General features: G+C 35.4%; 1 protein-coding gene across 1 annotated transcript; it reads right to left on the reverse strand.

Moving 5' to 3' along the window:
- Window positions 1-28,196: 28,196 nt before the first annotated feature.
- Window positions 28,197-33,357, reverse strand: LOC114397162. Its single transcript, XM_028359275.1, has 6 exons — window positions 33,262-33,357; window positions 31,390-31,465; window positions 30,899-31,315; window positions 29,582-30,810; window positions 28,876-29,467; window positions 28,197-28,807 (listed from the first exon to the last, which is right to left on the reverse strand). The coding sequence occupies exons 1-6, from the start codon at window positions 33,355-33,357 to the stop codon at window positions 28,197-28,199; spliced, it is 3,021 nt and encodes a 1,006-aa protein (XP_028215076.1).
- Window positions 33,358-72,089: the final 38,732 nt, after the last annotated feature.

The raw sequence follows: 72,089 nt of genomic DNA on the forward strand, positions 1-72,089 counted from the left end.
AAGCTAAGCTTCAAGTCTGTGAAGTGCTCTGTCAATCTCTTTTCTCCCATTCACGGACACCTTGCTCCTCTTGATGCCAAAAGGTTTCACTTCTTTTCCCTTTTCCTCACTCTATGTAATCTCTCTCACACACCAACCAATGCTAATTGATGCTTTTGATTTTCTCTCACAAGCCACAAGGTTAGTTATTGAATCTCAAATTCCCAATCTATATAATGCTTGTGAGTTTTGTTTAGTTTTGAATTAGTAGTACACTTGTTGTCGTTGAATTTTTCTCCTATTCTGCATCCCTGATGATTTCCGCGATAAGGTTTCCAAATACCCCCATTTTTTCAATATTGTGGTTGAAAACAACGAGAGAAGGATGCTAGAGTTGGTTAACTGGGATCCACTTCTGGCAGTGAGTGCCTTAGAGAAAGAGTTCGTTGTTGATGAGGATTCCGCGAAGAGAAAGTTTAGGTTTTTGATGAAGTATGGGAAGGATTTGGATTTGGATGATAGTAGGAAGCTTAATTTGCTCAACGCGCTTCCTTTGGTGTCTCCGTATTCAGAAATCTAGAAAAGTAATTTCTATCTCCTAATTAGTGAACTTATATAAGAAATTATGCCTCTGAATTTGGTTTCCTCTCCTTATTATTTTGTCTGATATTAATAATTGTTCTAATATGTAGGAAAGGATGAACACCTAGGAAGATGATGATTCAAAATCAGAATCATCAAGCATTTATCCTTTTGATTTATGCATTAGAGAATTAAACAATCCTCACTACAACAATGAAAACAGTGAAAGTAGTCCTGATAGTAAGTTGTTTCTTCCCTTTGTCAATAGTAAGTAAGCTGATAGAAAATAATAGTTATTACCATTCAAAAGTAGAACCACATCATATTTAGTCATTTGATAACTTTTGTTTGTACAAAACACCCTGATGAATGCTGCAAAGAAATTCGAAGTGTTGAATTGGAGGAATCAAGTAGAGATGACCTTGAATATGTTGATCCATCAGTAAGTGACAATGAAGTGTTTGCATTAACCTTGTATGGAGAGGAAAATGTAATGAGTCATGAGATATCGACCCCTCTGAATGAAGATAGGGAGGAAAGATAGAACCAATTAACATATAGTGTGTTGGAGCAAAGACTCGATGATTCACAATTGCGTAATGATTCTCCATTAACTATATATCAGAGACAGTGTCAAATTGTAGGAATCTTAAATTAATAATGCTAATGAAGATGTTACTACCCTTCAAACTTTCGTTGTTGGGATGAAGGAAATGGTAAAACTTGAGTATGAGAAGTAGTTGGTAGATGTTGTCAAGTGCAAATGAATCATTTCAAATCGTTTCTTATTTCTTAAAATTTAAGCTAAAAAAATTACACATTTATTATTTTTTTCTTTGAACTAACTAAAATTGTTCACATGCTTCTTCCATTACGCAATATTAGCCCGTTACCAATGCAACTATGAATTATGTTTTATTAGAAGTGTTTATTGCTTCATAAGTAGGTAGCTTTACTCTGGTCATTCTTGTTATTAATTCCTTTTCAATATTTATTGTGTGAAATTATTGCTTGTCATTAGCAAATATAGGAAGAATATTGAACCTCTACTGTAACAAGATATTCATATTGATACTTGTAGCAGCCATGGAAAATAAGTTCACACAATCATATTTGTTGTAGTTGTTACTTTATTTTCTATTCGTGTAACGATTCATTTGATGCTTAAAAGTCTCATTTGAAAAGTCACTATAAATCTTGAATGTCAATGTTTTTGACTAAATTCTAGTTTCTAAATTGTAGGATCAGCAAGCAAAGACAATAACTTTTAGATTTGAAAAGAATATGAAAGATGTAGGTGTGGGTTCAATGTTAGAGGCACCTGAATGTCCTGTAGAATGGCCTCTGCAATTCAAGTAACAACAAACATAAATAGTGGAACTGTGGCAAGCCTGCAATGTATCATTGTTTCACAGGACTTACTTCTTTGTTTTGTTCAGAGGTGATCCAACTGGCACATTTGTTCAGAGGACTTACTTCTCTCTTGTTTCTGTCACATGAGCATCTGATATACATCTTGCTCATGAACACTTCATCAATTATGTGAATTAATTAAATTACGTATATTTATCAATATGAATTGTGTATATACTTTTATATGATTACACATGCTGACATGCATGTCCTTTCCATAAAGTTTTTAAACTTTTAATTTGGTCTTTTAGAATGATTTTAAAATGTGCATAGTTATATGATTTAAATATTTTTAATTGTTTCTTTATATAAAAGGGTAATTTTGAGGCGAAGCAATCATATTTAAATGTAGTTTCTTATTTGTTGAACTAAATTTGAGTATAAAATTACATGAACATAGTAATGTAATTTATATTCGTTTTGAAAAGCTAAATTAAAATTTTAATAATAATCAAGTTAAGTGTGCATTGCACTCTTTAGAAATAGTCACATTACTGTTTTAGATATAAAACAAGTTAAGTAATACGGTCATACGGAGTATTATTTTATATATGAAATAAAATTGACTTGGCTTTTAATGTTTTAACTCGTGAGTAATTTTTTTTGTGTGCTTGAACATTTGAACATGTTTCTTCTAAAGTGGAAATGATTCTATAATGTTTAGTACATAATAATGTATTTATGTTAAATTATATAACTATAAATTGAAAAAATATAAATTGGTTTGATTTATATTGATTATCTTGTTCTTCTCTTAAAGACAAGTCAATCACCTTATGACAAACTTATGCTCTCATCAAAGAGAATGAGTTAACATGGGCACCTATTTTTTTTTTCCAGGTACATTGAAGTTGTGAAGGAAGAAGGATTGGAGATATCTCAACCAGCTCTTGACCCAGATTCGATAGAGATACATCATAGAATTACAGTTAAAGCAAGGACTAAGAAAGTTCATTGGTGAGTTATCATTAGAGGCTATTGATATGTACTTCCTAATTAATTTCATCTCAAATATGGTTTTGTTCTTAGTTTTCTGCACCACCGTATGTTTCAATATTGATGCATCAACTCTCACAGGAAAGCACACCTCGCATTGTGAGGATAGGAAATAATCCTGGCTACCCCTGTGGTGGTACTCTCGTTGTTAAAATTTATCTTCTTACTCTCCAAGCCTTAAATGGTAATTATTTTTAATTGACTCCACCTTTGCATATTGTTTTAAGTTTGCTATTGGTTATTTCCGTTCTCCTCGATTAAGAAAATCTCTGTGTATATACAATGGCCTCAACAAATGCCTTTTTTTGTTTCCCTACATTCTATTTATACTTTTAGTCATCTAAGCATGATTATCTTAATGTGTTAAATCAACAATAGGAGTAATGCGAGCAGATCGAAGTTGAATGTTACGGAGAAAGGATCACTTTGGTCTTGTAAGTGAAGAATACAAAAATGGAGTTGATGATTTCATTCGAGTTGCAAATGAATCAGGGCACATTCCCAGTCCATGTGCAAAATGTAGGAAGCGTTATAGGTATGAAACATTTTGTTTGGAAAAACATGTGTATGATCACAAATTTGTGGATGGTTATGTAAATTGGACCCCTCATGGTGAAAAAAGATGAAGGGAAACAAAAGAAAGCAAGAAAGGTGATGTTTGACTTTATTAGATCCTTTTTCCCTCAATCCTCAAAAAGCATGGTATGAACATTACTATAAAGAAAAGGTGATGCAAAAAAGAAATATTTTAAGTCTTTGATCATTTAAATAAAAAACACTAGTATACAAGTGTATATATACTATTATGATCCCATATGCCATGATTATCATTTCTCACGGGTCATTTCCAATTAATCCTGTTAAATTGATGCTTCACTAATAATTTGCCATGCTCATCAACTCCATACTGCATTACAAATTATTACTCACTCATGCATCATCTATATAATGTTTATCATCCTCACACTCATCTATCACTTATAAATTAAAATTGTTAATTTTGTAGGAAATAAAATTAGAAGCTTCCAATGTGAAATGCAGTATTCTAATCTATAACCAAGATGACACAATCTCACCTTAACCCTTACACTACTAAAAAAAAAAGCTTTCTACATCGCCCAATTAACATCGGTTATAGCTAAAACCGATGTTAACGAAAGCGCGGTGGCATTTTTGTAAATAAGTAGACTTAGTTAACATCGGTTTTTCCAAAACCGATGTTAGTATGCCGTTGTTAACATCGGTTTTGTAAAAACCGATGTTATAGAGTCGATGTTAAATCGGTTTTATTATAACCGATGTTACGTAGTGGATGTTAACATCGGTTATTTTTAAAAAACCGATGTTGTTATCATTATATATTAAACTTCTGAAATTGCACAACCCGCGCCCTTGAACCCTATCGTTCTTCTTCTTTCTCCTTGCGCTTGAGCCCTATCGTTCTTCTTCTTTCTCCTTGTGTCAAAGTCGCCTGCGCTTCCGTGACTGCAACCACATTGTGGAGATCGTCTTTGCCACCTATCCATTGAGGTATGTCCTTTCGTTTTAACATTAGGCGTTCGTTGTTTTAACATTAGATGTTCGTCATTTTAAACCAGGGCGTTATTGTTGTTTCTCCTTCTGCCTGAGTTCGTGTTTGTCGCAAACTGGGCTGCGCTTCCATGACTGCAACCACATTATCGAGTTTGCGTTTGTGGAGTTCGTGTCTGCGCTTCCATCGAAGGTATGTCTCTGTTGTATGTTAATGATGAAAATCCATTGTTCAATGGTCTGTCTCTATTGTGATGTTTCGAAACCCTAGTTAGGTACAAAGGGTTAATCGTAACTGAATCTGTAGTGATTTAGGACCATATGTAACTGCCTTAAGTAGTTATTGCAGAATAAATTATGGAGTAACAGCAGGGGGGGTTAGGCAGTTTTTAGTGGGTTTTCAGGAAGGGAGAGACGAAGCTGTCAAATTTACATAGAGGGTTTCAGGGATAAAGTTTTGATTTACACAGAGGGTTTCAGGGACAAAGCTTTGATTTACATATTGAATTTCATCCAAATTTTTGACAAGTCATTGTTACTTTCATCAATATTGATATTGTATCATGCTTAATTATATGCATTTGCTTATTCTGATCATTGTGTGTTGTGTGATTATTTCTTCCATGCAGGTACATGATTCCTATTTGTTGTGAGAGTGAAATGATGGGCAGCAACACCAACTGAGGTGAGTTTATATTTCCTTTTTTTGTCTTTATCTTTGTTAGTTTGTTATATATTTTTTATTTTATATGTTTGAGTTTTAAATGTGTAAAAAATAGAAATAGCCTTCCCTACCATTGATAGAGTTTTTTGGTTCCATTTGGATAATTTGGCTTCATATTTTTTGATCAGTGGTGTTAAAACAGAATTAATCAAAGTAGCCTTCCCTGCCATTGATAGAGTTTTCTGGTTCCATTTGGATAATTTGGCTTCATATTTTTTGATCAGTGGTTCCCACACCATACAGCTAGATGGTTTAGCCCCAATAGGGATCCCCAAGTAGTAGAAGGGTGTCACCATATGCCTATAATTCAAAAACTGAGCTGCACCATGAACCCAACTGGTATCATCTCCAAATATCCCCACATAGCTCTTTGAGAAATTAATCTTCAATCCATATGCCATTTCAAAACCCCTAAGCATTGCCTTCAGCACAATTATGTTGTCCCATGAAACTTCACCCATAAACACTGTATCATCTGCATATTGCAGAATATTTACAGGCTCTTTCTGCTTCCCAACCAAGTAGCTTCTGAACAAATCATTGTTTGTTGCCACCCTCATCATACCAGTCAAGCCTTCTGCTACAATATTAAAAAGCATAGGGGCTAAAGGATCCCCTTGTCTCAGTCCTCTAGAGGGGGCAAATTCCTTTGTAGGGCTGCCATTTATTAAGACTGATACAGTGGCTGATTGCATACAAGCATTGATCCAATTTCTCCATTTAAGGCAAAAACCCATCCTATCCAGCATATACTCCAGAAATGACCATGAAACCGAGTCAAAGGCCTTTTCAAAGTCCACTTTGAAAACCAGTGCTAGCTTCTTACACCTTTTAGCTTCCTCTACTACCTCATTGAGAATCAAAGCTCCATGAAGGATGTGTCTATCCTTTATGAAAGTCGATTGCCTTTCATCAATAAGGTCGGCCATCACTTTACTAAGTCTGTTTGCCAATAATTTGGCTATTACTTTGTACATATAGCCAATGAGGGAGATGGGTCTATAGTCATTAAACGTCTGGGGGTTGTGTGATTTAGGTATTAAGGCCAGAAAGGATGCATTACTGCCCTTAGGGAAGCTTCCATTAACATAAAATTCATCCACGAATCTCCTAAATTCTGGTTTTAAGACCCCCCAAAACTCCTTTATGAAATTAAAGTTGAATCCATCCGGCCCAGGACATTTCTCTCCTCCACAACTCCACACAACTTCTATAAGTTCATGATCTATAAAAGGGGCAATCATCTCCTCCCTTTGCGTATGAGTAATCCTGTTTGTGAATGTATGTATACATGATTTTGATGATGTCAAAAGAAGAATCAAACAAGGCTCATTTTGCTTCAAGATTAATACAAGATTGTTTCAACAAACAAAGCCTTGATTCAAGATTTCTTCAAGATCAAGCCTTGCCTCACAATGAAAGGTTTCAAGTCATTCAAGGCACATGTAATCGATTACCAATACATGTAATTGATTACCAATGGTTTGAAAGTGTGTAATCGATTAAACATCATATGTAATCGATTACCAGAGACTCTGAACATTGAGAATTCAAATTTTAAATGAAGGGTCACAACTGTTCAAGAAAAACAACTGTGTAATCGATTACACTAATTCTGTAATCGATTACTAGAGAGGATTTTCAAGGAATATCGCCAACAGTCACATCTTTTCATTAGATTTGTGAATGGCCATCAAAGGCCTATAAATGGATGACTTGGGCACGAATTTTATGCAGAGAGTTTTGCTTGGCAAAAATGTCTTATCCTCTCAAAAGACAATGAGAGAGATTCCAAAAGAACTTCATTGTCAAATGCTCTCTCAAAAGAAATCCTTGGCCAAACACTTGCAAAATCTATAAGGATTCCTACATGATCTTTATTGTAATATTCTTCTCTTGAAGAGAGAATTCTTCTTCCATTCTTCTTATTCAATGAGATTGGTTAAGAGACTGTGAGTCTTGTTGTAAAGGAATCCTGAACACAAGGGATGGGTTGTCCCTGTGTGGTTCAGACTTTGTAATGAATTTTACAAAGATAGTGGAAATCTCAAGTGGGTTGCTTGAGTACTGGACGTAGGCACGGGAAGTGGCCGAACCAGTATAAAATTGTGTTTGCATTCTCTCTTCCCTTATCTTATTTATTTTGTTGCAATCAATTTTGCCTTGCATGTTTATAGAACATTATTAAATTGATTGTTGTTGCTTCTTTTGCATTCTAAGCCTATCCCTCTTAAGATTATTGAGGCCACAAGGTCCAACAAGTGGTATCAGAGCGGGATTCTTGTATAAAGTTTAAAAACTTCAAGAATAGATATGGCCTTATCCAAATTTCCATTTCCTGAGGGAAATTCTATCAATAGGCTCTTATGTTCAATGGTGAGGGTTATCATTATTGGAAAACCCGAATGCAGATCTTTATAGAAGCCATAGATCTAAAGATATGGGAAGCCATTGAATTTGATTCCTTTATTCCTACAATGGTAGGGAGAAATGCAACTATATAAAAAAAACTAGAGAAGAAAGAAGACGATGATGAAAGAAGAAAGAAGAAGATTCCTCTTTAGCCCCAAAATGCTAAGTGCGATCAACTTGGGCACATGAGATTCAATTGTCCTGTGTATAAAAGAAGAATGGAAAATTCTGACAAGATGAATTTCAAAGAGAAGAAAGAAAAGAAAGGATACATCACTTGGGAAGATAATGTCATAAATTATTCAAGTGATTCAGAGAAGAAAATCATAAGTCCAGGTATCATGATGAAAGACTATGAAAATGGAGAAGAACAACGTCGATACATTGATAGCAATTTTTCCAAACACATGGCATGCATCAAAGTTTATTCATATTTCTCCCCAAGATAAATGAATATGTGATTTATGGAGACAACAAACGAAGGCCACATTTCTCCCCAAGAAAAGTGAATATGCGATTTATGGAGACAACAAACAAAGGCCACTTGATCAACAACCCTAACAAGTAATATCAAATGATACCAACAGGTCACTTGTCTTTGATTGATTACTTTTAATGCTTGTTTTCTACTTGAGTTTAGACTGTCTTTGATGATTGTGATTGAATTTGATTGTATTTTTTATTGTGTGTTTGATTGTATTGTCTTTGATATTTGTTCCTGATTGAGTTTTTGATTGTTTTTAAAGAATCTATTAAACTTTTCAAATTAGTTTCATGTTTTAAGAAAACTATTTCAAATTTAGAAAAGGAAATTTTGAAATTGAAATTTGAAATTGAAAATTGAAATTTGAAAAGTCAAATTTGAAAATTGAAAATTAAAATTTGAAATTTGAAATTAAAATTTGGAAGTTGGAAGTTGGAAGTAGTTATTGGAAGTTGAAAGTTAAAAATGGAAGTTGGAAGTTGGAAGTGGAAGTTACTGGAAGTTACTGGAAGCTGGAAGTTGGAAATGAAAGTTATTGGAAGTTGAAAGTTGAAAATGGAGGTTGGAAGTTGGAAGGGGAAGTTACTAAAAGTTGAAGTTGGAAGTTGGAATTTGAAATTTAAAATTTAAAATTTGAAATTTGAATTTTGAATTTTTTTTAATAATAGAAATTTTTGTGTATAGTTAGTTGATTGTTAATTTAATTAATTTGATTTGAAATATTTAATGATTGATTGTATTTGATTGCGTTTGATTGATGTGTTACTGTACTTGTTTTTGCTTGATAATATTGAATGATTGTTTTAATGCCTTTTGGTATCACTTGATTCTCATACATTGCAACAAGTGGCAACATTTTACTCCTTTCTATTCATGATTTGTTTTTGATGTTGACAAAGGGGGAGAGAAAGATAAAAGATAAAATAGTAAGAAAAATTATCTATTGTTTATGAGACAATTTGTTTACATAAGAAAAATATGAAATCTTCAACTGTCTCATATAAGCAATCATTGCAAAACCAAGGGGGAGTAAACTATATGCAAATAGATATTTTTTCTTTGTTGTTGCTCCTAACCTACAGGTGGTTGTCATCATCAAAAAGGGGGAGAATGTAAATCATGAAGATTTTCATGATGTCAAGAAGAATTAAGAATTTTCTTGAGAAAGGGGGAGAATGTAAATCATGCAAGCTTTGATGGTGTTGAGAAGAAATCACATGTTTGTCATCATCAAAAAGGGGGAGAATGTGAATGTATGTATACATGATTTTGATGATGTCAAAAGAAGAATCAAACAAGGCTCATTTTGCTTCAAGATTAATACAAGATTGTTTCAACAAACAAAGCCTTGATTCAAGATTTCTTCAAGATCAAGCCTTGCCTCACAATGAAAGGTTTCAAGTCATTCAAGGCACATGTAATCGATTACCAATGGTTTGAAAGTGTGTAATCGATTACACATCATATGTAATCGATTACCAGAGACTCTGAACGTTGAGAATTCAAATTTTAAATGAAGGGTCATAATTGTTCAAGAAAAACAACTGTGTAATCGATGACACTAATTATGTAATCGATTACCAGAGAGGATTTTCAAGGAATATCGCCAACAGTCACATCTTTTCATTAGATTTGTGAATGGCCATCAAAGGCCTATAAATAGGTGACTTGGGCACGAATTTTATGCAGAGAGTTTTGCTTGGCAAAAATGTCTTATCCTCTCAAAAGACAATGAGAGAGATTCCAAAAGAACTTCATTGTCAAATGCTCTCTCAAAAGAAATCCTTGGCCAAACACTTGCAAAATCTATAAGGATTCCTACATGATCTTTATTGTAATATTCTTCTCTTGAAGAGAGAATTCTTCTTCCATTCTTCTTATTCAATGAGATTGGTTAAGAGACTGTGAGTCTCTTGTTGTAAAGGATTCCTGAACACAAGGGATGGGTTGTCCCTGTGTGGTTCAGACTTTGTAATGAATTTTACAAAGATAGTGGAAATCTCAAGTGGGTTGCTTGAGTACTGGACGTAGGCACGGGAAGTGGCCGAACCAGTATAAAATTGTGTTTGCATTCTCTCTTCCCTTATCTTATTTATTTTGTTGCAATCAATTTTTCCTTGCATGTTTATAGAACATTATTAAATTGATTGTTGTTGCTTCTTCTGCATTCTAAGCCTATCCCTCTTAAGATTATTGAGGCCACAAGGTCCAACACTGTTGAATTGGACCCCATCCAAGGTAGGTTTGTTTAAGCTTTCCTCAGTGAATCTACTAGCAAAAAATTTAACAGCTTCTTCCTTAACCACTTTAGGTTGCTGAACCCAAACATCATCAATGAAGATGCCTTGAATTGCATTATAATGTCTTCTAAAGTTTATGGTTTTATGAAAGAATGTTGTATTACTATCACCTTCTTTAAGCCATTTAATCCTTGCTTTCTGCCTCAGACTGTATTTAAGTACAGTAGTAATAGAAACAAGGATATATGATGAGAATCATCAAACTGTATTTAAGTTACCATTTTACCTTTCATTTGATGAATTTGTTACATCATTCTCTAGGTTTTCTTCAATATCCTGATTATCTCCTGTTATAGTAAAATTTTTAGAAAATAACAAAATTCAAATTGATCAGAAGCCACAAAGAATTAATACATTAATTCAAATTAAATACGAATGCCACAAAGAAACAAGTTTCAGGGCACCTTCAAAAAGGGTCCTTTCATGTTGAATCTACTACATTTCTCTACTGCATTTAGGAAAGACAACAGGGGAAAGGAATTATGTCAAGGATGAGCTATGCTTGCATTTTCTTTGCTGCATTTCTCTGCTGCATTTTCTATCAACATCCCTTATGAACCTATTGAATATCCAAGTGTCCGGGACCCCCAACCCCTCTGATATTAGCTCCAATATCTCATATGTTCTTTTACTGCTTTCATCTCCATTTATAACATGTTTTTCAAAAATACGAATGGCTTTTTGATTTAATTTTCTAAACCCTAAATTATGTTGTCATAGTATTTTCACATTCCATTGGGAGCGATTTTAGCCATTGATGATTCTGTGGTCATTGCTGTTTCGAAATTCAAACTGGTCCTGCGGTCATTGCTAGAAAGTCAATTGTGCTGAAGCCTCGAACTCAGGTATTTATATGTTTCATTCGAAAACTAATTTGAAATTGTTGTTGTATGCATTACTGGTATATTTGTAACTTATGCTATGCCTCTCTACATGACCTTTCTTTCATGGGACTGATATCTTTTAAGTATTGAATGTGATTTTGGCTCTCAGAACTTGTTAATTGTTAGTGTTGAATGTTTTTGTATTTTTATCTTTTTTTTTGCTCAGCAAAAATAGATATGTATTAGATAGATGAAATAGTACCAGAGGTACTGTGAGTACAGATATATTTTGAACATAGCTGGTAAGCGGTCTTTGATGAGTCTCCAGGTAAAAATCTTTGCCTTAGGTGGTATCTTAAGCTTTCACAGAAACACAATGCTCCCATCCACTGGATCCCCCCTTATTTCCTCCATCAGAAACTTGTAAGCAGTATTGGTCGAATAGATACCGCTCGAATGTTGCTTCCAAATCCAAGAATCTGCTCCTTGTTGCTGAACTGATATCAGTCCTGTTTCCTTTATGAATTCTGCAGCCATTGAAGCTTCACTATCGAATAGGTTTCTCCTCCAATTAAAATTCCATCCCCACCCTTCCTCCTTGTGGCTTCCCATGTGTCTGATAGTTTGTTGTTGTTGGTTAGAAACTTGATAGAGCGTAGGAAATTTGTCCATTAAAGTTCTATCCCCCCTAACCATTTGTCCTCCCAAAATCTGGTCATGTCTCCACAGCGCACCTTCCACTGAATTTGCTCTTTTATTTTGATTGACTCCTCTATTTGATTGAGCTGCCTTAGGTCCTTCCACCAATGGGAGTGTAAGCTGCTATTTCTTCCCTCATCTAAATTTCTCCACCCCCCATATATATTTTTATCTATTACCCTTCTGTATATATATTTTGTGACTGCCACTGCCTAGCCCTCTAATGTTGTAGGAAAAAATATTCATCTATGAGTTTTCCTCTCTCCCAACTCCATAGCTTCATTTCTGTCTCTGGCCTCCATATCTGCAAAGCTTTGAATAAAACACAAGTGACATGTGTCTGCTTCCAAGCCTATGGTTGTCCCCAAGTCCCATAATTGTTTGGCCTCTTCCAACAGCTGATTGTTACAAACAATTTTTCTTTTTAATCTCCCTTCTGCTTCCAATTTTTTTTTTGATCAGCAAAGGTAATCTATATATTAATTGGAGTACCAGAGGTACTTAATAGTACATAAAGGACCATACAAATGGTTCCACAATCAAACATTGATATTCTGAAAGGGAACCAGAGTATGGATATATATTTGCTATGAAATTTACATTAAATAGCCTCGTAACTGGTGAGTGTGGACGAGGTTAAAGATGCAGATGCTCCAGTTCCTGTACCCACTGATGAGGTTTCCTTAGTGGGGCAGGCACTTCACACCTTCCTTGCTTGGCCGACACATCTGGTCAAGTCTTTATCACACCAGGTACTTATTGTCCTTACTATATGTTTCTTCTTTTTAAATTAATTCGTTAAGCGTGCCTCAAATTTGGCTATTTAACTTTGTTTCATGAACAGGTAGCTGTGTCTCCGCCAAAACCACCTCCGAAGCCCGATCCGAAGGTCGATGATCCGCTTTATCTGATGACATTGACCATCCCAGAGCTTTTCTTGAGGCCTTATCAGGTTAGATGGGATGCCACCGTGTTCGGGGTCGTTAATCCAGATTTCCCCATGTACATAAAGCACGAAGACCTCTCTGAAATCGCACACGGTGGTCAATGTCTCAGCATATCAGTGTTACAGTTGTGGATTATGTAAGTCTTTATATAAAAGACTTTTATTTACCTAAGTTATGGCTTTCAATTCATAAATATTTAACTTTGACATAACATAAATAGGCATCTCACTGAAACATGTATGCGAGCGGGGAATTCTGATATCTATGGATTCCTCGAGCCTCAGTCCATTCAGAGGTCTGGCCAATCACAGTTTGAATCTGAAAGTTACATAAAGAGTTGCATGCAGAGTTCACAACGCGATGTGTATCTTGGAGCCTACCTAAATGGGTAAGTCACAAAATAACAAAATTTAATTAATGTTTACTAATGTACTAACCCATTTTAGGTTCCACTGCAGCGGACACTGGCAGATGGTGGTCATCTTGCCCAAGGAACACTTAGTTGTCTGGTTTTGTTCATTGCATAACAAGCTAGACAACTACCTTAAGGGGATTATTAATAAGTTAGTGTTCTTTTCAATACATTTGCATTGTAATACCTCAACGTACAACACCAATTTTTAATTGTTACTCATATGGAACAGTGCTATCAAGGGTCTTGATGATGCTCCACAACCTAAATCAAAGGCTCCTGCTAGGTGGATTGTCGTCAAGGTACGTCATTTACATAAAACTTCCACTTATATATATTTCTTTATGTGTCTGTACACTAGTTGTTTAATTAATATCCAAATTTCATTATGTATTTAGTGTAATAGACAAAAATGAACTACTGAGTGCGGCTACTATGTGATGCACTGGATGTCCACCATCATTTTAGGAACTTTTAGAAATAATTGGGAAGCGGTAAGTTTATTTCAAAGAAAATCGATTTATTTATAATTTGTATTACATTATTAACTTAATATGATTTATTTCATCATGCAGTATTTTAACGATCCTAGACCATTGGAGCCTGAGAGATTAAAAGCATTGCGGATCCAGTGGGCACAGTTTTATCTCCGAGTTAGAGATCAGGCCTAGGATTTAGGGACATTTTTTAACATTTTTGACATTTTTTACATTTTCTATGTAAAATGAACATTGAATTCATTTGTTGATTGTTCTTTATAATATATAAATCAATTATTTGATGTTTATTATCATTAAATTGCTTGAAAGCAGAATAAAATGTTTATTTGCTGTGAATTGGGCTTCCTGAAATTGCATTTGACAGGTACAATTTTGGGTTTACTGTAAAAACAGAAAGTATATATAAAAAAAAATACTTGAAAACAACATCGGTTATTAACAAAATCTGATGTTAATATCATAACCAACATCGGTTATAATAGAAAACCGATGTTAACGTTTGTATATTAACATCGGTTAACCGATGTCAGCGTTTGTATTTTAAAATCGGTTATCTGTAGATAACCGATGTCAACTATGGTACATTAACATCGGTTAATTATAAATAACCGATGTGACTATTTGAATATTAACATCGGTTATTTATAATTAACCGATGTTATACACAAAGAACTACACCAAATAAGTGTATGCATCATCAATGTTGACATCGGTTTTCTAGCAAAACCGATGTTAAAGGCATATATTAACATTGGTTTTTTTAGAAAACCGATGTTAAACTAACATATTAACATCGATATTACTGGAAAATCGATGTCAACGTTCATCATGCGTACACTTTTTTTGTTGTTGTTCATTGTGTTTAACATCGGATATTTAGAGAACCGATGTTGTCATATGTATGTTAACATCGGTTCTCCAAAACCAATGTTAACATTCATACATTCAACATCGTCACTTTCAACATCGGTTTTAGAACCGATGTAGAATGTTCTAAATAACCGATGTTGAAAGTGTATTTTCTAATAGTGTTATGTAGTTTTCAATACCACAATATTCTTTAAAGACTTATAAGATAACACCATCGCTCCATGATAAGTCCATCCAGTAACACCATAACATCAATAAGCAACATGAAATAAACATGTATTCAAGAAGAAAAATCAACACTAGATAAGGCAATTTTCTATTATTGAAGTAAAACAACAATGCAAAGCACCAACATAGTATTACCACTACCTATCTTCTTCATGTAAATGGTAAAGCAAAACAATGCACTTCAGATGTAAAGTAACTTCAAATATGTTGTTGTACTGTCCAGGACCCACAAAATCTACGTGGCACCCTACTTGGTACTCAGAGACACATGTCAACCCTCCACGTCAGCCTTGCTACATGAGCATGGACGCCTGGCCCTTAGCAGTCCCCAACAAACAGGTTATCTCCAACCTCACTAATATTCAAATGTATTTGAATATCTTATCCATTGGCAGGTAATTAATTATCTACAACGCCAAACATTATCTATAAGGTACAATTATCTTCTACCTTTTATCTTTAAGCAAATGTTTATCTCTAACATTATCTATAAGCTCCTGGCTATTATCTACAAGGTTGCAACAACCCCTACAACAAACAAGGACCAGCACCATCGCTCAACCAATATAAATACAGGTTCCATCGAACCCTTCTACATGATTGGCCACACACTCAGCACACGACAACAAGCATGTGCCCCTCTCTCTCTTTCTCGCTCATACGAGCCTTATTAAGCATATACTTGCTTTACTTTCCTAACTCATATTCTTACTTGAGCATCGGAGTCCTTTGTTTTGCAGGTCTGCTCTCCTGTCAAAGGCACCTCTCCAAGTCGGCGTGTGAAGTTAGGGACCCCACTCAACCACGTCCATCCTGACATGTCACGGTTTCAAATCTTAGTAAGAACATTTGGCACCCACCATGGGGCCCCGGTAAAAAATACCCCACGACTTCTTGTCAATCCTCTCACATTCATCCATGGTTAGGACTCGGTCTGACCTCAGACACGAGACCCCCCTCACAGACTCCCATCCTTGTTCGGCATCTATGACAGACACATGCATTCTACAACAACTCCAAAATTGCATTGCAGAGATGGAGCGACGCCACGAGGAAGAGTTGACAAAGCTAAAGACTGACCATGACCAACTAAAGGCTTGTGTTAGACGTCCCCACAGCGACGAGCAATCCGCCCACACCTTTCCTGAACGCACCCAAGGGGAATGACACCCTCGACGTACAGGCAACACTACAAATGATCTGAGTCTCTCCCACATGCACCATCCAGCAAGGATTGTCCGTCGACATCCTTTTGTCAACCACATTATGGAGGCAGACATACCCTTGGGGTGGAAACCACTCAACCTCGAGCGATATGATGGGACAACAAATCTAGACGAGCATCTGGATGCCTTCCAGACAAAAGCGAACCTCTACAGGAACGACGACGCGATTCTATGTCATGTCTTCCCTATGTCCCTCAAGGGGGCAGCATTGACCTGGTATGGCGGATTCCCACCTAGGTCCATAGACCAAGTTTGGTTTGTATGAATGGCTAGTGATGCCTTTTGGGCTCACTAATGCACCAAGCACCTTTATGAGGCTTATGCATCATGTCTTAAGGGATTTCATAGGTAGATTTGTAGTTGTTTATTTTGATGATATTTTAGTGTACAATGTAGGAGCCTAGATGATCACTTACGACATCTTAGGCAAGTTCTTTCAGTCCTTAGGAAAAGCACCCTCTATGCAAATATAGAGAAGTGTACCTTTTATGTAGATAATATAGTTTTCTTAGGGTTTGTAGTTGGTAGAAATGGGGTCCAAGTGGACCCTGAGAAAATCAAGGCCATCCAAGATGGCCCACCCCAAAAAGTGTGGGAGATATTAGGAGCTTTCATGGGTTAGCAAGCTTCTATAGAAGGTTCGTTCATAATTTCTCTACAATTGCATCACTTCTCAATGAGCTGGTGAAGAAGAATGTGGCATTTAGTTGGGGTGAAATTTGCTTTGCTCAAAGAAGCTTACTAAGGCACCTGTTCTAGCTCTTCCTAACTTTTCTAAAACTTTTGAGCTAGAATGTGATGCCTCTGGAGTGGGAGTTGGAGCTGTATTGTTACAAGGTGGGCACCCTATTGCTTATTTTAGTGAAAAACTTCATAGTGCTACCCTCAACTACCCCACCTATGATAAAGAACTTTATGCCTTAATAAGAGCCCTCCAAACTTGGGAACATAACCTTGTTTCCAGGAATCTGTCATTCATAGTAATCATCAATCACTTAAGTACATTAGAGGGAAAAGCAACTTAAACAAAAGGCATGCAAAATGGGTAGAGTACTTAGAGCAATTTCCATATGTTATCAAATACAAAAAGGGAAAAACAAATGAGGTAGTTGATGCCCTCTCTAGGAGACACACATTGTTTTGCTCCCTAGGAGCTCAAATTTTAGGATTTGATAATATTAGGGACTTGTATGATTTAGATGAACATTTCTCTCCCATTTACAAGAGTTGTGGGAAAAAGGCCCAAGATGGATTCTATTTGGTTGAGAGGTATTTGTTCAAAGAGGGAAAGCTTTGCATACCCCAAGGATCCATTAGGAAATTACTTGTGAAAGAGAGCCATGAGGGTGGGCTCATAGGCCACTTTGGGATAGACAAGACCCTTGTTTTACTCAAAGAAAAGTTTTACTGGCCCCATATGAAGAAAGATGTCCATAAGCATTTCACTAGATGTGTGGCTTGTTTACAAGCCAAGTCTAGGGTGATGCCTCATGGGCTATACACACCCTTACCCATCCCCTCTACACCTTGGGTAGACATTAGTATGGACTTTGTCCTTGGGCTTCCTAGAACCCAAAGAGGTATAGACTCTATCTTTGTGGTGGTGGATAGGTTTAGCAAGATGGCACACTTTATACCATGCCACAAGGTGGATGATGCTTCCCACATCTCAAAACTCTTTTTTAGGGAAGTTGTGAGACTTCATGGTTTGCTTAGGACCATTGTGTTAGATAGAGATGCTAAGTTCCTTAGCCACTTCTGGAAAACCTTATGGGCTAAGCTAGGAACTAAACTTCTTTTCTCTACCACTTGTCATCCACAAACTGATGGGCAAACAGAGGTAGTGAATAGGTCTTTATCCACCCTTTTAAGGGCTCTTCTGAAAAGAAACCATAAGTCTTGGGATGAGTATCTTCCTCAGGTAGAATTTGCCTACAATAGGGGGGTTCATAGAACCACCAAGCAGTCCCCTTTTTAGGTCGTCTATAGGTTCAATCCCCTAACACCGTTAGACCTCATTCCCCTCCCACTAGACACTTCTTTTATACATAAAGAAGGGGAATCAAGGTCAGAGTTTGTAAAGAAGTTGCATGAGAGGGTTAAGAACCAAATAGAGAACCAAACAAAGGTGTATTCAACTAAAGGCAATAAAGGAAGAAAAGAGCTTGTTCTTAATGAGGGTGATTTGATTTGACTCCATCTTAGGAAGGATAGATTCCCTACTAAAAGGAAATCCAAGCTTAGCCCTAGAGGGGATGGACCTTTTCAGGTTTTGGAGAGGATCAATAACAATGCCTATAGGTTGGATCTCCCAGAAGAGTATGGAGTCAGCACCACTTTTAACATTTCTGATTTAATTCCTTTTGAATGTGGAGCTGATATTGAGGAGGAGGAACTAACAGATTTGAGGTCAAATCCTCTTCAAGGGGGAGGGGATGATGATATCCTCCCTAGGAAGGGATCAGTCACTAGAGCCTTGAGAAAGAGGCTCCAAGAGGATTGGGCTAGAGCTGCTGAAGAAGGCCCTAGGGTTCTCATGAACCTCAAGGTAGATTTATGAGCCCATGGGCAAAGGTTTGGTCCAATTATCTTTGTACATATTATATTAGGATGTTATTATATTTGGTCCTTGTATTTAGGGCTCCATAATGTAGGTAGGCTACCCTAGAAATATAGGATTTTTTAGCCCTTGTATTTTAAGGCACCTAGACTAGTTTTTGTATTAGGGGTAGTTTTTTAATTTCACATGCACTAAGTGAATATTTGATGTGTGTGTTGGGAATTAAATTTAATTGAATTGGTAGAAGCCCAATCCAATTAAATTTTAGAGGGGGGGGGTGAGGATTTGCTTACTACACCCCATTGCCATATCATATAGTCACACTTTGTGCATGTCCTTCATGTTTTACATGTCTCATGACACCTAAGCACACTTAGTGGAGAATCTTGGAATTGATCTTGGATTAATGGGCTGAACCATAACTGAAATTCACTAATCATAATTAGTGAAATTTTGGCTCCAAAAATTCAATTTCAAATTCAAGTGAAATTTGAATTTAAATTCAAATTTCCCTCCAATTTTTTGTGACACTTAGGCAATAAATAGAGGTCATGTGTGTGCATTTTTTCAACTTTGATCATTTTGAGAATTAAACTTCAAAGTTCACACTTCTTTAGAGGCACTAAATTTCGTGCTCTTCTCTTTCTTTCCCTTCATTCATCTTCTTCTACCTTCAAGCTCTTATCCATGGCTTCCTATGGTGGTGAGCTTCTTCTAGACTCATCTTCTACTTGAAGTGGCATCTCCGTTCATCTTTCTCCTTCTCCATTCCACTGCAATCAGACCTCAAGAAGCAAAGGAATCCATTGATGAAGAAGATCCAAGGCCTACAAGCTCCACATGGAGCTACATCAAAGCCCCCAAAGTCACTGCCACCCAGACCGATGGTAGAATCAGACAGAAAGGAAGACATTATGGTGGATGGAAGTACCTTGGGAAGTTGGAGGAAGAAGAAGGGGAAACCAAAAATCTAGAAAGCACAAAATCAAGCAAGAAAGCATGGAAACAAGAAGGCAATGAACAGTTACCCGAAATCAAACGCCCACTCCATTTAAAGGGGAGACAGACTCTTCGATAACTGGCGGGAGCTAAAGAGGTGACCTAAAATTTCGCACCATAATGCTCCCCACTCACGTACGAACCGCCACTCCAATATGTCCCCATTCCGTAAGTGACACATATGCAAGAGTGTTGCGCGTGCCCTGCACACTCTTATTGCAATAAAAAAATGTAACGTTTGTCTTCAATGCACTCTCCAACAGTCAGAAAAGGGCAGAGTTGTCAAATCTGATGATTTACCTTACGTGACACGCCAAAGACATGTCTATCATGGACAACTTGACAAAAGTAGCCTGGACAACACTTGTCCAGGCTAGGGGGATTGACAAGCCACATCGACCTGCAATTCGCTTACACTCGTTAAGGTTGCCACACCTGACATAGAATAACACTCCTCCACACTCAGGGGCTTGACAAACTCGTCACCCACTACTAGTCAAGACTACTATCCTGGACATCAGACAGACTCCCTCAACACAAGACAAACTCCTTGGACAAGACACATGGGACAATCTATTTTATCACTGGACAACCTCTTTCACCCGTAAGCCGGCTCAGAGCTTGGGGGCTTATGTACTGTTCAAGACCCACAAAATCTATATGGCATCCTACTTGGCACTTAGAGAAACGTGTCAACCCTCCATGTCAGCCTTGCTACAAGAGCGCAGACGCCTGGCCCTTAGCAGCCGAGCTTTCCAACAAAAACAGGTTATCTATAACCTAACTAATATTCAAAATGTATTTGAACAGGTTATCTATAACCTAACTAATATTCAAATGTATTTGAATATCTTATCCATTGGCAGGTAATTAATTATCTATAACACCACACATTATCTACAAGGTACAATTATCTTCTACCTTTTATCTATAAGCAAATGTTTATCTCTAACATTATCTATAAGCTCTCGACTATCTACAAGCCAAAAATTATATACAAGGTTGCAATAGCCCCTACAAACAAGGACCAACACCCTCGCTCAACTAATATAAATACAGGTTACATCGAACCCTTCTACACGATTAGTGACACACTTAACACACGACAACAAGCTTATGCCCCTCTCTCTCTTTCTCACTCATATAAGCCTTATTAAGCATATACTTGCTTTACTTTCCTAACTCATATTCTTACTTAAGTGTCAGAGTCCTTTGTTTTTCAGGTTTCCCCTCTTGTCAAAGGCACCTCTCCACGCTGATGTGTGAAGTTCGGGACCCCACTTAACTGTCTCCACCCTGACATGTCACTGTTCCAGATTTTGGTAAGAACAGTTGTCAAAACACAAGCTAACAGAATCCACGCTCTCACAACTTCTAGAGTTGGAGCCACCACCTTAATCACATAACTAGGGTACTAACCATCATTACAATAACGGTGACCTCATTACAAGAGAAAAACTAATTACCAAAGGATACAAATTGTTGGTATTTTAACATTATCGATGAAAACTTACTAACAAATTTGAATCCGTCGATATGTGATCTTTTCCGATGGATTTAAATGCACTGGAAATTTTGTTATTTACTAATAGACTTTACCAATGAATTCTTTATGTCTGTGTTTATAAATTCGTGGATAACATTTAAATCCATGGGTAATGATGAAATTAAGAGAGAGAGAGAGAGAGAGAGAGAAAGAGACAGACAGACAGACGGAAAACAATCTGATTTGGTGATGCCAACAAATAGAAAAATATTTTTTTAATCATGTTTAAAGTTGTTAAATATTATTATACATATTAAAAGTTTTTTATTCTTATTATGATTAAAACAATTTATAAAATATATTTTAAAATAATCATCACACACTGAAATTCAAAATACGACACAAAATTTTGTCATTTCTAAGTCCTGATGATGTTGTGGTACTCTTTAATAGCTGACACATCTTATCTAATATCAGACATCTAGCCAAGTAGTATGATAAAAATAGATGCCTTAATTAGAGGTATTAAACATTGGTTTAATTGACACGGTTATCATTTTATTATATGGCTATAGTTAATGTTAAGTAATCCATGTCTCTATATAGTATTCATATGTGGAAAAATAAAAATAAATTCTTAAATGTTAAATCTTTTATGTCGAGAAATGACATTGATTGTGCAAAGCTTGTTAATATACTTCAATTCTAGCTACTTGACTAATTTTAGGTTGAGGCTGAAACAACTTGGTTTTTACATTTTTGTAGGCTTGAGGTAATGATGATAGGTCATTCCAAAGGTTGAGAAGAATGCTTGGAATGTCTTATGCACATTCAATCTTCTTACGCCATCTCAAGCTCAAATCTACTATGTGATTTTCTTATTTTTTGTTATAGAGTTCCTGGACGTGAAGGAAAACCAAGTGTCAGATTCTTTGGCCAAGACAAATGTAAGACCTGTATTTTTACTAATTTGTGAAAAAGCGACTGAATAATTAAAAAGATAAAATTTAATTTAATTTCAATGCTAAAATATTAACCAAGAATTTTTTGTTGTATTTTGTGATTATTTCTACAAAGATTTTTATAGAAATTCAACTTGTTTGGCTATTGATAGTGTAGAAATACACTGTGTAATAGTTGACATATAAAGTTGAAGCTAGATAATTTACTCATAATTAATTATATTTAATTATAGTTAGATTAAAGATGTCAAAGTGATTTTCATAACTTATACATCAAAGTGAAGTAATAAAGATCATCTGACAAAGTCTGAGAACCTATACTGCAGTATCAGTTGGAACTGACTGTCAGACACTTAATCAAGACTTTTTCATCATCCACATAGACACATGAGAGACTTTATATTCATTCTAACACTTATTTCAAGTCACATAATTCCATTTGGACAAGAAATAGCTAAACCTGAAATTTCTAATGAAACCTGCTGATAACTCTGTATTCCTTACCAGTACATATAACAACTTTTTATTTTCCCTAAATAGGGTGGACCCACATTTTCCACCTAACCAAGTAATTCTATTTGAACTAAGCTCATAGAAAAGTAACCAAACTAACTTAACTACATGTACTTGCTAAGTACACATTTACTTTACCTATTTTCCATGCATTGTACATAAAATTAGGTTAAATAAAATCATTTCAAATCTATCCCTAGCTACTGGATGAAATATCTTGTTGGGAGAGACACCAAAATTAAAATTTTACAACAACTTCTTCATTAAGACTTGACCTATTTTTCTATTTCTTAAATTATCCTTACTTATGCCTTTAAACCTAAGTCCATTTTGACACAAAACACACTCATTCTCCCCTTATATTCACATGGATCAGATCAACACACACACACACACACACTCCATTTTATCTCATTTCCAAGCTCAAAGTGTAGAGAGAAGAAGAGAAGGAAGAAGGGTAAGTTGAAAACCCTAGATCTAACTTTCATTTCCTCGCGAATCTCTCTATTTTCTCTTGATTCCTACTCTTTCCTTTTCATTTTAACACCTCAAGTGACTATTTATTCTTGAGGTTAAGTGAAGGATAAGCCATGTTTCCATTCTCTCATGGTTAGCTGAGGTTAAGTGAAGGAGAAGCCAAAAGGGGGCCATTTCCACCATTTGCTTGTTGCTAGTTTAAGTTGGCTATGGAGAAACCCATAAGGAAAGCTACCTTGTGTGTGTTATGCATGCTTTGTGGTGTTTTTTTTGTTGCTTTTTATGGCGTTTATTTTGTGATATATGGTTTGTTTTAAGATGATTTGATGAAATCATGTGAAATAGCATGATGTGCTCAAAGATAGCATGAATCTGTTGGTGTTTTTGCTTGTACACTGTGACTTGTTTTTGTTATATATTGAGTTGTCATTATTATTTCCAGCTGATTCAACTTTTAAATGAAGTAAGACTTAAAACACTACAAAATGGACACCTAAAATACCGAAGAAGGTTTATAAACAAAGGAGATACACTTCCTAGAAGTTGACCTATGCTTTCTGGAAAATGTTGGTGGGCAATACAAGCCTTTTAGCAAATCGTTAACTCTCCATGAAACTTTTGATCTTTGAGTTTAAAGCATAAAAAGTTAGACTTATCAAGATTTAAAAGTACATATCACATGTTGAATTCCATTGAGAACCCTATTTCCTATGATTTTTGAGATTTGAAACTTGTGTATTGGATTCTGACACAAAAGTACTTTTAGACTTGTTTAGTACTAGAACCATAACAAAGGATCTACACATTGGATTTTTACAAGGTTTGAATTTTTAGAAACAGGAAAGAATCCTCTAAAACATGGTAAGAGACTCTCTCAAGAATAAGTACTTTTGTGATTTAAAACTGAGAGATGAATGGGTTGATCCTTTTGTAGGGATAGTGTGACCTCTCAGTCTTCTTTATTTTATTCAAATATTTGCATATTTTTAATTGATGAACGAGTTGATTTTTTTGAAAATAGAAAAAACAAGATTTAAAATGATACATGGCATGTACAGAACTAAAATGTTTTGGTCACTCAAATGATTATCTTTTTCAGACCTTGAAAATAGAACAACAAAACCCTAAGTTTTTCAATTTGCCTTAAATAAATTAATTGAATGATTTCTATAACTTTTGGAAATGGAATTTAGTGATTTGATAAATCAAATTAGTGAGTTTAAATATGATATTCAAAGATTAATAAGTAAGATTCAATGTTTTTATAACTATTAAGATATTCTATCTTTGAAAATAAGTTGAAATCTTTTCCTACTTAAGTAGGAGTTGACTTTCTTTCACGTTTTGGCAATTTCCTTGATTTCAAATTGTATTTTGATCATTTTGAAAATAATAACTAATGTAATATAATTAAGCTGAATTATTTAGTAATTAAGTGATTGTTCGATATGTTGTTGGAAAAGTTGCTCAATGAGAACCTTGTGTTGAGGGGTTGCTCTAGGAGGACCTCTACTTATCTTTAATTTGGAGTTGCTTTAGATAGGATCCTGTTGTAGTTGTTGATGGAACAAGGATAAGTGTTGTACCTTGTTGACTTAATAAGAGTTATTTGTGTTGCGAGTCTTGACGTTGTTGATGGTGATGTGTTGATCCATACATGCATGAGACAACGACTTCGACCGTGCATGTTGTTGCTGTATAAGCTATGCAATGACAATTTTAGTTGTGTTAGTGAATACACACATAAGTATGGGGTTGCTTGGTGGGACCCCATACCTAATGTGGGAGAGATTGGTGGAGGATGGAGTTCCTTAGAGATGGATGGATGGGTGACTACTCACATACTTCTATCCTGACATGACCACTATATCACTACTCAAATTAGGCTAGAATTGCTGCAAATCTTATGTTGCGGTAAGCCACTACTCACATACTTCTATCCTGACATGACCACTATATCACTTCACAGATTAGTTTTGCATGGAATCCCCAAATAGTTTTTGGCACGTGTTAGTGTTGTTATCCTGTTAGGGTGTTGTTAATTTTACTATGATTAAGGGATTATTGGCATGATCACTCAACATGTGAATCTCCATGGAGTAGTCATTGCATTGCGAGTAGGAAAGGTCTTGATGTTGCTTTGCAAAAGTTGTTGTGTCGCATAAGTTGTCTAGTATTGTATGAAAATTCATATATGATAAGATATATATGTTGGATTTATCTCTTATATTTGGTTGATGATAAATGCACATGAATGATTGACATATCCTTTGTCGTATTGTTTATCTACTTTGGTAGATGTCATATGATTAGCTACATTCCCACAATATGTGTGTGTGTGTGTGTGTGTGTCTCTGTGCCTTGTTTTCAATAGCTTATCCTTGCATTGTTGCACATGTGGTTTTGTGTTTGTGATGATCTCGAATGATGGGTTCGTGGGAGCAAATGGATGAGATTCAGGACCCACCCTTGGTTATTCTTCGATTATACTTTATTTTCACATTCTTCGATGGTAAAACTTATCAAGATGTCGCCACGAGAGATGATCAGTTGACTAGATACATACTCGTCACACATGTATCTGAAGAGGATGCATCATCTTCATGCGATGGTCTTTGAACCTATGAGTATAGACTTCCCTTTCAAGTCTTTGGTCTGACATCACCTAGCATGTCGACGAATGGTAGTACAAGGGAACTTACCATGAAGATGTTACATTAGTGATTCAAATGATATCACGTCTCTTTTGTCTCTAGACTTTGATGGTAGAGGGAGATTTCTTTAGAAGTCTCCTGAGGTTTATGTTTTGGAATTAGTGTATGATCAACATAAGAAGTGCGTAATGTACCCCCTTCCCCATTTTGGATGTATTACAATAGGTAATGGATACTTTGTTGATGTATTACAATAAGTAATGCATACTTTCCCATGCATTTATAGTTTCTTTTTTATTTATTTCCTTTTTGTGTTAATATTTTTAGTACATTTTCATTTTTTTTCTTTGTTGTAACTACCAATGTAGATTTGAAGTATTCATAAGGTCATTGTAAAAACAAAAAAACATTGCCACAAATGTCTTACTCACATAACACTTTACTTTTCGCACCATCCCAAATCTTATTTGTGATAATTGCGAACCTTAATAATTAGAAAATATTGTCATTAGAGTGTTTGAAAATAATTAAAATAAGGAAAATTATAAGATCATCTAATTGATTTAATAAGGGAAAAATAATTTAAAAAATGTTTGAAAGTTATTAAATTTTGGAGGAATTTAGAAATATATAAAAAATATTTTTTAAACAATGAAGAAAAATAGTACAATAAAAAAAAGTGATTTTCCTAAAATAAGAAATAATCACACACTGAAATTCAAAATTTGATACCAAAAATAATAATATAACATTTATAATAACTAATTTCTATAATATATTACCATGGCGTTAAAATATAATAACATGATGTATTATGTATTGGTATTAATTAATTATCATAAATGTTATAATTTATTAAAATTAAGTTGATCTAAAAATTTAAAATTAATACGAAATTTAATTAATAATATAACGGTTAAGAATGAGCCAATATTCTTATCAATATCAATACTATATTACTATATACAAATACAAGGACTACAAAATGACAACTTTTTACAGGTGACACTTTCACATCAAACAGTAACAAAAGGAGTGAATAGGCAATTTAGTCCCTGAGATTGTAACCACTTTGCATATTAGTCCCTGACTTAAATTTTAATTCATAATAGTCCCTAACTTTACATAAGTTTTGCAAAATAGTCCCTATCGTTAATTTCTCAGGTGACGGCGTTAGTGAGGTGTATAGGTGGCAATTCAGTGCCACGTAGATTGTCCAACGTGGCACTGAGGTCTGCATCTATAAATTCTCTCTCACATGCAAGGTTGCTTCTTCTTCCCCAAAAAAATTAGGGTTTACGAAGCTGCTGGTTGCTTCTTCTTCTTCTTCTTCTTCCCACGCTGAGTTGCTTCTTCTTCTTCTACTCTGAGGCTCAGTCCCTGCTGCTTGTTCACTTGATTTGTCCATGTCTGCAAGTGGTAGTTGTTGTGCATTTTCTGGTAGTTTCATTCGGCAATGCCACCATGGAAGACGTGCAGCTATTCGAACTGCAAGAACAAGGAGAAACCCAGGAAGGTTATTCTATACTTGTGCATTACCCCAAACAGACCCAGATAACTGTCAATTTTTTCAATGGGTTGAAGAAGAAAACCAACTTTCTAATTCGTCTTCTATCTCAAGAGAAACAATGGTAGTGGCTGATTTGAGGCTACAAATTGAAGCTTTGCAGAAGAAAATGAGAAATTTAACAAACATTGTGTTGTTAGGTTTTTCATTTTTAATTGTAATGTTAGTTTTAGGGGGAATGTACTTTAGGTAAAATGTGTAATAGCAGCTTTTGATATTGTAATTGTTGTTTTGCTGAAGAATTTGTAGTAGGAAGTAGCTTTTGTAGTGTAATAGCAGCTTTTGTTGCTACTGTCAATTGTTGTTTTGCTGAAGAATTTGTAATAGGAAGTAGCTTTTGTAGTGTAATAGCAGCTTTTGTTGCTACTGTCAATTATCCATTTCAATTAAATATAATTTGTTGGTGAAATTTGTTGCTGAAATTTGCAGTTTATTAAATATAATTTAATAAAAGAAAGAGAATTAGGTAATAAGAAGCAACTCATAATGTATGTTGGGATGGATTGTACTACTCCAACTCCAAATCCAACACAGTGTATAATTTATAAAAGAAAGAGAAGAAACATGACTTTAGATCAATTTCACATAATATTTGACATCCCAAAGCATGGTAGTTAGAAGCAATTGTTCAGTAGGCCTTCAAACTATACAACTACACATCCTAATATTTGACATCATTTCACATGCCAGTGAAGCTTTCAAAATATACAACTACACATCCTAATATCAAAATGCAACAAAAAATGCTTCTTCAGTTTTCTTCATCCGCAACCTTCAAACTCAGCAACCTTCAAAATGCGCAACAAAAAATGGATCTTCAGCAACCTTCAAAATGCAACAAAAAATGGTTCTTCAGTTTTTTGCATCATCTTTATCAGCAACCTTCCTTTTTTTGGCTCTTGTTATGGCTAGCTTATTCCTTGCTATTGGTGGAACAATAGTTGCAGGGACCTCCATGTCACTATCTTGTGACAAATGAGGCTGAGATAAATTAATCTCCACCGGATCTTGTTGAACATGAGCAGCAGCTTCTTCAGCCTCATTCAAAGCTTGTTCATCTTGAGATAATAGGTGGTCATCCTCATTGGAAGTTGATGGTGCAACATATTTCTTTGGCCTAACAGGAACTCCAATATTTTTACAGCTTCTAATGTTATGATTGGTTTGGCCACACCTTCCACATGTAAACTCAGCCAATTTCCTCTTTAGCTTATGTCCTGTGACATTGTCCTCATCTACAGATCTCCTTCTATTTTTCTTTGGCCTTCCTCTTTGGACCTTTTTATGTGGTGGAACAGGGTGTGTATACTGTGTCTGGGCCCAATATTGTGGTCCTTGGACTGGTTCAATAAAATGCTGGTATGTCTTATTATAAGCTTCTATTGACAGCCACTCATGACACATGCCCTCAGGCTTCCCTCCTTTGTGAGTTATTGTTGCAATGGCATGTCGGCATGGCATCCCTACATCAAAGTTGTAAAATCAGCACACATGTAGGTTAGGAATGAAAAAAAACTATAAAAAACACAACCTGTTAGTTGCCATACTCCACAAGTGCATGTCCATTCACCTAAATTGACCTCAACCTTATTCCCCCACATGTGGACCTCATATCTCAGGCCCATGTTATCACCACACCAAATGGAAGTCCATTGATTAGCAAAATGGAATTCTTTTTCTAGTCTTTTATACTGCACTGGACATAATGGTCCAGGTTTTCCAGAAAGTTTAACCTTGCGGGCAGCCATGGTTCTCATGATATAACTTCTAATTTCTTCAAGCATTGTGATAATAGGCTTGCATCTATACTGCAGAATTCTGGAATTGAATACCTCACAAGTGTTGTTGCATATATTGTCCACCTTGGGTGTTGTACTGAAGTGGGCTTTTGTCCATGCTTGTTTGGGCCATTTATTCAAATACTCCCAAGCCTGGCAGTTGATTGTCTTCAAATGGGCCATATGGCCTTCAAACTCAGCAACAGTAGTGGATTTTGCACATTGCCACACAATTCCTTTAAGTTCCTTGCTTTTCCATTGCTTTGTAAAATTTTTCCAAAGATGCAAGACACAAAATCTATGAGGTGCACCAGGCATGACTTCCTGTAAAGCTGGAATAAGTCCTTGAAAAATTGCAGCAAAGTAGTAAATACTTCTGGACTAGTCCCTAACTTATGTCATTAACTTCAATTAAATACCTAACTTATGATAACAATTGCAAATCACACCATGTCATACCTTTTGCATGTCTGACATGAAATTCCACCCATTCTGTATGTAATCCCCAAGATCTTCATGCAACAAAGTTAAAAACCATTTCCAATTGTCTTTGTTCTCAATGTCCACAACAGCATAAGCAATAACATAGATGTGGTTATTGCCATCAAGCCCAACAGCAGAGAGCAAGTTTCCTCCAAATGCACTCTTTAGGAAACATCCATCTAGACCTATGAATGGTCTACATCCAGCAACAAACCCCTTTTTACAGCCAGCAAGACAAATATATAGCCTCTGAAATTGTGGTGGACCTTCTGGACTTGGCACTGTGTTGATCTTAACTGTTGATCCAGGATTGCTCCTCAACAATTCATGTGCATAATCAAATACTTTGGCATATTGTTTCCTCTCATTCCCTTCCACTAATTGCTTTGCTTCTTTCATGGCTCTCCACATCTTTGTAACTTCAATGTGCACTCCAAACTCTTGCTTGAAATATTCCAAAGCTTCAACACATTTAAGGGTTGGCTGCATTCTGAGTTTGCCCTCAAGTTTACTGACCACCCACTGTCTATTTGCTTGTTTGTTGTTCACTTCTCTGCAGCAATTATGGTTATGCTTAAATGTCTTTATCTGAAAAGAGTTTCTAACTTCATTCTTTGCACAGTAGATTTCCCAATCACAAAATGCCTTCTTGCATTTTGCTCTAGCCCTCTGTTTATCATTCTTCTTCCACTTGAACTCCCTGCCCATCAATATGCTATACTCCCTCAAGGCAGATTTAAATTCATCTAGAGTACCAAACTCCATCCCTAATTCCAACTTCTGTTCACCAACTCCACTACTTTGACTATATTGAGGATAAACTTCAACATCCTCATCTTCATCATCACTACTAATGGGGATATTAAGCTCCTCTGAATGATAACCATCTGTCTCAACTTCAGCTTCAACTTCATTCAACATACAAGAGAAATTTATAAACCACTCAGCATCTGTCTCATCACTGTCAACTTCCCTTTCCTCCTCACTATCAGCAACATCTCTCTCTTCACCATCAGCATCTCTCTCCTCACCAGCTTCAGCATCCCTCTGCTCACTACCATCTCTTTGCTCACCAGCATCAGTATCCCTCTGCTCACTACCATCTCTTTGCTCACCAGCATCAGTATCCCTCTGCTCATCACCATCCCTCTGCTTACCAGCATCCATCTGCTCACCAGCATCTGTCTGCTCTCCAGCACCAACATCTGCATCAATGGTCATAAAGTAAAAATTAATCATATTAATTAATTATGGTAACCATGTCGGACCAAGTACAGATGAATTAAAACTTACCTTCCTCATGGCCAGCAACAGGTACATCATCTAAATCATCCTCATTCTCAACAACTTTTCGAATTGGATAACATTCCAAGTACAACATTTGTGGGACTTCTTCTAAAATTGGATCTACTTCATGATGAAAATAAACATTTATCTCATTCTCATTTTCAAAAGCATCCCTAACTAAGTGTAATATATCTCCATCAGTTGTACAACTCCTTAACCCATGATTAAAATCTAAGTCCTTATCAATCAACCAAAAACATTCTCCTATATTACTATACTTCTTACAAGCTTTCACCAGATCATATAAGATAAATGCATTCAGGCAATCTGCAGATATATCCTCCCAAACGTCAAATTCTCCGCCTATATATTCAACCTTTCCATCACTGGCACGTGAAGTGAATCTTCCTCCATGGTGCAATACTAAAGTTATATTATCATTCATTCTACACAATCAGAAACCGCAAACATGGTCAGATATTAGGAAATAAAAAAACCTACCTCAAAAAGCGCGAAGACATTGACATTGTCAAAAACCGCGAAGACACAATCAAAAACCAAAAACATTGTCATCTATAAAAACAGAGCATCATAAACGAAAATAATAAACGATCATAAACCTCCCTACGAAGCGCGAAGACAATGCCGCAAATGAAACCCCTCGAACATGTAAAACCCCAAATCAAACCACCAAAACAATGCAAACGAATTGAATGAAACCACCAACCTGACAAAAAGCGCGAACCCTCAATCACGAGAATGCAGGGGAGGGAAGAGCAACAATGAAAGGGAAAATGGGTTTACTTCATTTTTGATTTCTTTTAAACCTAATTTTTCAATTCAGTCCTTGCCTTGCCACATAATATTGCTGACTTGGACTCAAACCTGCCACATTGGATGCTTACATTTGCCAAATAGACATTTGACTAACGGAGGAAATTAGATTTTAACAGCAGGGACTTATTTGCATAACGGAGGTAAAGTTAGGGACTATTATGAATTAAAATTTAAGTCAAGGACTAATATGCAAAGTGGTTACAATCTCAGGGACTAAATTGCCTATTCACTCGTAACAAAAGGCATATTTTGAATTTTAACTAATTGTGGAATTAACAAAGACAAGCAACAACAGCTCCTCTTACAATCTCAACTGAAACAATTCACAATATGGATAAAGGAAAAGCCCAATAAACCAAGTCCAGCCACACACAAAAGGACAAGGAAGGAACATGTATGTTACAGACATACAATCATTGACGGTAGAATGGTCAAAAGCCAAAAGCCATCGAGCAATCCAGGGTATGTTTGTTTACCCGTTTGGACCTCCAAACGGCCATTCACGGGGCATCGAACGCCACTCCCATATCTTTGGCAATTTTTTTTCCATTACGTTGAATGCAATTATAATGAAAATGTATGTTGAATCCAAAATAACATGCCACTTGCTTTCCGTTAAACGCTACCTAATTTCTCTTGGCAATTTCTCTTCGCCTCAAATATGTTGTATGTATTTTATTTTATTTTTTATACTAATTTTTAATTCTAATATTAATTAAAAATGTATTTTTATATGTAGATATTTTAATAATTTTTTTGCAAATTTGATGTTTTTTTATTTTATAATAGGCCAACAATTTTTAACAAAATGTAATAATATATTATCAATTTAAGTATACTTAAAAAAATAATGAAATAAATCATAGTATTCTATTTTAAATTCTATTCAAACTTGATTTCTAATTTATTAATTATATGATCATTGCAATTTTCATCAAAATCATTCAAATAAATTTCATTTTAACCAAAGTACTTTTACAATAAAGGATCCAAACATAAAAAATCATGTTTGTATTTCCATTATATTCTCACTTAATTGACACAAATTCTAGAGTACTATTTTATGAGAAGTAACAATTTGTTACTTTTCATCGAACAAACATTTGAGACCTCTCAAATGTTAAACAAATACGCACAAACAATTTATATTCAACTTAAGTTAAAAAGTTAAGTTATGCTGAACTTTGCAAATTGTAATCGAAATACACGCAAACGTTGTTTCAATTCTTCATCAAAGTGGAAAATTTTCAGACAAACCATCAAACAAGGCTCTCCAACACTAAAAAAAATACATTTGAAGAAGGTATTCATAGGTCTGTCACCTTTCTCTTTTTTTTTCTTTTTTTTTTTTGAGAGAACTGTCACCTTTCTCTCTAATGAACAAAATTATTTTCATTTGAATTTGGAAATGATTTAGTTTAGTGGGAATGAGTGTTGCAAACCGCTGTATAAACTGGTTATGGATTTCACTATCAAGGGTCTCCTTGCTCTCTACTTATTGCCTGAACTTATTCCGTGGCCAACAACTTCACCCTGTTGCTGAGATTTGTCTGGCGAAGGAGAACTGAAAGATCATGGTCAAGGTTATTCGGAATGAGAGTTGTACTTCCTCCGTCGTCGACAACCATTATTAGGAAAGTATTTCTTCTTTCTTCTTTATCTTTTCCTCTTCTCAACAAAAATCCTACTATGAGAGTGATGTTTCTTATCTTACTGTGAGTATTTTTCATTTGCTCATTAAAATATTTTTTACTATTAAATTAGTTTTGATCATTTTACTTATTATTGGTGTTAGTTTTAGGAACCAAAATAATGTTTGTCAAAGTCACAAATGGATCAAAATTCTGGTGTACACTTGGTAAGCTCTTTATACCAAACTTTGAACACCTCCGATTTTGGAATGTTCTAAAGTCTGATTTTAACCTTCTATGTTTCCTACCATTTTCTTAGATTTTGCATTCTTATTATTATGTATTTGTGTTTGTGGAATTCGTTTGCTTGGTCCTTGCTAAGAAGAAAAATTAAAGAATCTAAAGGTCGCTAGTTGCTGCAAACCCCATAACTACAACGATAAAATCAGTGAGTGTCTACCCAGAAACTTTATAATTAGAGTTTACAACAAGCCAACCTACGGATAGATTTTCAAATTGGATTTACACTGGAATAAATGGGTTTTGCAGTCTGAATGTGTCATTTAGCACAAAGGGATATTAGAGATCACAAGAGATAGCCAAATAAAAAATCACAAAGAAATCTGAACTACAACGCAAAAGCCAAAGTTATAGAGAGAAAAATGAAGAAAGTAATTACATTTTTAAATTGATCAATTCAAAGAATCAAATTTTGTAAATTGATCACTGCATGTTGTTTAGAGCCATCTAGGGGTCTATTGACTTTACTGCTTTTGAAATTTTTTTCCTTTTCTCTTTTAGGCAGTTGCAATTTTTTCTTTTGGAGCTTTACAAATTTTGAAGAAAAAAGAGTACTTTGGTTGATTCTAAGCTTGGTAGTGACGTTATATTTTGTTGGGTTCTCTTTTATTCATACCTTCATGACATATAATTGTTGATGCTTTTAATTTTCAATAAGCTACTTTCACATTTTTTAAGCTGCATATGCTGTTAATATCATTCTCCATGGAGATGGTCAAAACGGATCCTGATTATGTAGTGGATATATCCTCATTTGGCTAAAAATATTGATTTTTATAATGTTTTATGTGTCATTGCCATGCTTTTAATGGTTGATTTTTTTTTTAATTTCTACGGTACAAATTTGATCTTCAATCCACATTAGTTACTTGACTAATAGAAAGGAAACACGAGTTGATGATTCAATCATCACTACTAGAAAATAGGGTTTTTACATAGGTTATTAAGAACTTTTAAGGATTTTTGACCAATATGCACACTCTCTCATAATTTCCCATAGTACACCACTTCAAATTTTTTTCCCAATGCACACTATTTTTGTCCCCAGGTAGGAAGTCGGGTTTCGCCACCCTGACTTTCGTGCTTGAGTTTTTTTTTTAAATTTAAATTATTAAAAAATATAAATATTATATTATGTAAATATATTTTTAATTGGTTTTAAAATTACTTTTTTATTAAATTAATTTTTTTATTTTTTTTTACTTTTTTTAAAGAGAAATATGTAGATAAAGAAAAATGAAAAAATTGGATAAAATTATAATACAATTTTTTAGTTACGTTTTATGTAATTTTGTAGTTAAATTTATGTGTCGTTGATATTTTTTTTGTTATGTTCGTTAATTAAAAATATGAAAATTAGTTAGTAGTATTAAAACAGTGAAAAAATAATTGATACATCTGTCTTATACAATAAACATAAAATTTAAAAGTGTGGTAACTGAGATGATAGCTGAGAATAATGAAACATATTAAAAAATACAATTACAACGCAAATATGACTACTAGTTTGTTAAAAATAGTCAAAATTTCTATTGGGCAGAATCGTTTCCGATAGTTGGATTGTGCTAACACCTTTAGTACGTCTTCATCATTTTTCAATTCTGTTATTTCATATTCAATTAAATTTTCTAAATACTTAGCATGACCTGGTTGTCGAAAGAACAATCGTCTGACCAATTGTGATTCGTGAATTCCATAAGGGGGAACTCCTATAGGTACAACTTGCTTGATTAAATCCTTGAGTTTGTCTATGCTACATCCTGAAGGAATGCCAAATCTTATTGGGTTTGTTCCAGTAAAGGAGTAACCCAAAAACTCACCTTGGCGTGGTATGTTCCACTTCCCATTGTAATACATAATTGCATCATGAGTAGAAGTGATAGTGGATTGAAGCAGATTGAGTATAGCATCCGATGTTCTATTGATGGTACATAATAATTCTATAGGGCCAACACACGAGTATTGCTCATTGCAATTTAACATTGTGTAAACATCATCATCATTTTTCAATTGTAGAGATTGAAAAAAATATTGCTGACCTGCATCTATGAATGGTTGTCTAGTAGATTTCATCCACTAATTGATTGTTGGTTAGTTGAAGGGTGTTGTGCATTCTACGCTTGAGTGTATAAAAAGAACAATCATTTGGAACTCGCATTGGTGTTGGAGTGGGACTTTGAAAATAAACATCAGTTTGGTTGTGAGTGATTGATCCATTTGGAAAAATGAAGGCTAATCTCAAGTTAGCAATGGTCTAGCTGCTTGTTTCTCCCAAAACAGACATAGTAATAAGATTGAATTTGATTTATGAAGGTATGTGTGAAATTGTGCGTTTGTATTAAGTGTGTTTTGTGTTATTTATAGTTGTATGAGCATTTTGCCACATTGATGTGTATTGGAATCCAATGTTTCTTTTTCCCTAGTAACTGATGTAGCAGACGTCCATTATAATTTCAGAGCGAAAAAAGAGATTCTGAGTTATCCATTTCATGTCAGTTTTGTTGGTGAGACATTTAATTTTTTTGAGACTAGTGCAAATTGCAGAGTGTTGTCAATTTGGACTGTGATTTTCCCATGTAATTAATGCAGCAGACATCCATGATGATTTTCAAAGTGAAGAAAGAGATTATGAGTTGTCCATTTCATGTTAGTTTTGTTGGTGAGACATTTAATTTTTTTAGAGACATGTGCAAATTGTAGAGTGTTGTCAATTTGGACTATGATTTTTCCCTTGTAATTAATGCAGCAGTCGTCCATGATAATTTTCAGAGTGAAAAAAGAGATTATGAGTTATCCATTTCATGTCAATTTTGCTAGTGAAACATTTAATTTTTTTAGAGACGTGTGCAAATTGTAGAGTGTTGTCAATTTGGACTGTAATTTTTCCCTTGTAATTAATGCAGCAGTCGTCCATGATAATTTTGAGAGTGAAAAAAGAGATTATGAGTTATCCATTTCATGTCAATTTTGCTAGTGAAACATTTAAGTTTTTAGAGACGTGTGCAAATTGTAAAGTGTTGTCAATTTGGACTGTGATTTTTCCCTTGTAATTAATGCATCAGACGTCCATGATAATTTTCAGAGTGAAGAAAGATATTATAAGTTGTCCATTTCATGTTAGTTTTGTTGGTGAGACATTTAATTTTTAGAGACGTGTGCAAATTGCATAGTGTTGTCAATTTGGAGCAGTAATTTTACCTTATAATTAATGCAACAGATATTCATGATAATTTCCAGAGTTAAAAAGAAAAGATTATGAGTTGTCCAATTTATGTCAGTTTTGCTGGTGAGACATTTAATTTTTTGAAATAGTGTAGTGTAAATTGCAAAATGTTGTGAATTTCGACAGTTATGTTACCATGCCACCTACTGCAGTAGAAGTGGGTAAACTGAAAATTGCTAAAAATGTTGTAAAAAATGTTGAACATTTGTCGAACATCAGCATCATCTCACAGAATAAAAGATGTGTACATATAACGTTGTCCTGACTCAAATATAGGGCACCGAAAGTGGAGATGTTGGATATGTTGTTGTGGTTCAATGTTTAGTTTTTGGTGAACAAGTTCAAGCAATTGTGTAAAGGTTATGACCTTGTTGACCATGAAAGTTTTTGTGTTGTTACTAACGAAGGTGGTGCCTTCATTTGTGTTCCAAATTTGGTCGTTGTAGTAAACACAAACATATGCAGTTGGGTGACACATTGTGGTAGGGATTGAGATGAAAATTTGAAAGTGTGACGAATGTCTTTAGTGGTAGTGGTATTTATAGAATTTGCTTATAGTTGGGTGAGTCACTAGTTAACTGTGCATTTAGATGAATAGGTTAATGAACACTTAAGCATATATGCAAGGGTCCATAATGTGCAAATTACAGAGTGTTGCTAGTGAGGCATTTAATTTTTTAGAGACATCTGCAAATTATAGAATGTTGTCAATTTGGACTGTGATTTATCCCTGGTAACTCATGGAGCAGAAGTCCATTATAATTTTCAAAGTGAAAAAAGAAATTCTGAGTTGTCCATCTCATGTCAGTTATATTGGTGGGACATTTATTTTTTTAGAGACATGTGCAAATTGTAGAATGTGTCACGAATATATTTTTTTGGTTTCTTTGAAGTTCAAACCATGAAAAAAGTGTGTCATGAATACCATTAATGATTTGGACATTATTTTAAAAAAATGCAGAACATGGACACTTAAGCATAGTTGCACGGGTCCAAATCATAGTTTTTTTTTTATTTTGTACTTCTATTTTGAGGTGGTTTTCCATGGAACTGATGCATGATATATTTGTTTTTGGATTCTTTGACGTTCAAAATATGGAAAAAGTGTGTCACAAATATCATTAGTGTGTTGGACATAATTTTTAAAAAATATAGAACATGGGCACTTAAGCATAATTGCAAGGGTCCAAATCATAGTTTATTCGATTTTGTACTTCTATTTTGAGGTGGTTTTTCATGAAACTGGTGCATGATATTTTTTTTGGATTCTTTGACGTTCAAACTATGGAAAAAGTGTGTCACAAATATCATTAATGTGTTGGACATAATTTTAAAAATGCAGAACATGGGCACTTAAGCATAGTTGCAAGGGTCTAAATCATAGTTTTTTCGATTATGTGCTTCTATTTTGAGGTTGTTTTCCATGAAATTGGTGCACGATATTTTTTTTTTGGATTCTTTGACGTTCAAAATATGGAAAAACTGTGTCACAAATATCATTAATGTGTTGGACATAATTTTAAAAAAAATGCAGAACATGGGTACTTAAGCATAGTTGTAGGGGTCCAAATCATAGTTTTTTTGATTTTGTGCTTCTATTTTTTGGTGGTTTTCCATTGAACTCATGCACGATATATTTTTTTTTGGATTCTTTGGCATTAAAACTATGAAAAAAGTGTGTCACAAATATCTTTAAAGTGTTGGACATAAGGGAAAATAATGCAGAACATGGGCACTTAAGCATAATTGCAAGAGTCCAAATCATAGTTGATGAAACCTTTACAGGAGTAGTTAAACATATTTGATCCCATTATCACAACATTTTATACTTCAATGGCCAAGACGATGACCAGTCCCACAGGGCGGTGGACGCCGATTATGTCGTTGATTTCTTCTTTCCTGTATAACTAGTTCTCCGACGTCATGATGATGTTGTTGTTCTATGTTAGTATATTCAATGTGGGTTGCTGTAGCTGAAGAAGTTTGTCCTTGTTCTCCAAACAAATATGGTCCATCGAACTATTGTAAAGAAGCTAAATATGATGTCGCTAAATTTGGTGTATTCAAATCGACGCCAAATAAATTGGTCATCCATTCATGGCTGGTTGTGCTAACTGACTCGCTAGTCTGACGAAAAGTTTGATGAACAGGTGAAGGAGTACAATACATTGGCTGAGGATGTGGAATTTCAAAATTTTTTTGTTCAACACTTGTCCCTACAACATTATGGGTAATTGTTGTGCGTGGATCATTTAGTTGTTGTGCAACAGACAAGAACAGAGTAATGTTTTTCCCATACCATTCCATGTATGCTGGTGTATGTGTCACTATTCCTTCAACCCATTGCCCAGTTAAAACATCATTGTGTTTGTTTTTTCTAGATATTAATCCACTCCGTATGATATTCCATCCAATCACTATAATGATTGTCTCACATGTCAATTTGGTGAAGTCGATCAAGATTCATGGGATCAATAGGGATATCTTGTTGTAGTCCAAATTGTAGCTTGACCCAGTTTGTTTGATGCCATTCGAAAATCGAGAAACAAATAATTGTAATACATGCAAACCAAATCTCAATGACTCTGTATGCATATCTCGGTAGGTGTTCTTCAAATCCTCTTTATGGGACCCAAGAAAACTGAAATATATGCTAACAATGCAACATTAGTAAATGTTAATATGTACATATTAATGGTGCAGTTCATGATAGTATTATATCTCATGGCTCTCCATATATCTATACGAGATATATACCATGAGGTGTGGCCCTATATTCTAATCTACCACCACTCCACCTGAAATGTAAAACATACAAAACCAATATTCATTGTAATGTTATAATACGCGTCATTGAAATTAAAAATTTAGATTTCGCTATATGTAAATAACCTTTTAGCCAGTGGATAAGTTTGTTAGACAACTGGCCTTAGATATCTTAAGAAGGCAGGTTGAATTAAGATATTGCAAACTATTTTCCCAATTAAAATTCTATTTCAATTTCAATGCAAGTTCCCTTAAAAATGAACTCTTAAATAATGATTCAAATAGAACAATCTGAATATAAATATAAATCAATAATAAATAAATGAGTTTAAGGGAAGAGAAAGTGCAAACTCAGATTTATACTAGTTCGGCCACACCCTTGTGCCTACGTCCAGTCCCCAAGCAACCCGCTTGAGAGTTCCACTATCTTGTAAAATCCTTTTACAAGTTCTGAACACACAAGGACAATCCTTCCTTTGTGTTCAGATTTCTTTACAACAAGAGACCCTCGGTCTCTTAATCCCCTTTGAGAATTTAGAAAGAAGAGAAGAATAAATCTCTCTTAAAAGAGATAGATTTTACAATCTGAGCACTCAATTAATTCCTTATTGAATTGCAAGTGTATTGGCCAAGGAATTCTTAAGAGGATGTAATGTTTTTGCTCTTTGAGAGAATAAGACTTTTGTTATGAAAAACTCTGAGCAAATTCGTGTTTCAAGTCACATATATATAGACCTTTGGTGGCCATGTAAAAACCATTTGAAAAGATGTGACTCTTAGAAATAATTTTCTGAAAATCTCCTCTGGTAATCGATTACAGGATTTGTGGAATCGATTACAGGTTTTAAAATTTGAATTAAAATGTTTATTAACTGCTGGTAATCGATTACCAATATTGTGTAATTGATTACACAATCTAAAATTTGAATTCAAATTTTAATAGCTGTTGTAAACCATTTTTGGCCATTGGTAATCGATTACATCCTCTGGTAATCGATTACCAGAGAGTAAATCTCTTGAAAAAGACTTTTTAACTTAAATTACTTGGCCAAACCTTTTGCTATTTCAATTAGGAATTCCTTTCCTAAAATACTAGTGATCATCTTGATGTTGTGTCTTGTATTCTTGAATCATTGTCTTGAATTAAACTTGAAATGCGCATTTGCATCAAATCATCATGATCATCATCAAAACATCAAACTCATTTGCTTCTACAAAGTTGTTTCGAGTCGTGGGACTCTTGGTGCAATAAAAGGCATGCGGTACCAAGCCCATGACTGCAATAGTATGACACAACCATCCATAACTTTACCAACCTCTGATGATGCTCGACATAGTTCTCTATACAGGTTTGCTAAACAAGCCGAATCCCAACTATATTTTTTTATGTTATTCAAATCACATAATAGGTTAAAATACATTAATTGAACTTTATTTCTAGATTTATCAGGAATTAAAGCACCACCAATCATGTACATTATGTAAGCTCTACACCTGCATTCTAGTTGGTGTGTTGTTGGTTCTTCAGGCAATGGTGCACGCAAGATGCTTAGCAACCATGTCAGCTTCAGTGCAGCTGCTTTACGTGCATTTTCGGGAGGGACTTCCCCTAGTAAGTTGTCGCATAACTCATCCCAATATAAGAAGATAGGTCCAGCCACAACACGACCATCGACTCTAATGCCTAGATGCAGTGCAACATCTTTGAGTGTGATGGTGCACTCTCCCTATGGCAGGTGAAAGGTGTGTGTTTCAGGGCTCCATCATTCAACCAATGCAATGATCAATGCAAGATCAATTCTACACTGTTTGATTAGGGCAATATGTTGGAACCTGATACACGATAATAATGGTATAATTTGTGGTTCGTGTTCAGGTATTGTATGGTAATAGGAAATGATTAAGTTGTTAATCATAGTACGTGAATGATGAACATGTTAATGACGCAATAGAGGTTTATGATCCATGACAATGATGTCAAATGGTAAATTGAGTACAAATGATATAAAATTTGAAGTTGGGTGATGCAAATGTGGTATTGACATGCACCTCCTATCTATTTATCGTATAAACTGCGTTCAGATTCCAAAGCACAAATACACTTTATGTAAGGCCTCGAGATTCCAAAGTACATTTATAATTTGTCTCATTTTAAGGCCTCAAGATTCCAAAGCACGTTAGCACGACTGTGCTAGTGTCATGCATCGAGATTCTAATTCACGTGAACCATGGACCCGTGATTGATTGCATATATAAACGTACCATATCACCCAACACTTTGCCCAATTGCGTCAAATCAAATTGTGAGAGAAAACAGAGAGGGCAAGTTATGAGGTCAGAGCCAATTTGTGAGTATGTTTATATCAATGGTGACAAGACAAAATCATTACTATTGAATCAATGGAGCAGAAGTGATGGAAGCTTGCTTGTGGAGCTTCTATGGAGGCTGGATCTTTGAGCTTCAATGAGGTCCTTTAATGGTGGTTTTCCACCATGGAGATGCAGTGGAAGACAAAGGGGAAGAGGTGAGAGGAGACGCCATCCACTAGGGAATAAGCCATGGAAGAAGGAGCTTCACCACCAAGGATGAGCCTTGGATAAGAAGCTTGGAGAGGATGCTTCAATGGAGGAAAAGAAAGAGGGAGAGAAAGAGAGAGGGGGGAGCACGAAATTGAAGGAAGAAAAAGGGAGAGAAGTTTAACTTTGAGTTGTGTCTCACAAGACTCTCATTCATCAAAGTTACAACAAGTGTCACACATGCTTCTATTTATAGACTAGGTAGCTTCCTTAAGAAGCTTTCTTGAGAAAACTTCCTTGAGAAGCTTCTTTGAGATAACTTCCTTGGGAAGCTAGAGCTTAGCTACACACACCCCTCTCATAACTAAGCTCACCTCCTTGAGAAGATTCCTAAAGAAGCTAGAGCTTAGCTACACATGGAAGCTTGCTTGTGGAGCTTCTATGGAGGCTGGATCTTTGAGCTTCAATGAGGTCCTTTAATGGTGGTTTTCTACCATGGAGATACAGCGGAAGACAAAGGAGAAGAGGTGAGAGGAGGCGTCATCCACTAGGGAATAAGCCATGGAAGAAGGAGCTTCACCACCAAGGATGAGCCTTGGATAAGAAGCTTGGAGAGGATGCTTCAATGGAGGAAAAGAAAGAGGGAGAGAAAGAGAGAGGGGGGAGCACGAAATTGAAGGAAGAAAAAGGGAGAGAAGTTTAACTTTGAGTTGTGTCTCACAAGACTCTCATTCATCAAAGTTACAACAAGTGTCACACATGCTTCTATTTATAGACTAGGTAGCTTCCTTAAGAAGCTTTCTTGAGAAAACTTCCTTGAGAAGCTTCTTTGAGATAACTTCCTTGGGAAGCTAGAGCTTAGCTACACACACCCCTCTCATAACTAAGCTCACCTCCTTGAGAAGATTCCTAAAGAAGCTAGAGCTTAGCTACACATGGAAGCTTGCTTGTGGAGCTTCTATGGAGGCTGGATCTTTGAGCTTCAATGAGGTCCTTTAATGGTGGTTTTCCACCATGGAGATGCAGCGGAAGACAAAGGAGAAGAGGTGAGAGGAGGCGTCATCCACTAGGGAATAAGCCATGGAAGAAGGAGCTTCATCACCAAGGATGCGCCTTGGATAAGAAGCTTGGAGAGGATGCTTCAATGGAGGAAAAGAAAGAGGGAGAGAAAGAGAGAGGGGGGAGCACGAAATTGAAGGAAGAAAAAGGGAGAGAAGTTTAACTTTGAGTTGTGTCTCACAAGACTCTCATTCATCAAAGTTACAACAAGTGTCACAGATGCTTCTATTTATAGACTAGGTAGCTTCCTTAAGAAGCTTTCTTGAGAAAACTTTCTTGAGAAGCTTCTTTGAGATAACTTCCTTGGGAAGCTAGAGCTTAGCTACACACACCCCTCTCATAACTAAGCTCACCTCCTTGAGAAGATTCCTAAAGAAGCTAGAGCTTAGCTACACACACCTTTCTAATAGCTAAGCTCACCTCCTTAAGAAGAGAAGCTAGAGCTTAGCTACACACCCCCTATAATAGCTAATCTCACCCCCATGACAAAATACATGAAAAAAAAAAAAGTCCCTACTACAAGGACTACTCAAAATGCCTCGAAATACAAGCCTAAAACCCTATACTACTAGAATGGCCAAAATAGAAGGCCCAAAAGAAGGAAAAACCTATTCTAATATTTACAAAGATAAGTGGGCTCATACTTAGCCCATGGGCTCGAAATGTACCCTAAGGCTCATGAGAACCCTAAGGCCTACCTTTGGATCTCTGGCCCAACCTACTTGGAGTCTTTTATCCAATGCCCTTGCGGGGTAGGATTGCATCATTCCCTCCACCTTGGAAAGGATTTGACCTCAAATCCTAAGGTTTTTCATACTCTGGGCTCCTTCCCTGAACACCTGTAAAAAGAACAAAAACATATGTATTAATGGTGTTTGGTATGTTGAAGTAAGGTAAGGTTTGAAAATCCATTTCTTGGGCATCTTCCCATGAAGGAACATGGTTCCTCACCATCTCAATGAGTGGTGCTACAAGTATAGAAAAATATGGGACAAACCTTTTGTAAAAGTTTGTTAAGTCATGGAAGCCCCAAATTTTTCTTATACTTGGTGGAGTGGGCCACTCAGGAATAACCTTTATTCTCTTAGGGTTCATGGGAACCCCTTGATCACTATTTGAAAAATTAAGAAAAGTAACACAATAAAACATACCTTTTTCTGTATTTTCATATTGATTATTCCTACCAAAAAGTATGACAAACCTAAGGTGTCCCATATGAGTACCTAAGTTTGTATTGAAACTAAAAATAAGAACAAACCTACCTAATGGGTCCCTATGTACACACACGATGAAGATGTTAGGTGCATGAGTGATTTTACAAAAAAGGGTTGCACCACTCAAAACATTCATCACACCACCTATTTTAGGGACTTGGTGCCTAATAATACCTATTTTGGGCACCAACAAAGCACAAGGATTTAAGCTCTTGCGAACCAAACCCTCATCCAACAACTTCTTTACTTGAGGAATAAACTCAAGCCCAAGAGGTGTGGCAATGCTAGCAAGTGTCTTTTTACAAAAGAGAAAATGTGGAGGTTGTCTAAGAGGGAAAGTTTCTTTAATGTTTGTCTTTATTGTAAAATGAGTTTCCTTCTTAGCTAACCTCTTGGAGGAAACACTTACCTCCTTACACTTCTCTTTAACCACTAATGATTGTCCTTCTTCTTGGGGGTAGATTTCTTCACTAGATTCTTCCCCTTTTGCTTCTTCACTTTCACTAGAAGAAGGTGGAGTAGTAGCCTTATCTTGGCTAATATAAATGTCTTGGCCCTTCATAATCATGGTTTTTGTGGTGGGGCATTGAGAAGTAATGTGTTCTCTTCCAAGACATTTAAAGAACTTTATAGAGCTAGTTTTCTCTTGCATACTAGCCTTAGGGGCTTGCTTTTCTATTGTCTTCCCCTTATCATCTTTGGGCTTAGAAGGTGTCACCCCTAAGATGCCTTGACCTTGGTCTTTCTTTGGATAAGAGTGAGAGCCATAAGATTTTGACGTAGACTTCTTTTTAAGTTGTTGCTCTACCCTTATTTTCCAATCTAAGTTAGCCTCTACATTGTCCTTCCTATAGAAGTATGGGAGGTTAATGTTAGCCTCTTGAGGCTTTTTTTCCTTTTCTCACCTATGTGAGTGAGGTCTAAGATGTGACCTATGCCTTCCTTCGTAATAGTCACGAAGTTCTTCACTTAGGCTCTTGCAAGAGTTATGACTACTATAGGAGGTATATTTTTCTCTTTTCATTTCTTTCATTATTTTTCTTCTTTCTTCCTCTCTTATTTTCTTTCTTTCATCTTGACTTATTTCTTCCACTCTTTTTTTTCCTTTTTCTTTTCTCTCTTGTTTTTCTTTCCATAACTTGATGGAACTCAACTCATCTAAGATTCTAGATAAAGGGTCTTTATGACTAGTACCCTCGCCATTAACACTAGATGAATGATGACTCATGTTGGTTCCTAAGTTGTGGTTCTTTCTTGTTGGAGGTTTGAAAACAAAAGGTAAAAGAAACTATGGTTGAAACTAGCCAAAATAAACACTAAAAGAGGTGTGAAAGATAAGGTAAAAACTAATTGGTAAAATGCAAGCTATCTAGGCGGTTTGACAATGGAAGGTAAAAGAAATAAGCTACGAAAGTAAGCAAGAAATGTAAACTAGGCGAATCCTAAGAGTGTTTGGATGACCACATTTAAGGTTCCCAACAAAACACTCACAATCCTAAGGTAAAATTGCCTAAAATTATTACACACAAAGGGAAGTAGGGTGACCTATTGGAGGCTCCCAACTTACTTCCAATGAAAGGCCTTTTTGTTACAAAATTTGAAAGCAATGAAAGTAAAGTAAATTGTCAATTACAAAATTGCAAAAAGGTCCTCAATTTTGGTGGTTTTTCTCTCTTTAGTGATTCACTCAATTTGGAGTGCTTCTTAGTCCAATAGCTCATAAGGTGGTTGGCCCCTTGCTTCTTGACTCAAATTCTTCAAGGGATGGCACCAATCCTCCTTTCCAATTCCCTATATGGCAACTCACAAACAAGGAAACAAAGAGACAAGCAATAACCAAAGACCAAAAAATGAAATGAAAGTTAAACCAATGGAATTTTAACAAGACATTTTTTCAAGGATTATTCAACAATTAAAGCAATGAAAAGGACATAGAAGCAAGTTAGGACTCAAAGAGAAACTTAGAATGGCTCTAGAGTAGAGTAAAAAAACTTAAAAAAAAAAGACTCAACAAACCTCTAGCTTTGGCACTTGTTTTCACACAAATTTTCTATTGAAATTTCGGAACTAAGATTGGTATAACATAGGCACCAATTATAGAATAAATTTTGAGCCAAAACAACAAGCACACTTCCCTTTCACTTTTTTTTTTGGATACTGATTTTTTCTGCCAAATTGTGTGATTTTTATTATTTTTTCCTTTTATCCAAATCACCTGGTTCTTTTTTTATAACTTTTTTTCAGATTTCTAGAAAATTCAGTAAAAATTTCAGCTCAAAATTCAAAGTAACCAATTCTCAGTAATTTTTACAACTTTGTATGTCCAAGCTGCCAGCACCAGCGATTTTTTTTAAGCATGGTATATCGATTGCATTGGGCTTACTTTCAACCTTCCTATGTATGTTGAACTCACTAGAATTGTTTACCACAGTTTTAGAAGTTCAATATTCACTTAGGATCAACATTTCAGCCAGCAATTCAATCATCAAAACTCAAATTCACAATAGACACAATCATAAGGAAACCTAAAAGTTCAAGAAAAGGTTCACAATCAAAGACTCTCTAAGAATTTTGCACGAACATGTTAAGGACTAATTAACATGAAAGATTTGACTCAAATCAAATAATAGACTAAAAGAATTTCATACACTCATGAACAAATGAGTTAGACAAAGAAACAAGAAAATAAAATTCAGCACAACATAAGAAATCTTATGTGACAAGTTTCATGACTAGACATGACTTCTATGACAAAACTACAATAGGTGAACAAGTCACTCTAGATTTTTGAGGTTTTCTTCTACTTTAATATTTTTGTAAGAATTTTATGGTTTAGGTTTCAGCCACAAAAAATAATAAGATAAAACTCAAAGGAACCTAAACTCAACACAATTCATGGTTCAAGAACAAGAACAAGAAATTTGAACCATAGAAAATCAAATCTAGCTTCTATAGCAAGTTTAATCGGTGGAAACTCTAAAGAATCATGTTAACAACATTTAGCACAAGACATGTGAGGAGATACATGGAGAAAAATGAAGAAACAATAATGGAAGAAAAGGTAAAGCAAAAAGTCAATGGAGGTTTAAGGAGCACCTACTTGAAGCTTTTGTGCTCTGATTACCACTTGATGGAAGCTTTCTTGTGGAGCTTCTATGGAGGTTGGATCTTTGAGCTTCAATGAGGTCCTTTAATGGTGGTTTTCCACCATGGAGATGCAGCGGAAGACAAAGGAGAAGAGGTGAGAGGAGGCGCCATCCACTAGGGAATAAGCCATGGAAGAAGGAGCTTCACCACCAAGATGAGCCTTGGATAAGAAGCTTGGAGAGGAGGCTTCAATGGAGGAAAAGAAAGAGGGAGAGAAAGAGAGAGGGGGGAGCACGAAATTGAAGGAAGAAAAAGGGAGAGAAGTTTAACTTTGAGTTGTGTCTCACAAGACTCTCATTCATCAAAGTTACAACAAGTGTCACACATGCTTCTATTTATAGACTAGGTAGCTTCCTTAAGAAGCTTTCTTGAGAAAACTTCCTTGAGAAGCTTCTTTGAGATAACTTCCTTGGGAAGCTAGAGCTTAGCTACACACACCCCTCTCATAACTAAGCTCACCTCCTTGAGAAGATTCTTAAAAATCAAGAGCTTAGCTACACACACCTTTATAATAGCTAAGCTCACCTCCTTAAGAAGAGAAGCTAGAGCTTAGCTACACACCCCCTATAATAGCTAAGCTCACCCCCATGACAAAATACATGAAAAAACAAAAAAAGTCCCTACTACAAGGACTACTCAAAATGCCTCGAAATACAAGCCTAAAACCTTATACTACTAGAATGGCCAAAATACAAGGCCCAAAAGAACGAAAAACCTATTCTAATATTTACAAAGATAAGTGGGCTCATACTTAGCCCATGGGCTCGAAATCTACCCTAAGGCTCATGAGAATCCTAGGGCCTTCCCTTGGATCTCTGGCCCAACCTACTTGGAGTCTTTTATCCAATGCCCTTGCGGGGTAGGATTGCATCAAGAAGCTGCATAATTTCCTGAAATTAGAATGTGTGGTGTTGCACACTGTTCACTCATATGCATACGTTTACTGCATTAACGTGGTTCTCAACAGTCCGCATGGGCTCAACATTACACTTAATCTCATTGTAAGGCCTCAAGATTCTAAAGCACATTTATAATTTGCCTCATTGTAAGGCCTCGAGATTCAAAAGCACATTAACACGACTATGCTAGTGTCACGCATCGAGATTCTAATTCATGTGAACCATGGACCCATGATTGATTGTATATATAAATGCACCATATAACCAAAGACTTTTCATAGTTGCGTCAAATCAAATTTTGAGAGCAAATAGAGACAGCAAGCAAAATGAGGTCAAAGCCTATTTGTGCATACGTTTATATCAATGGTGAAATCATTCAAAGTTCAAGTGCAAATGCAGTTTTCAGAGGTGACAAGAAAAAATCGTTACTCTTGAATCCAACAATGACGCTGCCAGACATAATCACCACAATACAGTCATCAATTGTAGATAATGATGTTACACCTATAATTACTGCACTTTGGTATTGTTGTCTTGTATATGAATTCAATGGTGAAGTTCAATATAAGGCAATTCAAATTATTGATGAAGAAGGTGTTTTGTGCATTGTCATATCCTAATTTCGTCTGGGGACTGCCATTCATTGATGTTTTTGATTCTCGCTAGCCAAACTGTGTGGTTCGACACCAGCTACTGCATAAAACGAGTAGAAGCAAGATATCATGATGTTTTGATGATGCCAAATAAAGGTGCTTCTTAAGTTTAATTCATGACAAGACTTCAAGAGATTCAAGATAAATGATCAAGTTGATCTCTAAAATCTTAGGAAGAAGTTTCCAAATTGAAAAAGCAAAAGGTTTGGCCAAAGAATTTTATTTAAATCATTTTAAATTGAGATTTACTCTCTGGTAATCGATTACCAGTGACCAATATGCATTCTGAAAAGGTTTTAAATATTTTCGAAAGCATGTAATCGATTACACAAGGCTTGTAATCGATTACTAAAGGTTTTGAACGTTTTAAAAAAGCCATAAGAAATTTGAATTTAAATTTCAAGTTGTGTAATCGATTACAGTAAGTTGGTAATCGATTACAAGTGTTTAAATATTCAAATTTCAAATGAGAAGAGTCATAACTCTTTAGAAGTAACTGTGTAATCGATTACACCATTATGGTAATCGATTACTAGTGAGGAATTTTCTAAAATAACTCCCAAAAGTCACATATTTTCAAATGATTTTGAATGGCAATCAAAAGCCTATATATAGGTGACTTGGGACACGAATTTTGGAAGAGAGTTTTTCTGAACTGAAATGTCTTATCCTCTCAAAAAGGATTCCTTGGTTTGACACTTTCATATTCAATAAGGAATCTTGATTGATCTTAAATTGTAATATCCTTCTCTTAAAGAGAGAAACTTCTTCTTCTTCTTATTCAAAGGAAGTTGTTTAAGAGGTCGAGGGTCTCTTAAGTTATAAGGATTCCTAAACACAAGGGAAAGGTTGTCCCTGTGTGGTTCAGACTTTGTAAAAGGAGTTTTACAAAGAGAGTGGAAAATCTCAAGTGGGTTGCTTGAGGACTAGACGTAGGCACGGGAAGTGGCCGAACCAGTATAAATCAAGTTTGCATTTCTCTCTTCCCTTAAACTTCTTTTATTTATTGCTATTTATATTTTGCTTTAAAGAAGTTTATTTTGAATTGTCTTTTGAGTAATTCATATTAAAGATGCATTGTTAATCTAAAAAGAGAGTGAAATTTTAATTGGGGAATAATTTTTGTATCTTAATTCAAACCCCCCCTTCTTAAGATAACTAAGGCCATTTGTCTAACAAGTGGTATCAAAGCCAGATTTCTTGTTTAAAGTTTAAAAACTTCAAGAATAGATATGGCCTCATCCAACTTTCCATTTCCTGAGGGAAATTCTATTAATAGGCCTCTTATGTTCAATGGCGAGGGTTATCACTATTGGAAAACTCGAATGCAGATCTTTATTGAAGCCATAGATTTAAATATATGGGAAGCCATTGAAGTTGGTCCCTTTATTCCTATAAAGGTAGTGGGAAATACAACTATAGAAAAACCAATAGAAGAATGGAATGATGATGAAAGAAGAAAGGTTCAATACAATTTAAAGGCCAAAAATATAATCACTTCTGCATTAGGCATGGATGAATATTTTAGAGTCTCAAATTGTAAAAATGCAAAAGAAATATGGGATACATTGCAAGTAACCTATGAAGGCACAACTGATGTCAAGAGATCTAGAATAAATACTCTCACACATGAATATGAACTGTTCAGAATGTTTCAATATGAAACCATAGAAGATATGCAGAAGAGATTTACTCATATAGTTAATCATCTTGCATCATTGGGAAAAATATTTCCTAATGAAGATCTTATTAACAAAGTGTTGAGATGTTTAAGCAGGCAATGACAACCAAAAGTAACAACAATTGTAGAATCAAGAGATCTCACTAATATGTCTCTTGCCACTCTCTTTGGAAAACTTCAAGAACATGAAATGGAACTTATGAGACTCCATCAACATGAAGAGAATGATATAAAGAGAAAAGGAATAACACTCAGAGCCTCATCATCTTCTATTCAAGAAGAAAGTGACAAAGAGGACTTGACTGAAATAGAAGAAGATGGTGATTTCATATTCTTTCTGAAGAGGTTCAATAAATTTCTGAGAAGCAAAAGAAATAAAAGGGAATCAAGCATCAATACAAAGAAGAAGATTCCTCCTCAGCCCCAAAATGCTATGAAAGCGATCAACCTGGCACATGAGATTCGATTGTCTTGTCTTTAAAAGAAGAATGGAAAAATTCGACAAGAGTAATCTCAAAGAAAAGAAAGAAAAGAAAGCATAAATCACTTGGGAAGATAATGACAAATTCTTTAAGTGATTTAGAAAAATAAAATCATAAATTTGGGTCTCATGTTGAAAGACTATGAAAGCAGAGAAGAGCAAAGTTGATACATTGATGGAAATTTCTCCAAACACATGGCGGGAGATGCATAAGAGTTTATTCATATTTCTCCCAAAGATAGTAAATATGTGATCTATGGAGACAACAAACAAAGGCCACTTGATCAACAAGCCCAACTAGTGGTATCAATGATACCGAAAAGGTCACTTGTCTTTGATTAATTACTTTTGATTATTTTTTGCCTATGATTGTTAACTCTTGATTGAATATTGATGCTTGTTTTCTGCTTAAATGTTGATTGTCTTTGATGATTTTTTTGAATGAGTTTTTGATTGTAAGTATTTGATTGTGTTTTTGATTGATGTGTTATTGTGTTTTGATTTTGCTTGATTAATATTGTATGCTTGTTAGTATAATTGATTGATAGAGTTAGATGATCAATTACACAAGAACAGGTAGCCTGTAATCGATTACAAATCCCTGTAATCAATTACCAGTAGGCAATATGGTCCTATAATCGATTACGAAGCCCTATAATTGATTACCATTCATCCTCCACTATAAATAATATGCGTTTCAAACGTTGCAGCCACAAAACTCTCGATTGTGGCGCCCCCTTTTCTCCTAAACTTCAAATCCTCATATCTTCTTCGTTTCTTAACCAAATCACGTCCCACAAAGCCCAAACTTCATCATTTTCAATCCTCGTTTGGTTCCACTGATTGAAATATGCAAAAACTTCCTCAAATGGCTGAATCAATGAAAAAGCGAAAGGGCTTTTCCACCACCACCGCCGCTGCTGGCCATCGATGCCACAGGCCATCTAGAGCACCCACAACACCAGTTCCTCCTTCCTTGTCATCTCCATGATCATCTACTCTATTTTCTTCAAATGATCAACATCTATGGTACTCTTCTCAATTTTCTACTAGAATCATATTAGACCCTAAGTACCTAGACATAGATTTCTTTGATGATGAGACATTTGACTGCTATCAAGTATTTCAAAACTTTGGCTTAGTTGATTTTATGTCTTTAAAGTTGCCTTATTATCCTGAACTAGTTAGAGTCTTTTACAATAACTTAAGAATTCAGGATAGTACACTTTACTCTGAGGTGCATGGTATTCCTATTGTCATTGATCAATCTCTGTTTTTCTCATTGACTAAATTCCCTAGTCAAGGTGTTCCTTTTGAGGGCACTGTTGTTGATGACTGGAAGTTTGATTATTTGAGTCATGATGCTCGTTGTATGGTTTGTAATGACTGGCAGATTGCTTGCTGGGTCATTAACCTTTGATTGCCGCATCATGCACTACATGATTGTTAGAATTTTGGTACCCCGTTCATCTAATCTTGCTTAAGCCTCTGAGGAGGACTTGATTTTGATGTGGGCTTTTCTTACCGGTTGTCAGATTGACTGGGCCCACTTGGTTAGGTACTGAATGCATAAGGCATTACAGGTCAATGCACCTTTTCCTTATCCTCAGTTGGTCACTCTTTTTCTTCATCACTTCCAAATTCCTTTGGATGCTGAACCTTTTGTTCAAGTTAAGAGGTCTTTTGCAATTGGTGCTCGAGCGGTAACTTATTTTGGGTACCGTAAGGATATTGATGGACAGTGGATTAGGAAACAATATTTACCACCACCTATTCCTGACGAGCGTACTCGGTCTTCTCCTCCACAGAGAGATGCTTCCTCTACTCTTATGCATGAAGTCCTTTCTGAGCTACGTGGCCTTCGAGCGTTCGTAGGTGACCATTTGGATGCCATGGATAGTTGCCTGGATGCCATGGATGCTTGTTTTGAAGGCATGGATACATGGATGACTCAGCTTGAAGACGACATGGGTTTCATTCATCGTTGCTTCAATCCACCAGCTGCCCCATAGTTCTTTCTAGTAGTTCTTTATTTCAGCCATGTATTTGGCTTTTATTGTTTTAGTTATGGTTAACTTGCACTTTTATTACTATTTCTAGACTTTGAATTGATTAGTTAAGACTTTGTGGCATTTGTTTCAGTTTATGACTGACTTTGTTTACTATTGATTGTTTTCCTTAGTTCTTTTCCTTATACGTTGTTGGCTTTTTGATGTTGCCAAAGGGGGAGAGAACATGGGTTAGAAATCATTAACTTAGGCGTAAATTCCAAAAGATAGGGGGAGTACGGGTTATGTGTATGCGCTATCAACTTGTATATAGTTTATCTTGATTTCAGGATATTGTCATCATCAAAAAGGGGGAGATTGTAGAAGCAAGATATCATGATGTTTTGATGATGCCAAGGAAAGGTTCTTCTTAAGTTTAATTCATGACAAGACTTTAAGAGATTCAAGATAAATGATCAAGTTGATCTCTAGAATCTTAGGAAGAAGTTTCCAAATTAAAAAAGCAAAAGGTTTGGCCAAAGAATTTTATCTAAATCATTTTAAATTGAGATTTACTCTCTGGTTATTGATTACTAGAGGATGTAATCGATTACCAGTGACCAATTTGCTTTCTGAAAAGGATTTAAAAGGTTTTAAATATTTTCGAAAGCATGTAATTTATTACTAAAGATTTTGAACATTTTAAAACAACCATAAGAAATTTGAATTTAAATTTCAAGTTGTGTAATCGATTACAGTGTAGATGCAATTGGCTTTGATGTTTTGATGATGATCATGATGATGTGTTGCAATTGATGCAAATGGGCTTTTCAAGATTAAAATTCAAGACAATACTTCAAGATTACAAGTCACAACATCAAGATGATCACTAGAATATTAGGAAGGGAATTCCTAATTGAATTAGCAAAGGTTTGGCCAAGTGATTTAAAATAAAAAGTGTTTCTCAAAGGTTTTACTCTCTGGTAATCGATTACCAGAGGATGTAATCGATTTCCAGTGGCCAAATACGTTTTATAACAGCTATAAAAATTTGAATTCGAAATTTTAAAAGCTGTAATCGATTACACAATTTTGGTAATCGATTACCAGCAGTTAGTAAATGTTTTAATTCAAATTTTAAAAGCTGTAATCGATTACACAATTACTGTAATCGATTACCAGACAGGATTTTCAGAAAAATAATTTCAAGAGTCACAACTTTTCAAAGGCTTTACTCATGACCACCAATGGTCTATATATATGTGACTTAAACACGAAATTGCTCAGAGTTTTTCAGAACAAAAAAAGTGTTTATCCTCTCAAAGAGCAAATTCATTTTATCCTCTTAAGAATTCCTTGGCCAATTCAATTGCAATTCATTAAGGAATTATTTGAGTGCTCAATCTGTAAAATCCATCTCTTTCTAGAGAGATTTGTTCCTCTTCTTCTTCTCATTTTCTAAGGGATTAAGAGACTGTGAGTCTCTTGTTGTAAAGGATCTCTAAACACAAAGGAAGGATTGTCCTTGTGTGTTTAGAACTTGTAAAAGGAATTTACAAGATAGTGGAACTCTCAAGCGGGTTGCTTGGGGACTGGACGTAGGCACAAGGGTGTGGCCGAACCAGTATAAAACTGAGTTTGCATTTTCTCTTCCCTTAATCTCCTTTATTTATTATTGCTTTATATTCATATTCAAGTTGCTTCATTTGAATTAATATTTAAGAAGATTGTCATTAAGGGAATTCATAACTTGAGTAAAAAGTGAAATAGATTTTTAATTAGGGGAAACAGTTTGGAATATCTTAATTCAACCCCCCCTTCTTAAGATATCTGAGGCCACTTGTCTAACATACAGTAAGTTGGTAATCGATTACCAATGTTTAAATATTCAAATTTCAAATGAGAAGAGTCATAACTCTTTAGAAGTAACTGTGTAATCGATTACACCATTATGGTAATCGATTACCAGTGAGGAATTTTCTAAAATAACTCCCAACAGTCACATCTTTTCAAATGATTTTGAATGGCCATCAAAGGCCTATATATAGGTGACTTGGGACACAATTTTTGGAAGAGAGTTTTTCTGAACTAAAATGTCTTATCCTCTCAAAAAGGATTCCATGGTCTAACACTTGCATATTCAATAAGGAATCTTGATTGATCTTCAATTGTAATATGCTTCTCTTAAAGAGAGAAACTTCTTCTTCTTATTATTCAAAGGAAATTGTTTAAGAGGTCGAGGGTCTTTGAAGTTATAAGGATTCCTGAACACAAGGGAAGGGTTGTCCATGTATGGTTCAGACTTTGTAAAAGAAGTTTTACAAAGAGAGTGGAAAATCTCAAGTGGATTGCTTGAGGACTGGACGTAGGCATGGGAAGTGGCCGAACCAGTATAAATCAAGTTTGCATTTCTCTCTTCCCTCAAACTTCTTTTATTTATTTCTATTTATCTTTTGCTTTAAAAAAGTTTATTTTGAATTGTCTTTTGAGTAATTCATATTAAGGATGCATTGCTAATCCAAAAGGAGAGAGTGAAATTTTAATTGGGGAATAATTTTTGTATCTTAATTCAACCCCCCTTCTTAAGATAACTGAAGCCATTTGTCTAACAAGGATCATTAAATGTTTTGATCAAGAATGCGAAAGATACCAAAAGGAGGGATAAATGGGTCTTTTTATTGAGTTTCTTGACCCCTAGCTCACCGAGGCTAGCCTCTGGCTCGCTTGGGCCACCAATAGACTTTCATGTTAAGTAACCAGCTCGCCTAGGCGAGCCAGTTGCTTCATGGCTAAGTCTCAGCTCACTTGGGCGAGCTGCCATGGTCCCGAATGCTTGTTTTTCCTATAAATATGCATGAAGGGAGGCTGATCAAGGGGTTCCAAGGGTCAGAAGGTGAGGGAATTGAGAGAAGAGAGAAAGAAGAAGAAAGAAAGAAGAGGAAACAAGGCCGAGGCACTACCGAATCGCGACTACGATCATTCCTTACTTTGTTTCTTGTTCTGTGTTCTTTGTGCGATCGTCGGTTAGTTTTATTTTTGAGGATTGAATGTGATTTATGTACCCTTAGGGGTCCCCCTTATTATTATGTGCACATTAATCATCTCCATCTATCATCGGCGATCTCATTTTTCTTTGTAAAGTTCAATCTTAACCGATCACTAGTGTTGTAAAATTATCTTTAAAAAGATTGAAAGTTAATAAACAAAACCAAGATAAGACCAACTCATAACTAACTTCTTTTTATCAAATATCACTTGAGATCGTTTCAAGGTCCAACACCTTAACTATTCTCTCCACTTTTCAAAAATTTAAAATAACATTTCAAGGTCCAACGTCTTAAACGACTCTTTGTTCACAACTATAATGAACCTTTCAAAAACATAAAATCAATTTAACACACAAACCGCTTGAATTAATTATTAATGTGTCTTGACAAATTAAAATGTATCCTTCTTAATATTACTAGATTCAATTAGGCTTTACTACTTAGTTATGAGAAAGTAAAAAACAGAAACAATAACTTAGACAAAAGTAAAGCGGAAATAAAAAGTACACAGCGGAAAGATAAAGAGTGTAGGGAAGAAGAAGACAAACACGATATTTATACTGGTTCGGCCACAACCCGTGCCTACGTCCAGTCCCTAAGCAACCACCGGTTCTTGAGATTTCCAATAACCTTGTAAAATCCTTTACAAGCAAAGATCCACAAGGGATGTACCCTCCCTTGTTCTCTTTGAACAACCAAGTGGATGTACCCTCCACTTGAACTGATCCACAAGAGATGTACCCTCTCTTGTTCTCAGTATTACAATCCAAGTAGATGTACCCTCTACTTGTACCACAAAGGATGTACCCTCCAATGTGTTAAGACAAAGAATTCTTAGGCGGTTAGTCCCTTGAATCTTTGTAAAGGGGATACAAAAGATATCTCAGGCGGTTAGTCCTTTGAAATCTTTTGTAAGAAACAGAAGATATCTCAGGCGGTTAGTCCTTTGAAATCTTTTTTCAGGAGGGAGAAGGAAAGAAGAAGAAGAATAGCACAAGTTTTTGATCAATGAACTTTTCTTGAAAGAGAAAGTATTGAACAAAAACTTTTAGAAAGATGAAGAGAAATGAATGAAAGAAATTTGTTATGCATTCTTGAAATTCATGCCATGGTCACATATTTATAGTCATTTGATGACTCAAGTTAAAAGTTGTGACTCTTGGCAATTTCTTCAAAACTAGTCACTTCAAGAGTTGTGACTTATGTGAAAACTAGTCACTTAAAAGTTGTGACTCTTAAAAAATCTTCAGAAAACTAGTCACTTTAAGAATTGTGACTTTTGGTAATTTATTTTTCAAAGTAAGTCACTGGTAATCGATTACCATCATAGTGTAATCGATTACACATCAACAGATGTGACTCTTCATGTTTAAATTTAAAAATCAAAATGTTTAGAAACACTGGTATCGATTACAAGTATTGTGTAATCGATTACACAAGTTTGAAATGATTTGAAAATGTTTCATCACAAGTTGTGACTCTTGAAATTTGAAATCTAACGTTTTAAAACATTGGTAATCGATTATATGATTATGGTAATTGTTTACAGCTTTGTAAATCAGTTTGAAAACAATGTTGGCTACTAGTAATCAATTACTACCTTCTGGTAATCGATTACCAGAGAGTAAAACTCTTTGGTAAAATTTTTCTTTTGAAAATTCTTTTGAACAAAATTGTGCTATTCAATAGTTTTTGAAAAACTCTTTTAATACTTATCTTGATTGAGTCTTCTCTTGATTCTTGAATCTTGAATCTTGATCTTGATTATTCTTGAATCTTGAATCTTGAATCTTGATCTTGATTCTTGAAACTTATTTGACTCTGGATTCTTTGGCATCGTCAAAATAATCTTGGAAGGCATTGCTTCCACAAAACCTTCAGACTTAAAGAACTACGTAGGTCTAAATTCCTCATCGAACTTGAGGATACGTAGGTGCAAGGGCAACACCCTTGTCGACCCCAAAAAAATAAAGAAACATAAAAAGGGAAAATACATAATTCTGAAGTCACGTTACGCACACTCGATAAAAGGTTGTCGTCTGTCATACCCTAATTTCATCTGGGGACCATTGTTTGGTGGCATGCAACCTTCGATTGACCGCCTCGAGGTACTTAACACCCATTATTAGGTAATCCGTAAAGTTCCGCGATATTACAGAAGTAAAAAACAAGCATTGTTGCGCAATCCGTAAAGTTCCGCAACATTCCAGAAGTCAAAAAGAGCATTGTTGCGTAATCCGTAAAGTTTCACAACATTCCGGAAAGAAAATGGATCTCGTTACGGAGTCCGTAAAGTTTCGTGAGATATCAAAAAGAAAACAGCCAAAAACACAAAAATAGGGGTGAACTTATCAAGATAGGGGTGTAAATAGAAATTTGAATCTAGGCCCGAAGTTGGGTTGCTTAAAGAGGAAGCAACTGGGCGGCAAGCTCCTCCATGTTTTTGAAAAATGGTTTTCGGGGCTCCCGTGGCTTCCGTAATGCTTCCGTAAAATTTCCGAAAACCTTGGGTAAGCATATTTCACTTAACATGGGTGAAAGGGAAGAGAAAAAAATATGAAAATCAAATCCAAAACACTTCCGTAAGGCTTCCGTAACTTTTTCGTAAAGTACGAAAAGGAGTGTGAACTTAGTAATTCGGGTGCGCTTAGAAAGCTTCCTCAAGAAGCCTCTAGGCGGCAAGCACCTCCCTTTTTCCCTATAAATAGGGGAGGGGGCTGTTTCAAAAATATTCATGACCCCTAAGCTATGCCTTTCGGCTATTTTGGGCAAAAAAACACGTTTTCGTGAAGAAAAATCGAGTCGAAGTGCTTCCATAACGCTTCTGTAACGCTTCCGTAAGCGATTCTGTGGAAATTCTTCATCGTTCTTCACCGTTCTTCGTCGTTCTTCGGTCTTCAACCGGTAAGTTCCCGAAATCGAATCTTTCAATTCATTCTATGCACCCTTAGTGGTCCATACTTGTTTTATGTACTTTCACTTTCAGTTCGCTTACTTTCAGTTTTCTTTTCTTCCATTTTTAACATGCTTTAACCGTTTATTTAAGCCGTTTTCTCACCTAATAAATGATAAAATGAATTTCAACCGATCATTTGTGTTGTAATCTCGTTTAATCACTGTTAAAACAAAATCTGTTGGATCAAGTGGCCTCAGAATAATTAAGAAGGGGGGGTTGAATTAATTATTCCTAAACCTTTACTAATTAAAAATTACTCTTTTAAGGCTTTTACTAAATTGTTAACAGAATGAGGAGTAGAAGAGAAACTTAACAGAAAGTAAAAGCGGAAATTAAATGCACAACGAAAATTAAAAGAGTAGGGAAGAAGGAGACAAACACACAAGAGTTTTTATATTGGTTCGGCAACAACCCGTGCCTACATCCAGTCTCCAAGCGACCTGCGGTCCTTGAGATTTCTTTCAACCTTGTAAAAATCCTTTTACAAGCAAACATCCACAAGGGATGTACCCTCCCTTGTTCTCTTTGAACCTAGTGGATGTACCCTCCACTAGAACTGATCCACAAGAGATGTACCCTCTCTTCTCAGTCAAACCCAAGTAGATGTACCCTCTACTTGTACCACAAAGGATGTACCCTCCAATGTGTTAAGACAAAGATCTCAGGCTGTTAAACCTTTGACACTTTGTGAATGGGGATACAAAAGAATTCTCAGGCGGTTAGTCCTTTGAACAATTTTGTATTAGGGAAAGGGAAGAATCAAAAGAATTCTCAGACTGTGTCATTTTGAATTCTTTGACAAGGGAGAAGGGAGACACAAAATAATTTAGGCGGTTAGTCCTTTGTTCTTTTGGAAAAGGGAGAAGAGAGACACAAAAATAATTCAGGCGATTAATCCTTGGCGAATTCTTTTTGGCAAAGGGAGAAGAGAAGAAAAGAATGAATAGCACAAGTTTCCAAGGTTTAGAAAACCAGAAAACTTTGAAAAGCTTTTGGTACAAAGAAGAAGAAGTTCAAAGAGATTCAAGGCTTGTAAAGGATTGTATGAATTAGTGTTCAAGATACTTGAAATGCAAAACAAAGCCTTGCTTTTATAGACTCTTCATGTCTGGCCAGGAGGACAATTTAGAAAAGTTATAACTTTTAGAAAAACTTAAAACCGATTTGAAAAAGTCAAAAAACCTTTTGAAGAGTTACATCTTTTGATTTATTGAGAAACAATCACTGGTAATCGATTACCAAATCAGTGTAATCGATTACACAAGGCTTTTATGTGAAAGGATGTGACTCTTCACATTTGAATTTGAATTTCAACGTTCAAAGGCACTGGTAATCGATTACCAAAACATTGTAATCGATTACAGCTTTTTGAAATTAATTGGAACATTGTAAATTCAATTTGAAAACTTTTTCAAATCCATTTTGCTACTGGTAATCGATTACAGCAATCTGGTAATCGATTACCAGAGAGTAAAACTCTTTGGTAAACATGTTTTGAGAAAAATCATGTGCTACTCAATTTTTGAGAAAAACTTTTCATACTTATCTTTTTGATTAAGCCTTCTCTTGATTCTTGAATCTTGAGTCTTGAATCTTGATCTTGATTCTTGAGATCTTGAACCTTGAATCTTTGATTCTTGACTTTTAACTTTCCTCTTGAGTCTTGAATTCTTCTTGATTCTATCTTGAACTCTTGAATTGTTCTTGATTCACTTGAGTTGTTCTTTGATTGATCTTTGAGCTTTTTGTCATCACCTTTGTCATCATCTTTTGTTATCATTATTGTTATCATAAAAACACCTTTGAATCACCTTTGATTCACCATGAAGCATTGCTTCTACAAAATCTAACCGATCGTTCACACTATAACCATGGTTAAACGAAAAAAAAAAGCAAAATAATAATAAAATAATCAAAATATCTTCAAAAATAATAATAAAATAATCAAAATATATTTGAATAAAATAATCAAAAAAATCAATCAGGCGTTTTTCTTTGGAAGTTTCCTTGAATGAATTGACTAATAACCAAAGTGAAACTAAGGCTAAAATCAACTCACAAATCAAGATTCATCCGCAAAAGTCACTCAAAACCGTTTTAAGGTCCAATTCCTTAAACGGTCTTCTTTGCTTTTATTGGTTAACATGGACCGTTCAAAAGCATAAAATCAACACATAATTTTACTGCTTTTGCAAGAACTACGTAGGTCTGATTTCCTCATCACAATTGAAGATACGTAAGAGCAAAAGCCCTGCTTTTGTCGACCACCCCAAGAGATCGTTAATGGTGCAACGCCTTAACGTTTCTCTCCTTTCAAAAATGAAGAGATCGTTAATGGTCCAACGCCTTAACATTTCTCTCCTTTCAAAATCAAAAGATCGTTTAATGGTCCAACGCCTTAAATGATCTTTTGTTCGGTTAAAATATATCTTGCGAAAAAAGATAAAAACGACTTAACCAACGTTTAGTTCTCAAAGAACTACGTAGGTCTGATTTCCTCATCACAATTGAGGATATGTAGGAGTGAGGGAAACACCCTTCTCGACCACAAAAAAGATAAAAAAATACAAAAGGCATAAAAAGACATAAAAACATAAAAAAGGGAAAATAAAACAAATTGAATACATGATATTGCACATTTGATTAAAGGCTGCCATCCTTTGTGGGGTGCTAATACCTTCCCCGTGCGTAAATACAACTCCTGAACCTTTCACACTCAAAGTTCATAGACCACACACACCTTTCCATTTTTTCTGATGTTTTCCTCGAATAAACGTTGGTGGCGACTCCGCGCATTTTCCTCCCATGGAAGACGCACCCGTGCGCCCTCGCGTCGCCCTCCTGCCAAAGGGTAGGTTGCGACACCATCCCTTGTGATGGGCGCGTGTGGTGCTAATACCTTCCCCATGCGTAAACAACTCCCGAACCCTTTTTTTTCAAAATTTGCATACCTCTTTTTTGTTTTTCTAACGTTTTCCTCGAATAAATGTTAGTGGCGACTCCTGTGCATTCTCCTTTTTGGAAGACACACCTTTGGCTTTTCGCCTCACACTCCCATCTTAGGGTAGGTTGCGACAGATAGCGACTCCACTGGGGACTGTTAGAGAGTTAAGTCATTCGATCAATGTGCAATGTTTTATCATGACTTCTTTATTTTTCCTCTTCTCTTTTGTCTTTTGTTTTGTCCATATTTGTGTATAAACTTTGTTATGTTATTGTGTTTGGTGTGTGTCTGTCTATCTATTACATTTGTAGTTAGAAATATTTTTGTTCTACGTACACATGGCACCTACACCTTTGCACACACATTGAGATATTAGGCCATATACCCGGGTCTATGTGAGCCATAAGGAGTGGAGGTCGATCTGTGGTCATGCTGGGTCTCCGACTCTCTTGATAACACTGAAGCCTCATCTAGAGTTTTCCTCTTTTAGTGATGCATTGCCACTGATAGTCCCTATCGCCATAATGTATTACCTAAGAGGATGATATCTTTAGAAGCCAATAAAGTTACATGAAACCACCCTTGGGAGTTGTCACTAGAAGGGGACTTTTGGATCCTTTCCATTAGGTTCCTAAGTTAGGGGGGCACATAGAAAACTCACTCTGACTTGTTCCTTGATCGCATCATGCATCTCTTCATGGCATCATAATGGACATATCATTCCTACATTTATCATTTATCATATTCATGCATTGCATTTGCATGAGTCATTGCATTATCATACATCTTCATTTAGCATGCTTTTGTTATGCCAACTGCATACATTCTATTTTCATTGTTCGCATGTTATGTTCACTCATGCATGATCCTTGCATTTTCTTCTGCAAAAAAAAAAAACAAACAAAAACAAAAGAAAGAACAAAAAGAAAGTCACAATGAAGAATGAAGTTTACACCACATTCTTAGTTACATGTGTTGGGTACCATGATGACAACTATAAGCAAACCATGTTAGGATTATACACTCATCTCTCTTAAAAAATGATTGAAAATCATGTGAACATGGTACCTAAAGCATTGTTAACCAAGAAATAGTGGTTCTTCGAGCGTCTCATGTCGATCTCATAATTACATTTGTCATGCATTGCATAAGTATGCCCTAGTCATTCATCTCTATGATATGTTGTCGAAGTATTGACAATCAAAATTTATATTCCTTGGATTATGGGGTCGAACCAAGCACATGCTTTTAAGAAAAGGGTTTCATCAAGTCAAGGTCAAGTATAGAAGTAACCAGCTTGCAAAAGTTGGGGCAGAAGATGGATCGAGTTTACATAGCTTCTTTGGCTACTACCAACACATGATTGAGCTAAATAATTTACAAAATTGAGGATTGTTGATGTCCATGTTTTATTTCCAGTTTCACTTTGACTCTAACAAGATGTGATGAACCATGTTGCTTTAATGAAAATCTGAATTGATTCAACCCTATGTTCTACTGAATGTCCTGTGTAAAACTTGCAATACTTCAACAATATATCATTCACATACATCGATGCTTTTTTTTCACATTTGGATTCATTGTTCATTGCATTCTTTCCTTGAAGTCAGAACCGTAATCATTGTAATCAAAAGGAAAGAACGCGCTTTATGGAGCCCTTACCGAACGCGTGCCAAAGCGAGAGTGATGAGTGAAATAGAAGAGGTGCAAGAGCAGATGAAGGCCGAAATGGAGGCCATGAAAGAGCAAATGACCACAATGATGGAAGCCATGATGAGTATAAGAAAAATGATAGAGGTCAACATGGCTACATTCGTTGCCACAAGTACCACCACTGAGGTGGACCCGACTCACCCATCTGGCCTCAACCAAGTAAATTGCCCAGCCTCAAATATGGTAGCTCAGGGAGGCAAAGCATTGGGAAGTACGGGCAGCCCCCATTTTGTGCAAGTCCAGAGCAAGCATTTTTTCCCACCATATGGTTTACCTCCTAACAATACACCACCCAATGTTACATATGCTCCCGACGAGAATGTCGATAACTCTACTCCCATACCCATTGAGAGCCAACATCCCCAATTTGGTCATGCACAGGTCCCTCAACCCATAGGGGAGACACATGAAGCACCCCGAGACCACAATCTAGTCGACTTCGAGCCTCACCTCGGATATGCCGTTGAGGGGCAGGCGTTTTGTGGCATACCCCTGCCAAACACTTTGGGGGCCCTCAATATCGCCCACAACCATAACCCTTGCATTTTGCAGTGGGAAGAGTTCCTCCTGCTATGATGGAAAGGGATAAATTTGATCATATAGAGGAAAGGCTAAGGGCTATTGAAGGAGGCAGAGATTATGCCTTTGCTAACATGGTAGAACTATGCCTAGTGCCCGATGTCATTATCCCTCCAAAGTTCAAGGTGTCAGATTTCAATAAATACAAGGGGACTACTTGCCCCAAGAATCACCTGAAGATGTACAGCAGGAAAATGGGGGCATACTTGAAAAATGAAAAATTATTGATGCATTTCTTCCAGGACAGTCTTATTGGGGGTAGCCGTCACCTGGTATACTAATTTGGAACCTTCCTGAGTCCATTCTTGGAAGGACCTAATGGTTGCCTTCATTAGGTAGTATTAGTACAATTCTGATATGGCTCCGTATAGAATGCAGCTACAAAACATGTGTAAGAAGGAGCATGAATCTTTCAAAGAATACGCCCAAAGGTGGAGGGATCTGGCAGCTCAAGTAGCACCCCCAATGATGGAGAGGGAGATGATAACAATGATAGTAGACACGTTACCGGTGTTCTACTATGAGAAGATGGTGGGTTACATGCCTTTGAGCTTTATCGAAATTGGTCTGAGAAGAGGCAAATTTGATTATCCTGCTTTGATGAATAGGAAGATTGGGGCAAATGAAGAGAATAAGAAGGAGGGAGGAACCCATGTTGTGACTGTCATTCCTACATGGCCAAATTTCCCACCAGCTCAACAATATCAATACTCAGCCAATATCATCCCTTCTCATTACCCACCACCCTATCAGCCAAGAACACCCAATTATCCACAAAGTCCACCCCTAAATCAACCACAAAACCCGCCTGCTGCATATCTGATACCAAACACCACCCTTAACATGAATCAAAACACCAACCAGGGAAGGAATTTTACAAAAAAAAAGCCTGTAGAATTCACCCCAATTCCACTGTCGTATGCCAACTTACTCCCATATCTACTCAATAATGCAATGGTAGCCATAATCCCAGCAAAGGTTCCTTAACCTCCATTTTCCTAAGGATACAACTCGAATGCAACATGTGTTTATCATGGAGGAGTTCTGGGGCATTCCATTTAGCATTGTATGACCCTGAAACATAAGGTGCAAAGTCCAATTGATGCAGGCTGGCTAAAATTCGAGGAGGAAAATTGCTTGTGAATTTTGACATTTTTCAAGCGACACTATGCGTGGGGAAATTTGAAGGTTGTTCTTAGATGTCTCCAATGACTCATTAGGATTTTCAAGTTTTTGCCATTATTGTAGAATAGTCACAATGCTAATAAAATGGATAAATTTGATGTCCTTGCCTCATTCTCTCATAATTACATCTTTGCGTATTTATTTAACATCCACTAGAATGTCAATGTATGTTTTGTTTGCTCAAGTGACTTGCACTCCTGAGTTGATCTCCAAGTCTGTTCAATCAAAAATTGCTCATTCTACATGTTAGGTTGGGGTGCCGTAAATAACGAGTAAAGTTCAAAACAAAAAGGAAAAAATGTTCGATTGACTATGTTGCAAATAAGAAGTACAAACATTCATGTGACCTCATTTTATCATTCTTAAAGGTTTTTTTTTGGAGAAAAGTGAGTTGTCAAGAACAAGAGTCATTTGACTTAATTTGTCAATTGAAAATCCTATAAATATTTCTCGTCCTTGAAAATTCATTTTCAAGAACCTGCATAGTTTCTTTCATTTTTCCTTACTACAAGGTCATGACAAACGGCAACAATAGATACCTCAGAGCCCTACACTAGGGCAATGAGAGGCACCATGCATGAGTCTCAAGCGAACCTAGGGACAAATTAGAAATTCTCACTCGGTAGGTCGAAAACCCGAAAGGGAAGCCTAGGCAAAAATTAGGGTTGATAAAAAAAAGAGAAAACAATCAGGAGCGTGTTTATCAGAGGTTTGGTCCCAAAATCCAAACTACCAAAAGTATCTAGTCAAGATTTGAAATGACACATGGCCATGTTTCAACATCCCAAACACTAATTTATCTCTTGCTACCCCCTCCGAGCCAAAGCATATTTTTTTTTTGTAAAAACAACACACACAAAAAAACAATAAAAACAAAATAGGAACCCTGAGTAGGAACCACCGCTAAACTGGTGGGAAGAGCAATGCAAACAACACATGCATGAAGTTGGGCAACAATGAAAGAAGAAAAAAGAAAAAAAAAATCCACCAAAGGCGAGTGAAAAAAAAAGAAAGACAAAAGATCTCCAGATTTTACAAGGCACAAAAGTGCAATAAGGATTAATGTATAAGACAAAAGGAGTAGAACCCGACCCAAGAGTTGAAAGGAACAAAAGTACAAGAAAGACTCTCAAGGTTCTTACTCAATATAAACCTTTAAACACTCTTTGAGCCTCTCTGATCCTTTCTTTCATAGCCCTCTTACCCCTGATCATGTTACAAGCCCAATAAAGTCCATGTGGATCAAGGAATGACTAATTTTACTTTTAAGTTGAGATTCTGGAATGAAACCCGCGCACGCTTGTGATTGTTGAAATATATATATATATATATATATATATATATATATATATATATATATATATATATAAAGAATCCTCGAGGTTTCACACTTGCACATTTGAGAAGAAAACTCATTTGACCTAAAGCTCCTGGAAAATTCCCAAAGACAATTGTGTCAGTAAGGTACATCTGATGTTAGTCGCTCATGCAGACTCCTTAGGAATCCTTTTGAATCCAAGGATGGCCTTTGTTGTATAAATTCTCTCCGGATCAGCCTATGTCATCAAGTTTTAGTAGGATCGACAGACCCATGGCATCACTCTATGACCTTAAATCAAGAAAGTTTCACTTGGTCATCATATACCAAAGTGTAACAATCCATTGTCATCCTTCAATGGTGTATGTGATTGGTCCCAAAGCCTTATATTTCTCTAGTTGTGCAAAATAATCAATGTTTTTAAACAAAAAAGGGATGAGCCCTAGGATCAATATTTTGGTTGATTGATTAAATGTCAAATGACTCCATTGTTGTCATTCCAAAATTGTCAAGTGACTAAATCAAACAAATTATACACTCTGAGGGAGTCCCCGAAGAGATTTGCAAAAAGATAGGATGAGGTCTCATGAGTTATCATGTCTTTCAGAAAGAGACAGTCAATATGTGTTTTCCTTACAAAAAAAATCAAAATCGCAAAAATAGGAAAGAATGTCATGAGCATTACACAACTTTCACGATTCAAAACCTTTTGCATTACTAGAATAAATATATTATTAGACAAAATTCAGATTTAAAAAAAAAATTCACCTAAAAAATATCTTAAGTAAATTAAATAATATAACAAAAATAATTATATTTAATAAAGTAATTTTAAAATCAATTTAAAATATATTTATATAATATAATATAATATATATATTTTTTAATAATTTAAATTAAAAAAATTTAAAAAAAATTAATTTAATAAAAAAGTAATTTTAAAACCAATTTAAAATATATTTATATAATATAATATTTATATTTTTTAATAATTTAAATTTTAAAAAAAAACTCAAGCACAGAAGTCGGGGTGGCCAAACCTGACTTCCTACCTGTAGGCAAACCTAGTGTAGATTGGGAAAAAAATTGAAGTGGTGTATTGTGGGAATTTATACGAGAGAGAGTGTGCATATTGGTCAAAAAACCGACTTTTAACATTGGTTATTAAACGATGTTAAAACTACTGACATTAAAGTATCAATGTTAACATTGGTTGTTTAAAAATCAATATTGTTTTAGCAAAAAACAACATCGGTTTTTAGAAAAATCGATGTTGTTTTTTACTAACAACATCGATTTTTCTCAAAATCGGTGCTATTTTTTGGATTTTTTTAATATCCTATCTATTTTTTTTAATTACCAACTTGTAATTATTTATATCACAACTTATCATTCAAAGTTGTAAAAAAACTCATAAAATAAGCCATGCACCAAAACTCATAAACAAAGTATATCATGCACCAAGAGTAGTTATAAACATTTATAAACAAAACATAATACAAATGTGTTTAGGATATTCCAATATTTGTCACAAAATATATCACCAAGACTTATAAACAAAAATTTACAGATTGATAATTGTAAAGTAGTAATGTACTTTAATTACAAACAAATCCAAAATAAAACAAAGTTAGAAGTTGCATCTGGGAACTCAAATATAATCCACCTTGCAAATTTTGTTATTGTGCATAAATTCCTCCATCCATTTCCAATTTTTGCAGTCTTCTTCCAATGATTATAAACTATTATACACTCTGTAGTCCCTTCCAAGTTCAGATGGGTGAATCCTGTCGCTTTCATAAATGAGTATATGGTACTCAACACATCCTGAAATTAACATTAAATTCATATTAGATATGTATATGATTTTAAAATTTGACATACATAGGAGTGTTTAATTACTGACCAAACTGTTGTAAGTCACTTTGTACTCTGTCAGCAGGACTTTAAAAGTGGCTGAGTTAAGAACTTGATGGTACAAGGAGGACCATTTAGGGTAAGGTTTTGGTTCAGAGCTGCTTTTGAAGATGGTGAGGAGGAAAACACTCTGTACAAACTGGGTCAAGGTTACTTGATGATTTCCCGTGAGACCACAGAAATCTCTAAGTTCTGTTCATCCAGCTAGTAGAGTTGGACTCACCAGATCTTGATTGTATGTAACAGAGTGCATGTTGTCACTAGAGTGTAGCAGATACTAAGTATGCTCTAGTTCATCCTTCCATTTTTCATCAAATAACCTACTAACTTCACTATAAGGCTACATTTAACAAGAAAAGTAATATAAGCAATGTGTTATATCATGTCATGTTTATTTGAGAATAATCTTGAGATTTCTAACCTGATCCATAATATGAATAGTGTTGAACATTTCCTCTGCTTTTTTGTTAATATTCATCATCATGTTAGTCATTTCCTTCCAATTCTATTGATCTTCACCCATCATTTCTAAACCTCATTTACAATATAAACATGGCATTAACAATATGCTACCCATAAATTTGCAAAACAATAATATGATAGTGGAGGAACCATAACCATGCAAACAAACAATAATGAGGCCTACACTGTCGAAAACAACCAAAACTAAAACCATGCAAACAACCAAAACACCAATAAATTTGTAAAACAAACATAATAGACCAAAACACCAATAAAAGGCATACATTGTTTGTTTTGCAGTATGACTTAGATACTTAGGAAGGCCTACATTGTCGAAAACAACCAAAACACCAATAAAAGGCCTACACTGTCGAAAACAACCAAAACACCAATAATTATGCAAAATCAAAACCAGAACCATGATTTCACTGTCGAAAAAAGCTTTCATTGGACCATTTGACACTAGAACCTTGTGAACACTTGCAATGATTATGCACTACTTCTTTCACACACTCATAGTAAAATTTCATAAATTTACAACGCAAAATGAGGAAGATACACACAATCCACAAAGCTTCGAGAAAAAAACATATTGTGAGAGCGAGAGTGAGAGTGACACCTAGACCGTGAGCGAGAGTGAGATTGAGAGCGAGGCTAACACTGAGATTGGTTTCACCGTGAGCGAGATTGATCGAGAGCTAGACGACCATGAGCGCGAGTGACACCATGAGCGATAGTGACGACATTGGTTTCAACACCATGAGAGTGAGAGTGAGAGTGACAAAGGGTTCGTGAGGGAGACGAAGAATGAGGGAGATGAGTGAAGTGTCAGAAGCGCGAAAAGTATTATAAATAGGACAATACAACGTCGATTTTTTTTTTTCTAAAAACCAATATTAACCAACTCATGTTAACATCGGTTTTCTAAAAAATCAATGTTAACAAACTCACGTTAACATCGATTTCTGGAAAACTGATGTTAACAAACTCACATTAACATCGATTTTTAGGAGAATCGATGTTAACAAAGTCACGTTATTTACGATTATGCTATCGCGTTTTCGTTTACATCGGTTTTTTAGAAAATCAATGTTATTCTAACGATGTTAAAAGTAAATTTTTTAGTAGTGAGTTATGCTTACACAAGTTTGTAAAAAGTGTGTTACTGTTGTTGAATCCAACTGATTTAGCTAATTAAAATTTTCTATATTGGTAACAATATTTGATGCCTAAGTTCTCAGGAGTGGCTGTTGATCATGTGTCTCAATGTGATGAAAAGGAAGTTAAAGGTAGTTCAAAGATTCAGAAGACTTAACGCCTCTTAAAAGGTACTTTGCAAGTTTGCAACTCATCTAAAGAAAATAGTTAGTACTGTCTCCAAGGATTTAGAGGAGTTGACTCCGAAGCTGGCTCTGTAACTCAGCAAAAGGAAGGATATGAGAAATCCAAGTCTTTTAAGGACGTAATTCCTCTTGAAAGTGCCCGTGCAAGTAAGAATAAAAGGAAGTAGTTGATCTGTCCAAGGATTCAGACCTTCATGTTCCAATTAAGGTGTTGAAGAAAAAATAAACTTTGAGAAGGATTAATATTTGAAGAGAGCCTTTAAAACTATTTTTATTTACTGTTATTTTACTGTTTACGTTATTCATGGTTGCTGAGAGGATTTGAGACCTTTATAGTTTGTATTTTGGGGAATAAGTTTGTGGATATGAGTTCTGAATTGTTTAAACTCAAAGCAATCAACTTTGAATATATGCTAATATTAGGTTCTTCACTATGTGCTCTAATACATAAACTTAGGCAATAGGTACAAGGCAACAATGTTGAACAGGAAGTTGAAGGCAGAGTTTTAAATGAAAGTTTTTATCATGAACCCAATATTTGAGTTGGACAGCTTTGAAGAATAAAAAAGGGTATTTTATTTAAGTGAAATTTTTAATTTTGATAACTCCAATATCTGAATTAGTAGATTTTCAAGTTAGAGAATATGTAACAGTAAAAAAATTTGTATAGCAAGTTTCCATGAAAAGAATAACCATCCCAACAGATTTTTTTGAGTTATTTTTTGTAATGTGTGGTTTTTTTTTTGGTAAAGTTGAAAGAGTTATTTAAGTTCAATTTTTAAATGAAAAATTTAATGTTGGTAACTCCAAAAGTCCGAGTTGGTTAATTTTCAACTTAGAGAATACGTAGCAGCATGATTTTTTTTTTTGTATAGGCAAACACAATGCAAAAATAATTAGTTTTCATGTATTATGATATTTTTAAAATTCATTATTATAATTATTTTTCTCTTATTATCTTTTAGCATAACTAATTTATTGAATGTTGCCTTTTATCTAATCAAATTAAAACCGTATAATTGAAAAAAATGTTGAATTTGTTTACATGATATTCAAAATTTAAAATCTTAAAAAATTGTATAGAAATAATTTTTCTTTTCTTATTTTTACACACTAAAATCTATGTGTATAAATATAGAATGAACATTTTGCATGAATTTATATGTAAATTTATTAAAATAAAAATTATGTATAATTACATGGAAATGAATATCTATAACAATATATAAAGAAATATTTTATTTTGATGTACATATTTTGTTTGATGTTTTTGTTCCTAAATTAATTAGGAAATTATCATTTATCCTTCTCAAATGCTCATGTGCAATTGCACACTC

This window comes from Glycine soja, chromosome 18 (assembly GCF_004193775.1).
Source record: "Glycine soja cultivar W05 chromosome 18, ASM419377v2, whole genome shotgun sequence".
In the NCBI taxonomy this organism is placed as follows: domain Eukaryota; kingdom Viridiplantae; phylum Streptophyta; class Magnoliopsida; order Fabales; family Fabaceae; genus Glycine; species Glycine soja.

Bases quoted from the DNA above. Each gene is read 5' to 3' on its own strand.
- LOC114397162 (XM_028359275.1), bottom strand. From the start codon at position 33,357: ATGGTTGTCGACGACGGAGGAAGTACAACTCTCATTCCGAATAACCTT. The intron at 31,316-31,389 runs GTTTTTTTATTT...ATATAACTTTAG, and splicing joins CTTCGCGCTTTTTGAGGTAG to TATTGCACCATGGAGGAAGA. The intron at 30,811-30,898 runs GTAAGTTTTAAT...CCATTGATGCAG, and splicing joins TGTTGCTGGCCATGAGGAAG to ATGTTGGTGCTGGAGAGCAG.